Source organism: Helianthus annuus, chromosome 5 (genome assembly GCF_002127325.2).
Source record: "Helianthus annuus cultivar XRQ/B chromosome 5, HanXRQr2.0-SUNRISE, whole genome shotgun sequence".
Taxonomy (NCBI): Eukaryota; Viridiplantae; Streptophyta; class Magnoliopsida; order Asterales; family Asteraceae; genus Helianthus; species Helianthus annuus.
In genome coordinates this window covers 116,990,952-117,063,040 of record NC_035437.2, presented here as the reverse complement: position 1 = coordinate 117,063,040, position 72,089 = coordinate 116,990,952, and the positions used below count along the sequence as shown (strand labels likewise).

General features: G+C 39.2%; 1 protein-coding gene across 1 annotated transcript; it reads right to left on the bottom strand.

The window, feature by feature from the left end:
* Positions 1-46,240: 46,240 nt before the first annotated feature.
* On the bottom strand, positions 46,241-50,557 carry LOC110941120 (caffeic acid 3-O-methyltransferase). Its single transcript, XM_022182745.2, has 4 exons — positions 50,103-50,557; positions 47,108-47,418; positions 46,789-46,853; positions 46,241-46,713 (listed from the first exon to the last, which is right to left on the bottom strand). The coding sequence occupies exons 1-4, from the start codon at positions 50,480-50,482 to the stop codon at positions 46,417-46,419; spliced, it is 1,053 nt and encodes a 350-aa protein (XP_022038437.1). The 5' UTR covers positions 50,483-50,557; the 3' UTR covers positions 46,241-46,416.
* Positions 50,558-72,089: the final 21,532 nt, after the last annotated feature.

Genomic DNA, 72,089 nt, shown 5'->3' with positions numbered 1-72,089 from the left:
ATTTGTCCATGGAGGAAATGAACATTCGTTTGCTTATTCCGTCATTCCCATTTCTGAAGAATACTCATTGAGGAAAATGACTCCGTCTGTTCATTTTCGTTTCTGAAGAATGACCGTTAAGGAAATGACAGGATATTACTTTGCATATCGCTGATGGTTATTTGGCAGAGTCACAAATAGACTCCTACGAATAAATTTCGGGACGAAATTTCCTAAAGTAGGGGAGACTGTGACACCTGTGTCACCGCGACCAGCAAAAAAAAACCAAGCCGATGAGATGTTGTATTTCATACTTGGGATCTTTTATAAATATGTGTATCTTTTGCACATATCAATTCTTGTTCAATTTCAAACTATATGTCGCTTTCTGGAGAATTATACGCAAATTGGTGCGTAAACGTACTCAGTTTAAATGCGACAAATACTCCGGAACATCAACATATACTTAACATACCTTAAATAACCTTCACATAACTTAGAAATAAGTTTTGAAGGCTTTAGTATGGCAAAAACAAGTTAATTCGCTTATAGGGACTAAACTTGACAAACTGCGAAAGTATGCCAATTTGAACTGTAACGAACTTTCCGGAACATGTCCATAAGTTAAACATACCCTAAATATCCTTTACATAGCTTAGAAATAGGCTTTGAGGGGTTTGGTATGCTAAAATAAACTTTTGGATCATTCAGGGGCTAAAAGCTTCAAAAAGTGCACAAGTTTGCACTTTCGCGCATAACTTACGTTCTGAATACATCCGGACATCCAAAAATTTATGTAAGCACTAAAATAATTTATTTTAGCATTTGGCATGAGAAAAATCCATTCGTCACGTCATTTGGATCGTTTTTCGCGCTTATGCGCATTCCGTCGTAATTAACTGAACATCGCATTCGTACGGCCAAACGAACCAACACCCGACATATTTTCGAGCATGTTTCATGTCCACAATGTTTAGGCATCATTTTAGGGCCTTAATGTTGGCTTTACGGGCCTTAGAAGTGTCGGAAATGGCTTAAACATGCAACAGGGACCAAAACTGCCAATTCTGAAAGTTGGTGCAGATCAGACATAGCCAGGCGGCCCGCCTGAGTTTTGTCTGATCCTGATGCGGGCCGCATGGCCCCTACAGTTGCAGAAACTTTGTCTTTGTTGCAAAACTTGGCCTTTCAAACACTACAAAGGGCAATGCCCTTTCACAATCTGTAGAGATAAGGTCATTTTGAGCCACCACAACATCTTGACAAGTGTACGCTTAAGATCATGGCACAATATTCAAGAAACGATCCTAACGGCTTTACTTTTCCTATAAATACCCCCCCCCCCCATTTTGGTTAAAATCTCACAAAATCTGATCTAAATCTCTAAGTTGGAACCTTTGTTTCATACCTGAGCCATTTTGATCTAGATTAGCATTCGGGGACCCTTCGTAAGTGTTCTTTCGTTCTTTTATTCGTTTTTCGAGTCCGAAAGTCAGCGTTTTGTTTGACTTTCTGCGTTGACCAGCCTATGGTCAACATGAAGTTCGTTGGAACTTCATAACGTGAGCGTGATCACGATGGTTATAGTCCGTAGTGACTATACCTACTGATTACCACGTTATCTAGGCTCAGTGACGAGTCGTAGTTTCGGCCAAAATGCGCATTCTTGCGTATTTTGTAACCAAACTACTCGTGAGCATCAAAGCCGTTTGTTTTGATGCCAAACCTGTTTTCTAAACTTAGTTAAGCATGTTCTAACATGCTTAGCTCGTCACTTTTAGTTTAGTGCATATATAGGGTCGTAAGGTAAGCGATCTAAACAATCGCTTATACTTTCGAACCCAACCCATTTGGTCGATCATTAGGATCCGACCAAACACATTAGGTGACCATAGCTGTAACCTTCCGAGGTTATACCTTATGGTCACGATGTTAGGCGTTCCAAACGCTTTCTACGCGAACGACGCGTTAAGGTAGCATAAGCTACCTAAACGGGTCGTAATGGGTCGTAAGCACTTAGGTTAGGTTTCATTTTAGTATGTAGGCTTTGTTAAACCATATTACACAAGTCTCCATACTCGTTTGGTTTACGAACCCGTATACTATCCGATCCTCCAATTTAGGTCCGGTATATTAATATAGCTACCTATTAGGTGCCGTTTGATATTCCGTGATCTCTAGCATTTTTGGTTGTTATACAAGAACTACAAAGCAATCTCAGGTGAGTACATTGAACCCCATCTTTTACTGTTTTCCAAACTGTTTTGGGGTGAAACGCATGTGCCTACTTGTTACTTTCATGCTTTCCATGTTTTCACATCATATACCTGCTATATTCGTTAGTACATTATAGTACACGATTTCATTACATCTCATGCTATGTATGCCCATTGTGTACGTACTTAGTACATGGTTTTACATTACGTTTCATGCTATGTATGCCCATTGTGTGCGTAATTAGTACATTGCTTTACATTACGTTTCATGCTATTTATGCCCATTGTGTGCGTACTTAGTACATTGTTTCACATTGCATTTCTGTTGCATATGCTCATCCAGCATATGAACACATTATACTACATTTTGAACCGTTGTAACCATTTGACTATGTGAACCGTCTTAACCCTTTGATTATATGAACCGTTCGTAACCTTTGAACCGTGTGAACCGTGTGAACCATTTGTATCTGTTGACATGATTTACATTTGACAATAGACATTTGACTATACATAAACATTTCTACAATGGTTAAACATTACATCTTGATTTTTTGGTTTGAGTAAGTGATTCAAGTAACGAGGCATGTGTAATATGATACAAGCATGGTGGATACGCCGCTGGTACTTCCTATATATAAGTGTTTGTATGGTATTACATATCGTAGCGTTATTTGAATCATTTCAATTTGAGACATATAACATTTTATACAAATAACACACTTTTCCCAAGACCTTGATTTACAAACAACTTATCTTATACAAACTCATTTTACATGGTTATTCAGTTAACCATACATTATTATCTTATTTATACATATCATTTGATCTTATCGTTTTTCAAATGATTTACAAGGCAAAGCAAATTACCAGGTTCATGACTAAACATTTTCTCAAACATAAGTCATGAATGCTGTTTTCACAAAACCTATGTATCTCACAGGCATTTTTATGCTGACGTACCTATTTTCACATGTGTTTTCAGGAGATGATGCATAGGACTTATCAAGACATACTTAGGCGGACCTGTGCCTTAGTGACTTAAAACGAGACAAGAACTAGTTAATTTATGTTATGTATTCTTTGGTTCTTGTTTAAAGCAATGTAAACTTTCATGTTTGATTAATAAAACGAAACTTCATTTACCATGGATTTGAAACAATTGATTCTGTTACAACACTCCCCGACGTTTCCGCCACTTTTTTTTGTTCCATGTGGTCGGGGTGTGACAGAAAAGTTGGTATCAGAGCCAATGGGTATAGGGAATTAGGTTATTAGTAATGCTTTGACCTAGTCTATAACCTTCCTAGGACCCTAACGTGAGTTTACTTGCGTTTAGTCATAAAACAATACCGTCACCTATCCTTAGGCGACGACCACAACAAGAACATAAATTTCAAAACCGCTTTGAAAACTAATCATCTGTTCTAGGATGATTGATTACTAGGTTTTAAACCCTCTGTTATAAGGTTTTGAACCCCTTTGAATTATCAAAACTCTCGTCAAAGTATTGAGTCCTAAATAGTGTGAACACGTGCAAACTGGAAGAGTGAATGCCTGTACCCTGGGTTTTCTGTCTAAGGCTAGAGTGTTCGTACAAATCCACATAATCGGACCAGTCACTCTTACCTGGGGACTCTTGGGGTGAGTGTCCACTTATAGGCGAGCATGTCTTCTCGATACACTATGAGGATCTATTTGCTTTGATTCAGCCTAGGTGTTGTTTGTTTGCTTCGTGGTTCAAACAAATGACCATCAACCATGATTATGGTCGGTAATTGTAACATCCTATTCTTACCCAATGCCATTTCATTTGTTTCCTTTCTTGTTTCTCTTTTAGAATGCCTCCTCGACGCGAAAACCAGATAGCGATTGCCGAACTGGGAGAGATCATTGCGCAGCAAATGGCTGCTCAATTCCCAAACCTCTTTGCTCAATGGAACCAAGCCAACAACAACAATAATGCCCCCTGCAACTTCAAGACGTTCAACTCGGCTAAGCCATTAAAGTTTTCTGGGTCTCAAGGAGCGACTGCACTTCTGTAATGGTTCGAGAGTTTAGAGAGCACCTTCAGACATGTTCAATGTCCAAACGAGCGAAAGGTAGAATTCGCATCTAGCATCTTTGAGAAACGAGCTTTGACATGGTGGAATGGTGTGATGAGAGATAGGGGTGCTGATGTGGCACTGGCTCAAACATGGCAAGAGCTTCGAGCTCTGATGATGAAGGAATTCTGTCCTCGTCACGAGATCAGGGCCTTGGAAACGGAGTTCGACGATCTTAAGCAAGGAGCGGTGAGCATCGAGCCTACACGGATCGTTATGAGGAATTAAGTCTGTTATGCCCAAACATGGTCACGCCTTTGGATAAGGCAATCGAAAAGTACATTGATGGCCTCCCTGACTCGATACAAGACATTGTGACTGGTATCAACCCTACTACAGTTAGACAGGCCATTGACCTATCTGCAACCTTTACTGAATCAAAGATCAGGAAAGGTAAACTTTTCCGAAAAGGTGACAAGAAACCGGTCGGGGAATCGAACCCAATCGAGTTATCAAAGACCATGGATGAACAGACTGAATCCCCTAAGAAGTCAAAGAAGCGAAAGGCTTCTCAGAACTTCGCCGTGGTCGCTCACAATGGTCAAGCCGTCCCCAACCAACCAGCTCAACCCCCTGCTAGAAGACCATACAATGGAACTGCACCCTTGTGCAACCAATGTACCCTCCATCATCACGCCAATGTACAGTGCCGCAAATGCCAAACTTGTGGACTTATAGGCCACACAGCAAGAGTCTGCCCAGCTGCAGCTGCGCCAAACCAAGCTGGCAACAATCCTGCTCAAGGTCGTTTTCTACCAGGCTCTTGTTTCAACTGTGGCGAGATGGGTCATTTCCGAAGAAATTGCCAAAGCTTGCTAATGCAAATCCAGCACAGGGATGAGCATCTGACTAACTAGAAGACAACATCGTTTAGAAATAATCACGTCTTATGTGCGTACTTAGTACATTGTTTCACATTGTATTTCTGTTGCATATGCTCATCCAGCATATGAACACATTATACTACATTTTGAACCGTTGTAACCATTTGACTATGTGAACCGTCTTAACCCTTTGATTATATGAACCGTTCGTAACCTTTGAACCGTGTGAACCAGTTGTATCTGTTGACATGATTTACATTTGACAATAGACATTTGACTATACATAAACATTTCTACAATGGTTAAACATTACATCTTGATGGTTTGGTTTGAGTAAGTGATTCAAGTAACGAGGCGTGTGTAATATGATACAAGCATGGTGGATACACCGCTGGTACTTCCTATATATAAGTGTTTGTATGGTATTACATATCGTAGCGTTATTTGAATCATTTCAATTTGAGACATATAACATTTTATACAAATAACACACTTTTCCCAAGACCTTGATTTACAAACAACTTATCTTATACAAACTCATTTTACATGGTTATTCAGTTAACCATACATTATTATCTTATTTATACATATCATTTGATCTTATCGTTTTTCAAATGATTTACAAGGCAAAGAAAATTACCAGGTTCATGACTAAACATTTTCTCAAACATAAGTCATGAATTCTGTTTTCACAAAACCTATGTATCTCACAGGCATTTTTATGCTGACGTACCTATTTTCACATGTGTTTTCAGGAGATGATGCATAGGACTTATCAAGACATACTTAGGCGGACCTGTGCCTTAGTGACTTAAAACGAGACAAGAACTAGTTAATTTATGTTATGTATTCTTTGGTTCTTGTTTAAAGCAATGTAAACTTTCATGTTTGATTAATAAAACGAAACTTCATTTACCATGGATTTGAAACAACTGATTATGTTACAACACTCCCCGACGTTTCCGCCACGTTTTGTATGTTCCACGTGGTCGGGGTGTGACACTAAGCAGCAAGAATCTTTTGACATTTTGAAGCAGAAATTGAGCAATGCTCCTGTACTGACATTGCCTGATGGAATTGATGAGTTTGTAGTATACTGTGATGCATCACACACCGGGATGGGTTGTGTGTTAATGCAAAAAGGCAAGGTCATTGCTTATGCTTCCCGACAACTAAAGGTGCACGAGAAGAATTACACCATCCATGACTTGGAGTTGGGTGCCGTTGTATTTGCACTAAAGCTTTGGAGGCACTATCTGTATGGAACTAAGTGTGTGATCTATTCTGATCAGAAAAGCCTTCAACATTTGTTCAATCAGAAGGATTTGAACATGAGGCAGCGACGCTGGATGGAAACTCTGAACGATTATGACTGTGAAATAAGATACCATCCAGGAAAGGCTAATGTAGTCGCAAATTTCTTAAGAAGAAAAGAGAGAGGGAAGCCAATAAGAATCAATGCCAAAAGCATTGAAATCAAGAATAGCTTGAATGAAAAGTTGTTAGCTGCACAGAAGGAAGCTGTGCTAGAAGCTAACTATCCTGAGGAAAAGTTAGGAGTAACTGAAGAACAGTTATCCTATGGTAAAGACGGAATTTTAAGGTTAAATGGACATATATGGGTTCCTGTTTTTGGAGGACTTCAGGATGTTATCCTCAAGGAAGCCCACAGTTCCAAATATTCCGTTCATCCTGTAGCCGACAAGATGTACCAAGATGTAAAGGCAAACTATTGGTGGATAGGCTTGAAGAAGTCTATAGTTTCTTATGTAGCTAAATGCTTGACATGTGCTCAAGTCAAGGCTGAACATCAGAAGCCGTCAGGTTTGCTACAGCAGCATGAAATTCCCACTTGGAAATGGGAAATGGTGACGATGGATTTCATCACTAAATTGCCAAAGACGAAGAAAGGAAATGATACTATAAGGGTCATAGTTGATAGACTGACTAAATCAGCACATTTCCTGCCCATTAAGGAAACTTACAGTTCTGACATGTTAGCCCAATTGTACGTTGATAAGATTGTGTCTCTGCATGTAGTACCAGTGGCTATTATCTCTGACAGAGATACCAGATACACGTCACACTTTTGGAAAAGTTTCTAGCAGTCTTTGGGCACGCACTTAAACTTCAGTACGGCTTACCATCCCCAGACGGATGGGCAGAGTGAGCGTACCATCCAGACCTTGAAAGACATGCTACGTGCGTGTGTGATTGATCTAGGTGGTAGTTGGGATAGGCATCTACCATTGGTCGAGTTCTCCTATAACAATAGTTACCATACCAGCATTCAGGCTGCACCTTTTGAGGCATTATATGGTAGAAAGTGCAGAAGTAGGAGACACTCAATTATCAGGTCCTGATATAGTCTTTGAGAAAACGGACAAGATTGTCTAGATTTGCGACCGTCTAAAAGCTGCCCGGGATAGGCAAAAGAGCTATGCTAGTAAAAGGCGAAAACCTCTCAAGTTTGAGGTTGGCGATAAAGTTTTGCTCAAAGTATCGCCCTGGAAAGGGGTAATGCGATTTGGTAAGAAAGGTAAGTTAAGCCCAAGGTATATAGGACCATTCGAGATCATCGAATGTATAGGGTCAGTGGCTTATAAGTTAAACTTACCAGAAGAGCTCAGTGGTAATGTATTCCACGTCTGCAATCTGAAGAAATGTCTAGCTGATGAATCGCTAGTCATACCACACACAGATGTGCACATAGACAAAAGCTTGAAATTTGTGGAGAAACCTGTGTCGATTGAAGATCGACAGGTAAAAAGGCTTCGAAGGAAGCTTGTGCCTATCGTCAAGGTGAGATGGGATGCCCATAGAGGTCCTGAATATACGTGGGAATTAGAGTCCACAATGAAAGAGAAATACCCTCAATTGTTTCCATAAATCTTGAGGACGAGATTTCTTTTAAGGGGGTGAGGATGTAACACCTTGAAAATTTATGTCCAATAATGTATGACACGTGTCATAAGCTCTGAACGTGTGAAAGAATACTTTAGAGGGACTAAAGTTGACAAACGGGGAAACTATGTAAATATAAGGGTCCAAAGTGTCAACGATGGATAATTATATTTAAAAATAGCCCTACAAGATGTTTATACCTTCAAACGAATAAATCATGGATCATACGAAGCTAAATATGAAAAAAAAGTGAGGAATTACAAACTACAGGGGCTAAATGTGTCAACATGTGCAAAGTATACCTCTGAGTGACCTTTTAGCAAACCCGAAGCTAAGTAACGGTAAAATATACTCACTAGAATATGTGGTAAAAATTTCATAAAGTTTCGTTATCGTATGAGAAAGTTATGATCAAATTCGTGTACGAGGGATTAAAAGCGTCAACGATGAAATTCTAGGCCTTTCGGGTGTTCACAAAGTTAACAAGGGACTTAACTAAGTTGGTAAAAGTCCTAAAGCCCTTAAAAATAAGGTTAGAGGGCTGAAATAGCAAAAATGGAACTTAAAACCACGTTACAAAGGACCATGGGCTGAAATGCAATTCTTTAAACTTGTTTGGCTGGTTCTGACAGGCCAGGCGGCCCGCGTAAGAGTCCCTTATGGACTTACGCGGCCTGCGAGAACAGCCCAGCGACAGAAAACACCTGCAGGTGTCTGTCCAGCCCGTTGCACCGCCTTAAAACCTTGTTTTCTTATACCAGGGACTTCCCCACTGGTATTTCATGCACTAGGGACAGCTGGGACCATCTGGTAACAGTTGTAGACTTCTTTGGCATCATCTAAGGCACTTGAATTTGCTATATAAGAAGAACAAAGTTGTGACCATTCTCACTTGCATTTACAACTTCTCACAACTTCATCTCTGGAGCTTTCTGGTCATCAAGCAAGTTCCCTAGTGATCCCTAATCATAATTAGGACTCTTGTAAGTGTCCTTAACCCTTCTTAATTCGTTTTAGCTTAGTTAATTAGCTAAAAGTCAAACCGTCATAATTAAGGTTTGACTGTTTAGTCAATAATTACTCAGTCAAATCTCGAATTAAAAATACCTATAAGTAGGTAATTGTGTGGGTAATAAACCCTTCAAAGGGTATTTTCAGATTCCCACTATAACTATGTTAATTGTCGAGTCAAAGCTTACTTTAAAAAGTCAACAGAATGTTTATTTGCAAATTAATGCATAATTAGCAATGTAGGATACATGCAACCTGTTTGATCATTAATATAACTTGGTAATGAGTATAAGAACATGTCCCAACATGTTCAACTCGACAATTTTCAGTATAGGCTCGGTTTGAACCGAAAGTCGCATAATTTGACTTTTGCTTTGACTTTCAGTTCTGACCCGTTTAAGCCAAGTTTAGGATTGCCTTAGAGCTTCTTTGGACCTATGTACATGTTAGTATAATCCCCTGTGATTATACAACTTGGTTCATTAGATATCCTCCTCACATACATGTTTCCGTTAAATGCTTATATGTTGACCATTATGCCCAAATGACCTTAAAATATGATTTTTGGAAATATGAAAGGGTAGACACCTTAGCTACTGATTTATAAGCTTGCACCTCAAATTTGAGATCAGTTTGAGGTATAGATTAAGATTTATGCTCATTAGCGCAATTAGAAGCTTCTTTAGTAATTAAATGGCGTAAATTGCATATAGCCTATCTAAACCCAAATTTTTATACAAAAATTTGTACACACTGTTATAAAATAATATTTTGGGATTTTTTAAGATTTTTATTCAATTTTAGGCTGAGCATAACTTAGTGTTCTAAGCTTAATTCGGCTAATGCCGGTTTTGCCCTTTTGGGCTATAAAATGAGTTTTATAAACCCTATTGACCCCAACCTTTTTCTACTGATCTAATATGTTAAATAAAGTATTTTGAGCCTTATGGAATTTTAAAAATATCAGCTTTCTATACCAAACCCGGAAATGGCTCCAAATCGCCTTTTTAAGCGTTTTTAACGCATAAGTATGTACTAGAACCTTTTTAAGCATATGGGGTTGAAACCTACTGATGTATTCAGTAACTTTTTATATTCTAACAGTAGGCAAATATTTTAATCTCAGAATTCCAGTTTTGACCCTTTAGGCCTATGTGAAATTACCAAAATGCCCCTACGGAGCGTAGTATGGTTATAAGTAATAAATTTCACATATATATGATACCCTACTGTTATAACTTAGTAAATTAAGTATATTTACTGATTTAATCAGACCTGTAACTCAGGTTATTGTTTAAACTCTTTTTCACCCTTTAAAATGACCAAAATGCCCTTATGAGGCATAGTTTGGGTTTAAAACCATTTGGGGCATAATGGAAGGTATCTTATTGATATCACAACATGTTTAAGGCATATTAACTTAGGAAACTTGTATATGACTCTTATGGTTACCCGTTACGCACTTTACGCGTTCGGATCGGCTTATGTAACTAGTTTACCCATTCTAGCCGAAACGGGTCAAACCATATCATTTCTGTCTCAAAATCCAGAATGTGATTAAGTTACCCATATTAAACAAGTATGCAAGCTTGTCGGGTCAAAACCACATTCTAAAACGATCTTCGCCATATCATGCGTTTAAACCATAATCTTCAATTAAAACTAACTGGTCTAAGCTTAGGCTAAATTAAAAGACTCGTTAGGATTCTAATAGGTTATTAAAACCTTCATTCCAGATATAGGAGCCCAGTAAAAGCTATCTGTACTTGCTGATTTGATACGGCTGGGATTAAATTTATATGTAGCTCAGGTAAATACTTTTAACTTATTTTCCCTTATACAGGCTTGGGGTACGGTATATAAAATACCGCTTGGTCGGGTAATTGACCTTAACCGGTCGGTGGTTAAGTGTTGTCAAGATGACCCGTTTGAAAATGTTGTTTTGTTTGTTTAACGCCTTTGGGGGTTTAATGACCATGTCCCGGATATCCTTGGCATCATTCATAGAATGGCCACGACCTTAGCACACGGGTGTAGGCGTACACCCGTAGTGCAATAAAATCAATAAAGTATAACAGTCGGTACGAGAAGAAATCTCGCGGCGGAACTATACTCAGTGGTGTGTCTATTAATCTTTAACCTAGCACGACCCAGATACTGAACGCATAACAAGCATGTAATTCTTTTACAAGATTATAAGCAAATAACGATCCCAAGTTATAAAAAGTTTTGTGCCGCGGGCATTCAAATCAATTTTTTAAACCTTTTCAAAATGAGTCAATTAAATTGTATTTACCAATGTAAACTGACTTATTTTCCAAAAAGGCTAAGTGCAGGTACTACGCGTAATACGCTGGCCACTCCTTAGCATCAGTATAAGTCTCGCAAGCTTAGGATGCATGAAGTCTGTTGAATAAAAGTCTCCTCTTTGTTTTGATCCGCCTGTGGATCTATATCAACTATTTGTGATACTGGATATTACAATTTTATTTGGTTGAAATGAATCTATCTTTTGCTTATGCTGTGCATTTATATTTTGTATTGTTGACTATGACGATATCAACTACGTCACGGAACCCTCACCGGGCCCACCGGTGACACGTGAAAAATAGGGGTGTGACAAAAAGTCGAGCTGTCATCTCTCTACTGAACGGAAGTTCTGACCTGAGCTCTCACGGTTTCGCACCTAACCCCTTACAGATATCATCTAGGTATACTCACCTGTAAGACTGAATATTGGGATCTGGATACAGGAGTATATTCAAGTAGTAGGTCACGCGAATAAGTTTAAGTTCTTAAGACATTAATATCGTATCTTGGATCAATTGAACTTTGTGTGAAAATTTAAGTGGACCAATATACTGACAATCTAAGTGAATTGTTTAGAACTTAAAATGAAATGAAGCTTAATGGTGTTGGTGATGTGTCTCATAAACTGATATGATCCTCTTACACGAACTCACAAAAATATTGTCTGTAACTATTTCTTTATTGCATTATTTTTCTCTTATTTCAAAACCAAAAAGATTTTTGGTGTGTTTTAGCATAAATTTTTGAAAAATACAAAAAGATTTTCGACAACTGATGTTGAAAAGCTGATTTTCAAAATTCCGAGTGCTAAACATGAAGACCAATTTATGAGGGGGAGTGGGTGTTTAATGATATATGTTTCAATCAAATCATACAAGTGGTTCATCAGAAGTCTGGGTGATTTGAGGGAGAGTTTAAGATTATGCATACATTGTGAGATTAATTTGTAAAACTTACTTTGAGGTAGAGATTGCACAGGTTTACGTTAGAGCTGGGTTAAAGATCCTGAGCTGAATATGAGCCAGATGACAATCTTGGAACAACGACAAAGCTGAGTGATGAAAGCCAGGTTGATCGATTATGAAAAGTTTGAGCTTGAAGAGCTAGGTTCCGGTACCTGGGGTTTTTGAGAATAGAGCATGAGCCAGGTTTCGATTCTGTGGACAAAGCTTGAGCCAGGCAACGATCTGAACCTGTGTAAGCCAGATTACGATCCTAAAACAGATGATGCTGATGAACTTAAGGAGTGCCAGCACATTGTTAGGGGGAGTCAGTTGATGCTGATAGAAAGAATGAAGCCTAGAGACTGATCAAGACTGAAGATGTGAAGACTCTACACGTTAGACTCGTCAACATCTGAGGGTGAGTCTGTTAGTGCATGCATCTGTCGACTTCATCTTGTATCGAGTCTTAGACTAGATAGATAGATCAGGGCACGTTGTACGAGAAAATAGCATGTTTAGGTGGTTTAGAAGCTGATTGCGCTTGAGGAGGCTTATTCCGCTTGAAATGGCCTTAGTCAATTTCAAGCGGAATCACAACATGTCTTATTCCGCTCGAACTGGTAAAGGTGTCTTTCAAGCGGAATCTCCAATGCTATATATAGGTGATGTGTGGTTAGAGCGAAATCAGTTGTAACATTTGTGATTGTGCATACCGAGGTGCTGCCGGTGTGTTTCCTGATTGTAATCATTGTATTTTCAATCAGAAGAGTGTTTAAAGTGAAGAACAAGCTGTGTCTAAGTCTATTCTTGTTTTCCGCACCTGTAATAGATCAAAACCTCTCTGAACGACTCGTTCGGGTCAGCTACACGATCCTACAAAGTACTAGGTGCGTTTGATAAACCAAATGGCATCACCAACCACTCGTACAACCCTTCACGAGTCTTGAAGCCAGTCTTCCACTCGTCACCCGGTCTAAGACGAATCTGGTAATACCCACTTTTCAAATCTAACTTCATAAAAATAGTAGCACCACTAATCTGATCAAGTAAATCATCAAATCGAGGAATAGGAAACCTGTACTTCACAGTAATCTTGTTGATTGCTCGACTATCAACACACATATGCCAAGTGTCATCTTTCTTTCGAGTCAATAAAGCCGAAACAGCACAAGGGCTCATACTTTCACGAACGTGGCCCTTAGAAATCAATTCCTCAACGTGCCTTCGCAACTCTTCATGCTCACCAGGGCTCATCCTGTAATGTAGTCTATTGGGTAACTGTGACCCAGGCTCCAAATCATATGATGTTGGATGTCATGCAAAGGTGGCAATCCATCAAGCAATTCATCAGGGAAAACATCAGAAAATTCTTCAAGCAAAGGAACCATAGCATCGGGAATGTTGATCCCGTCAACCACTTCCTTACCAATCAACACAAAAACATCATCTCCCACCTCCAATTCGTTCTCAAACTGAGAAAGAGTCAACAGGGTACCAGTGGGCTTGGCCGCTACTTCCTTAGGTTTATTAGGCAACAAAGTTATCTTCACATTATCAAACATAAAACTGTAGGTATTAGAATGCCCGTTATGCTCTATGCATCGATCATATTCCCAAGGCCTCCCAACAATAAATGACAAGCATCCATAGGTACCACATCACACCACACATCATCCTTATATGTTTTACCAACAGAAAAAGAAACAAGGGTACGCTTACTTACTTGTACCTCGCCTCCCTTCTTGAGCCACTGGAGCTTATAAGGTTTACGATGGTTCTCTGTCTTCAAACCTAGCTTTCTGACAGCCTCCTTAGAAACTAGATTGTCACAACTCCCTGAGTCAATAACAAAGGTACAAACCTTTCCCAACACAGTACATGTTGAATGGAAGATGTTATGCTTAAGCCAATCATCATCACTGGCCATTGGTGTATAGAATGAACGCCTAACCACCAGACTCAACTCCACATCTCCTGCCACCTCATCTTCTTCATACGCAGGTTCCTCATCATAAACTGGGCCGTCTTCATAAGTCTCACCAACCTCATCATCATCTTCCCATCCATTAGATTCGTTAAACAAGTATCTCTTCCCAGCCCTCTTGCACTCTGCCTGGCGATGACCCGTCTCTCCACGATTAAAACATTTCATGTTACTAGTACCGGCCCCCTTAGAACTAGATCCAGAAGCGCCACCACCCGGTTTTGCTTGGTTGGGCACAAAATGAGACGCCACATTGCCCGAACCCGAACTACCTCCTGTCAAGGCAGAAGAGGCTGAACCACCACTACGTCGATTTTGTTTTTCAAAAACCAGTGCACGCTGATGTGCATCAGAAATAGTCATCGGATCAAACAAATTCACAGAATCCATAATCGGAAGCCTTAGACCACCAATGTAAAGAGAAACAAGTTGACCTTCAGTCTCTTGAATATCATTTCAAGCCACCAATTGATAGAACTCTATTGTGTAATCTTCAACAGTTTTGGATCCCTGCTTTAAATTCTGTAACCGCTGGTACATTAAACGCTGATAATTATGAGGAATAAATTTGGCCCTCGTGCACTTCTTCATCTTCCTCTAGGTTGTGACCTTTGACTTTCCCATCCTTTCACGAGACAGTTTCAGTTGTTGCCACCAAGCAGATGCCCTACCACGTAACCTGGTAGTGATCAAAGGAACCTTTTTGTCTTCGGGAACCTCTTTGAACTCGAACACCTCTTCAACCACAATAAGCCAATCAATGAAATTTTCTGGATTCAAAGTGTCACCATCAACTTTTGGAATGCTAGTCCGCATCCCCGACTCCCAACGCCGATTACCATCTCCACGTTCTCCCCTTGGTCCCCCTTCCTGTTCGTCATCGGAATCCGAACCATCACCAAAAGGGTTAGTAAGATCAGTACCATACCCATCATTGGGTCCTTGCCTCCTACGATTGATCAAGTCAGCCATCTGATCAGTCAACTGATTGACCACTTGATCCAAACGTTGATCCATTCTTGCCATAATTCGCTGCTCTAATTCCCGTCCATACACTTCATCGAGAGGCCTGGTTTTGTTTCTCCTCGGAGGCATTTTGAGCCAGGATTTCGGCTCTGATACCAACTGATTAGACTAGAAAATGGGATACGAAATCGGACCTATTGATTCACACAGAATACCAGGAACGATTCTTCCAAAATTCGTTGATTCTCGTAGAATACCGAAAATTAGGGGTTTCACACTCAAAACACTCACAAGTGAATTGGGAGAGAAAAATGACTTTTCATAAACTTCAAAACTGCCTATCTTCCTCCCTTTACATCCATATAAATAATAACGTAAATTCAAAACAGGCCTCAAAACACACTTAGGCCAAAAGCTAGAACGAAATAAAAGTCCACGAAAAGCACTAAAAACATAAAAATATAAATAACTCAGAAATAAGCGTTTTTGGGCCTGAACAATGACCCATGGTGGTTTGTAGAAAGATGGGCTTCGTTCTCACGATCGTTTCACCTGGTCGCACGCCCAAAACGGACACCTGTAGCCCAAGTTAGAGCCATGTTAATGAAGCCCCTTTTGTCACGCGATCTTTGGCCTCCAAATACAAGATGGCCCGCTCCTCCACACTTGGGCCCGCATCAGCTCTTGGCCCGGATCTTGAACCATGGCGGAGAATATAAACATTTAACACGATGATCAATCTAGAATTGGTTTGAAATCATGTTAGAATCGATTTGTCAGAAATTGGTGATTTGGGATATAAAACCCAAGAGTAGCAAACTATGTAAGAAACACACAGTATCACGCTTACAATGGGTTTTCGAAATCCAGAATTGAATAAGAGAGACAAAGTAAGGGGGAAAGCGTAAGACGGAAAGAATATGAAAATTTTAGAGGTACTTATGTTTGAAATTTTTGAATTTTTGTTACCTACCAAGATTAGTGGCAAAATTGGAAATTTTAGGGTGAGATTAAATGTCACACCCCCAAAATACCACCTAGGGAATGTCCCTGTTAAGCGTGTGACGTACCAACAACGAGCCACTAATCACATTGAACCCATACAAGTTTCTAAATAAAATCCTCAATTATTAATGAAAATACCATCAACCAGTTTAAATAAAAACCAACATGTTCAGCGGAAGCAAATAGTAAACCAAAGTCAAACTGTTTCAAAACCAATGTATAGTATCAATAGTTCAACACATGAATTCCTCCAGTCGACCCATGACCACTCCAGCTACTCCAGACAGCAAGTTCCCAGACATCTAACGACCTGTGAGCATGCAACAAGTGTATCAGACAACGTTGGTGAGTTCATAGTTTTACGAAAACGTTGGTTACCAAGTGTTTAGTTAATCCATTGAATTTAATGTTGATAATACCCCGAATACAAGACGGCTCCAGATTATTTTGCCCTTTCTCCAATGCCCCTATCAAAGCATTAGTCATGACTAGGTCATTAGTTCACACCCGTCCTCTCCGGTACGGGGTGAGGGTGCCAAACCTAAGTAGCGCTACTAACTAATACCTTGTTACCTCTCAGGTAACCAAACAACACGAGGGACTTTAAAGGTGATAGGATGAGTATTATCCAACATTACCGATTTACAACAAGACGTATTCCTCTCAGGAATACCCAAACAAGTTACCCAAAACCCATCCCTCCCAGGGATACCCAAGGACTGTCCCAACCACTGGGACGCATGCTCAAAAGAGATGAACTCACCTTTGGTTTGCTCGGTAAGATTAAGGTACGTATTCCAGGTTGGTCAACTAAATCCTATTAGGATCACCAGTGACAATCAGTTTCACAATCACGTAAATCACAATCTTATGTGCACATCGTACAAGTCATAACCAATATAGTTCGTACTATCACACAAGTCGTAACAAGTATTCATACTGACACGCATTCACATTACAAGTTAGGGCCGTATACGCAATGTTTCATCTTATCACTAGTTTGTCAAACGCAAAAGATTACAATTCAAACAGTTTATATTTGACCCATGTGTTTAACCCTTCCTCCTACCCGGCCCATATTTGTAAAATCCACACTTACTGTGATCCAGTCCCACCCGTGGGCCATTTACCAACGTACGGCCCAATACACAACTGCAACCCGAGTCATATCGAGAGGCCCAAACAGTGTAAGTGAACTCCCGTCTATGCGATTTGGGCTTGATGAAATCCTCTTCGGTTGTTGGCCCAAATCTATAACAATTTCAAGTAAAGGCCCAACTCACACATCAAGTCTAACATAAATCCAATTAACCAAAGTGTGTGCGTGGCCCATGTGTTGTTAGTTTAACCCATTGCTTTCTTTCACATAAATCCTCAAACCTCCCCATAGTCACGATCAGTTTATACAATGAATAAAAAGAATCATGAGTTCTACAATCAACAGGTTCATTAATCCCACTCAATGTGTCACCATAATTAATTCCCATGTCATGCAAGGCATATATATTATCACATGCAACCGTCCTCCTTCATACACACATGTAAGGCTTGCATATTTTATAAGTTATTGACACAATATTGGAATTCCCACTTTGCTTGATTAGATCAAGTCCACAACACATGAGCCGCCATTTTTATTCAAAGTTATCTAACTTTTTCAACCATTAAACTTCAATTCCATTGGACCAATAAAATACTGTTACATCAAAATCCATTATGAATCACAACTTAAGCATCATATAAGTCAATCAGCAGCAATGGAGTTTAATATTAAAAAAAATCGCCATTAGAACAAACCATTCGCACACAAAACTAATAATCATGCAATCTTCTCATATCATTACTAATCAATCCCAAGATCATACTTAGTCTACGCACCACATATTCACATATTATGCATAACCCAATTTAACAAACTAATATAAAATGCATGATGAGAATACATACCAATCGGAGGAGTATATGCAAATGAGAGGGTTACGAGAGAGAAAAGGAGGGGGTTATCCATTGCCAACGAGATATCTTGATGGGGGGTGATGTTTGTTTAGGGTTTTCTTATGTGAGAGTTGAATGATTTCTTTATGGCCATGCACCCCTTTAAACGAAAATATACAAACCCCTAACATAACCGGGCCTAACCTTGGGTTATTTACAAGAGAAGCTGGGCTGGACCTTGGGCCATAAGGGAATGCACATGCGGGTTAAGTGTGGGGGGGGTTTCCGGCCCAGTTGTGCAATTAACGAAGCCCACTTGGGTTATCTACTACATACGTACAAATACACGACATAGATAGTCAAGCACATAAAACACATTTGGCAGTTTCACGCATAGATAACCTACACACATAACGTTTTAGCGAAACACGAGTATAACCTACTAAGTCTTGTATGATCGTGACATAAAAGCAATTAAATGTAACGACACACGCCAAATGTTGTGGAGTTTGAGTAATGCGAACCTTGAATATTCGGGTTGTCACATCATCCCCAACTTGAAAGAAATTTCGTCCCGAAATTTGACAAGTAATCACAGAGGAGTGAAGTGATAAATCAAGACTGCTGCAGGTTTTCCCCAGGTGCCACACCATCCCCAACTTGAAGAGGAATTTCATCCCGAAATTCGCCAGTAGTACCAGCATTAGATTGGTCATCAGGAAAAAGTTGAGGATATTTAAGCTTCATTTGATCCTCACGCTCCCACATGAACTCTGGTCCATGTCTTGAGTTCCAATGAACTCTCACAATCGGGATACGACTATGTTTACGCACCTTGACCTCTCGGTCCATGATCTCTATAGGCTCTTTGACAAACTGCAACTTGTCGTCAATCTTCAGCTCTTGGAATGGCACAATTAGTGCTTCATTAGACAAACACTTCTTCAACTGCGAAACGTGAAAAACATCGTGAACATTACCCAACTCAGCAGGTAACTCAAGTTTGTAAGCCACTTTACCGATCCGCTTCAGGATTTTAAATGGCCCAACGTAACACGGATTCAGCTTGTCGCGCTTCCCAAGGCGTACAACACCCTTCCACGACGAAACTTTCAACATAACCCGATCACCTACAGCGAACTCTAACGGTTTCCTACGCTTGTCAGCGTAGCTTTTCTGACGATCACGCGTTGCCGCCAAACGACTCCCAATCCAAACAACCTTCCCAAGACTTTCGAGTACTAGTTCTGGACCAGTAATTAAGTTGTCAACCATCTCAGTCTAACAAGAGGGTTGGCATTACCGTCTATGTAATGCCTCAACAGAGTTGTCTGGTTAACAAAATGATAACTGCCACAGTAGTACTCAACCATAGGTAAGAGTCCTTCAAATTTTCACCAATGCCAGTCACACACATGCTCGCAGCATGTCTTCGAGTGTCAGGGGGGTCGTTTATTCCGACCATTTATCCCATGGTGATAAGCAATGCTCATGTCTAGACGTGCGCCAAGGGTGTTGTGTATTGCCTGACATGAATCAAGGATAGATCAAAATCAGAGATAACAGGAGTTGGCACCTCATGCCCTAAAGCCGCCTCTCTCAGAGGAATATTCACAAGCTGTGAAGACTCGTCAGTTCATCGATTGCAAGAAAGTGTGCTGGTAACGTGAGTCCATCAACGATCACCCAGGTGATAATGTTTCTGTTTCGAGTTGTAAGCAGACCAGTGACAAAATCCATGGCAGTCTCTTCTCATTTCCCTATGGGTGTTTCCGGTTACTGATACTCCACCTCGACTTTCCCACAAGTCAAACATCATTCACAAACATAGCTAGGTAGGCCTTCATGCCCGATCACCAATGAAAGATTTATAGATCCTAATATCCCTCATCAAACCCAGACGACTAGAATATCGAGGCCGGTGTGTTTTGCTCAACACGAGTTCCCTACGGTTGCCGTATAATAAGACCCACATTCGTTCCAAGAGGTAGCGAATATTGTCCAACCTGCAAAGGTTGCTTCCCCATGCCCCGCATGGGTCAATCTTGAGAACTCTCTTCCTTCAGTTCTTCAATTTGAACAAGGCGAGTCTGATCAGGTATGTTAAAGTCAATAGTGAGCTCCAAAGCTTGTGCACGTCTAGGTTTCACGGTCGTATTCCTTCAAAAGTTCCCCCCAGCGTTGCCATCACATGTTTAGCTTTCTTGAAACAAGGGTACACGGGAGGCCCTTGTGATCGGTCTAAGTGGTGCATTCGGTACCGTCCAAGTAATGCCTCCAATTTAAATCCAAAGACTACGGCTTCCACCGCAGGTCGTGATTCGTGCAGTTCTTCCTGTAAGTCCACCACGTAAGCCATCGCCCTCTCATGTTGCATGTGTGTGTAACTGCATTGCAGAGTTGGGTTTCAAAAGCTGAGAAGACGTCCTCCTATTTTATCTTCCACGAACACAGCACCCTGCTGTGTTGAAGAGATTAAAGTTGCGTGATCTTCGAAAATCATGTGATGAATCTGCGATAGTATCTAACGAGACCAAGAAATTGTTGTATCCTCGAAGGGGTCCTTGGTGTCGATCAGTTTCTAACAAAATGGATCTTAGCGAGATCTACGTGTGTTTCCACTTCGTTGTTTATATGACCAAAATTGTACCTCTCGAATCCAGAAGTTACCTTTAACAAGACTTCGCGTGGAGTGGCTCCTTCCTCAGGAGCTCTAAGATAGGATACATATGCCGCCCATTTTGTTCCTTTCTCTTGGTAATGATTCAAAACGGCGTCAACAAACACGGTCGATTCTTGTGGTCCATAAAACTGTTGGTGTGATGATTGACTCAATGATCATGGTGTACAAAGTCGCAATGGCCATATTAAGTTTGATATGCCATCCTAAGAGCATTCCCCCCTTGGACTTTCATCCGCTGATAATTCATTCGTTAATCAATCTTCGAATAGGAGCTTAACTCTTGCAACTGGTCAACAGGTTGTCAATACATGGTCGAGGCGAAGGGTTCTTGACTGTCACTGTACTGAGTTCTTGATAGCCAGTACACAAACGAAAAGGCTTATCTTCACAAATATAACTGAGGCTCCCCAAAGCGAAAAGCTAGGTCTGATAAAACTCCTATCCAACAGTTCCTGAAGTTGATTAGGCGGTTCCTGCAACCTTCCTGATGTGAGGCAGTAAGGAGAACTAGTAATAAGGGCTGCTTCTGACATGATACCGATCTGATATTCCACCTGACAATGTGAAGGTAAACCTGTTAGTCCTTCTGGTACCACATAGGGAGAAATCACGAACAATTGGTGGATCCTCGATCCTCTTTTTCTTAGCCTTAACATCAGTAACGAGTACTAACATAGCGGGGTAATCCTTCTGTAGATACGTCTGGGCCTTCATTGCTGAAATGATGCTAACCTTTACACCACTCTGACACCCTAGGTCAAACGACGATTCTCCACTAGGAAGAGGGATACGCAAGATTTTCTCCTCACCGTGCGTATCTACGCGATATCTAGATAACCAATCCATACTGACAACTGCGTCGAAACCATCCAAAATAGTAGAAGGAAGGTCGATGTCGAACACTTGTCTCACAAGGTCGAGTTTGCATCCCAACAACCATATGAGGTTTTAATTAACTTGCCATCAGCCATTTCCACAACAGGTTCGGTTTCAAGAAGCATCAGGGTTAAACAGAACAGAGACGAAGCAATTCGTTACCAAGAACGTCTAGGCCACCATGTTGTTATAATCCTGGCATCGCCCACTCCAATCCTAAATGCCCCTCCATGAGCATCATTTCCCGTGTTGTTGTACTCGTTGCGAGGATTTCCAGTACAGCCATCGTTTCCTTGGTTGTTATCGTTTTGATTTAACAATGGCCACTCCATGTCGTAGGCACCTTCATTCCCATACTGTTGGTTACCATTACAAGTACCTTGATGTCGCCGTGACTGTTGCCTCTAACGCTGTTGTTTGAAACGGAGCTCTGCGATCTTTCACCGAAAGGGTCCATCTTTTGACATTCCATGGTACGTACTAAAGCACTACTCACTGTTCGGGAAACTTCACATTCCACTCTATAGTCAATTGTCATCGCTTATGTCCTGATTCGTTCGTAAAGGTTGGCTCCCACCAGTAGCTGACTAGGGTTAGAGATTCGATTGCAGTCACTTTGCTGGTGTTCATTGCCGGTAATCAGGGTCGTCCTTATACTGGGGTCGGCAAGGTACTACGCTCATCTTCTTGTCCTTCGATCTAGCAAGTTGATTGAGTAATACGCGGTACGTTGCGAGAGTGTTGCAGAAGTGATCGTACTTCGGGAGCTACGACGTCAACACATTGAGTTTCAGCCAATGAAGTGGAGTGAGAAAGGTATCGACCAATCATTCGATGCTGCGACATCCAACTCAGGGGCGTTCGTACTAGCACCTAACATTCTACACGATTCGCTAGGCGCTTAGATGGGTGTTCAGGTAGTACACGATAGCATCAAGGTTCGTAAAAATTCAGGGAGAGGTGAAAAGGTCACATTTGAGTAGGAGACAATCACTGTTATAACTCCTATAGACTTGTTACGTTTCACATTGATCAAATAACGGAATAGAACCCCTTTTTCACTTGTTAAGTCTCACTGGGACTCGCATGCACCCCACATTATTATTATGTGTGCACCCACAATAATATTGTGATTTGCATGCTCATCTCAGCTCCTCCTAACTCGTGTCAAATGGCTCTTCAAACTTAGATATCAAACAGGGGTTGTCAAAATGACAAGATCACAGGAATCTAAGGACTACGGCATACTATCAACACATCATAATGTAAGCAAGCAATCCATGTAATCATGCTATAGTGACGGGTGTGTGTTCGTATGTTACGTCATAAACAAATGTGTACTAGTCATGTAATGTATGCAACAAGTGAGAAAGACGAACCTTGTAGTCTGGAGCTGAGTGTCATGGTCGATTTCGGTACTGTTCGGTTATAGTCTGGTTTTATGAAAACGTTTTAAAACCAAGTTCACTATAACCAGTGGCTCTGATACCAAACTGTCACACCCCCAAAATACCACCTAGGGAATGTCCCTGTTAAGCGTGTGACGTACCAACAACGAGCCACTAATCACATTGAACCCATACAAGTGTCTAAATAAAATCCTCAATTATTAATGAAAATACCATCAACCGGTTTAAATAAAAACCAACATGTTCAGCGGAAGCAAATAGTAAACCAAAGTCAAACTGTTTCAAAACCAATGTATAGTATCAATAGTTCAACACATGAATTCCTCCAGTCGACCCATGACCACTCCAGCTACTCCAGACAGCAAGTTCCCAAACATCTAACGACTTATGAGCATGCAACAAGTGTATCAGACAACGCTGGTGAGTTCATAGTTTTACGAAAACATTGGTTACCAAGTGTTTAGTTAATCCATTGAATTTAATGTTGATAATACCCCGAATACAAGACGGCTCCAGATTATTTTACCCTTTCTCCAATGCTCCTATCAAAGCATTGGTTATGACTAGGTCATTAGTTCACACATGTCCTCTCTGATACGGGGTGAGGGTGCCAAACCTAAGTAGCGCTACTAACTAATACCTTGTTACCTCTCAGGTAACCAAACAACACAGAGGGACTTTAAAGATGATAGGATGAGTATATTATCCAACATTACTGATTTACAACAAGACGGATTCCTCTCAGGAATACGCAAACAAGTTACCCAAAACCCATCCCTCCCAGGGATACCCAAGGACTGTCCCAACCACCGGGATGCATGCTCAAGAGAGATGAACTCACCTTTGGTTTGCTCGGTAAGATTAAGGTACGTATTCCAGGTTGGTCAATTAAATCCTATTAGGATCACCAGTGACAATCAGTTTCACAATCACTAAATCAAAATCTTATGTGCACATCGTACAAGTCATAACAAATATAGTTTGTACTATCACACAACTCGTAGCAAGTATTCATACTGACACGCATTCACATTACAAGTTAGGGCCGTACACGCAATGTTTCGTCTTATCACTAGTTTGTCAAACGCAAAAGATTACAATTCAAACAGTTTATATTCGACCCTTGTGTTTAACCCTTCCTCATACCCGGCCCATGTGTGTAAAATCCACACTTACTGTGATCCAGTCCCACCGGTGGGCCATTAACCAACGTGCGGCCCAATACACAATTGCAACCCGGTCATATCGAGAAGCCCAAACAGTGTAAGTGAACTCCCGTCTATGTGATTTGGGCTTGATGAAATCCTGTTCGGTTGTTGGCCCAAACCTATAACAATTTCAAGTAAAGGCCCAACTCACACATCAAGTCTAACATAAATCCAATTAACCAAAGTGTGTGCGTGGCCCATGTGTTGTTCATTTAACCCATTGCTTTCTTTCACATAAATTCTCAAACCTCCCCATAGTCACGATCAGTTTACACAATGAATAAAAAGAATCATGAGTTCTACAATCAACAGGTTCATTAATCCCACTCAATGTGTCACCATAATTAATTTCCATGTCATGCAAGGCATATATATTATCACATGCAACCGTCTTCCTTCATACACACATGTAAGGCTTACATATTTTATAAGTTGCTGACATAATATTGGAATTCCCACTTTGCTTGATTAGATCAAGTCCACAGCACATGAGCCGCCATTTTTATTCAAAGTTATCTAACTTTTTCAACCATTAAACTTCAATTCCATTGGACCGATAAAATACTGTTACATCAAAATCAATTATGAATCACAACTTAAGCATCATATAAGTCAATCAGCAGCAATAGAGTTTAATATTAAAAAATCGCCATTAGAACAAACCATTCGCACACAACACTAATAATCATGCAATCTTATCATATCATTACTAATCAATCCCAAGATCATACTTAGTCTACGCACCCACATATTCACATATTATGCATAAACCAATTTAACAAACTAATATAAATTGCATGATGAAAAGACATACCAATCAGAGGAGTATATGTAGATGAGGGGGTTACGAGAGAGAATGGGAGGGGGTTATCTACTACCGATGAGATATCTTGATGGGGGTGATGTTTGTTTAGGGTTTTCTTATGTGAGAGTTGAATGATTTCTTTATGGCCATGCACCCCTTTAAACGAAAATATACAAACCTCTAACATAACCGGGCCTAACCTTGGGTTATTTACAAGAGAAGCTGGGCCAGACCTTGGGCCATAAGGGAATGCACATGCGGGTTAAGTGTGGGGGGGTTTTCCGGCCCAGTTGTGCAATTAACAAAGCCCACTTGGGTTATCTACTACATAAGTACAAATACACGATGATGTGTGTAAAATGCAACATATAAATTACATCAAATGAGGCATAAAACTAACCCTTTTTAAGTACTAATGTTGGAAAAAGAGTGTTTTTGTCTTCCTTTTGTATTTTCAGGATTAAATGAGCTCAAATTCACAAAAGAAGCAAAAAGACAGCTAAATCTAACATAAATACAAGAAAAGGAACATAAGTGGATTGCCCGACCCCTCAACAGCATCCTCCAAAGCAAAATAGAGAAGGCAGAAGACTAAACACGCCCCGTGCTCCGCCAGCACGTGGCCGTGCCCAAGAAGCAGCAGAAAAGACAAACCTATAGAAGCTTCTATTGCCCACCACGAGGTCGTGTCCAGCGGACACGGGGGCGTGGCGAAAGTACAGCAGACGCATTAATTGTAATTGCGAATTACAATTAATGAAGAGAGAGAGTGTCAGACAGGCACGGGGGCGTGTCCAGCGGACACGGGGCCGTGCCCAGCCTTCCGTTCAGCCTACAAATAGGAGTGCTTGGTTTCATTGCAACTCATCCCTTGGCACACCACCTCTCTCACACTTCATCCACCACCCACCACCATCACAACACCATCATCCACCACCATCATCCATTGTCCATCATAGAGTGTGTGAGTCGTCTCGGGATCCAAGATTGATCGTAAGAGTTCTTGACAATCAAGGCCATGTTTGCCTAAGTCTCTTACATCACTTGGTGAAGACAAGTGTTTAGTATAATACTTTTTATTTTTAATCTTTTGCACTTTTTATTTGGTTTTGTATTAATGACTTTAATAACTAGTTGCTTATGTTGAAGGTGATCTTTCCTTATCGTTTGTCCGTGGTGTCTTGGCATTATTTTACTGTCTATATAAAATAAAAGATTTTCACCATTCGTATCTCCACGGTCTATATGGAGGTATGTTGACTACCTAGTCGGGGGTTAAGGGAACGGTTTGGTAAGGGTCTTGCCCTTGTTCAGCGTTTAGAGGTCCTGCAAGGGACCTGGGTCAAATTTAGTAGGATCTCCTTCAATGCCCATAGGTATTGGATGGCGGGGATCCAAACTCTTTGACCCCCTCATAAGTTAACTACTATTAATACTATAACCCGGCTATTTAGGATTGTATCCCTGCTGACTCAGACTACTTAGTAGAGGGTAACGTCACCGCCAAAAGCGGGGCCTACCATAATTTGCATTAATAACTTAATTCATTATCTTCCAATAATCCAACCCTTTAGGATTGTATCCTTGCTGACTCAAACTACTGGGTTGAGGGTAACGTCGCCTTCAAAAGAGGGGCCTACTACAATAACTAAGATAATCTCTTAAACAAGTGCAAAAGTGCGAAAATAATCAAAGGTTATACTAATACACGAGTCGGATCCAGGTGATTCATCTTGTCTATCTGTTTTTATTTTATTTTTATTTTTCAGCATCTAGTTATTTTTTTAGTTTAAAAACCTTTTCTAACATTTTGATTTGATTAGACGTTGAGGATAAACCGGTACTAAAAGCTCTTGTGTCCTTGGACGACCTCGGTATCTTACCAACACTATACTACGTCCACGATGGGTGCACTTGCCCATATGTGTGTTTAGTGTTAGTAAATATCGTGTTTAATAAATTTAAAACTTAGCTAAAAGTGTAAAAAGGGCTTAAAATATACATCAAAAATATATTACACTACACGCACATCAAGTTTTTGGCGCCGCTGCAGGGGACACAAGGATTTTAAGAAAGTTAGGAATCAACGGCCTAATCATCTTTTTATTTTTTCTTCTTAATTTTTTAGGATTTTCTTAGTTTTTCAGCTTCTGCAGAGCTCAGCACGGGCCGTGCCGCTGAACACGCCCCCGTGCTCAATAATTGGAACTGGCAATCCTGTTTTAAGTCAGACAGTAAGCTGAACACGGGGCCGTGCTCACTCAACACGCCCCCGTGCCCAAGATTCACTTACTGAAAACAGAACCGTTAGATCCCGGCGGTTGGTAATTTCTGACACAAACATGAGTGATAATAATTCTTTTTACTTTCGGCACTCTTATGGTACGTGGTGTCAATTATGTGGAGGAGAACATAAAGAAGTAAAATGTTACTTTCTAAATTATAGGCCCCACTACATAGACCCACCTATTCCTTATAACCTTAAGAGGGGCGAAAGTAAAAATAATCACTATCTCTCCCTCGAATGCGCCCAGCCAGATATTCTAGGAGAAATGCTCCTTGACGAGTTATTTCAACTAGAAGAGCTAATTCTAAATTGGTCAAAAGAGCTTAGGAAGGATTTTATTGATCCACCCCAAGACGATGACCATGAAGAAATGTTGGGATCGCATTCCGACAACCTCGTTGCTCCAAAAAATACCTTCATACCTAGCGATGACTTGGACGTTAGTCGTCCCTGTGCCGATTGTTCCGTGAAGGACTCTACATCGACTTCGTTCGGTGCATACATAGACCTGAGCGATTCGGCATACACCTTCTTTAACAAGAGCCCGGGAAAGGGTTGGACTTGTCCACCTAGAATGAAAATAGGAATTACCCTAACCGACAACCTTTTGCGTTCTCGCCTTAGTCTAGGACAATTAAGGTATCTTAGGCACTTTGGGGTTGTTCCAACCAGTAAGGAACCACCCGATATCGATGAGATCCTTAGAAGTAACAAAACTCCATAAGACAGCCTCCAGACACGGGGCCGTGTCCAGGTCAACACGCCCCCGTGCTCACCTAAAAGATTCTCTGCTGATTTTGTCAGAATACGGACAAGATGTGTCAGGATTTCCTCTGCACACGGGGCCGTGTCCAGCCAACACGGGGCCGTGTCCAGTGCGCTGTCGTTTTCTTTAAATGCAGCCTGATCCCTGCTCATTTTTTGACCACTTCAAAAGACAGAGATTCCTGGGATCTTCACTCATACCATCCTAGCTAAGTGCTAAAAGAAGGTTCCCAAGGACCATCTTGTCCCTTCCACTTTTATTCATTACCTCTTCTTTCAAATTTTTCAAACATTTCCTCCATGAAAGCTTGGAAGCTCCATGATTCCAACCTTTCATGAGAAGTTTGTAAGATTATTTGCTAAGGATCCTTGTTTAAAGTTAGTTGTATAACTTTGTTTTAAATTATCTGTGCTTAAAACCCAGTTGAAAATCATAAAAAAAAATTAAAACTCCAAGACTCCTTAGCCTAAAATCCTGCAGACAAGTGGACACGGGGCCATGCTCATCAAGCACGGGGCCGTGTCCGAGGCACTGTTTCGTAAAAATTTAGTTTTCTTCGGTTTCTTTCTCAGAAAATGGCAAGCAGAACAAGCGGAACATCTTCAAGAAGTAACCGACAAGGGAGAAGATCATCAACGGCAGAAGACTCTCTTGTAAACAATGTTTACGCCCTAAGAGAGGCTATTGACAAAATGACGGGAGTGGAGGAAGCATTGGTCGACCGTATCAACCATCTAACGGTGGGACTGGAGGGCTGTCTCCGAGAGGTGAACCTCTTGCACCAGAGGTTAAACCTCCTCGCCTCCCCGCCCTTGGTGCCTATAATAACCCAAAGGGCGTGGAACGTGGTTCCCGAAGTCATCATTCCGGCCGAATGGTACGCCATTCACCCTGAGCCTCCGCAAAGGGTGGTGCAAGGAGTCCCGGTGAATGTCCCCCCTCAGCCACAAGTTGCTGAGGAAAATGAAGCTGCCTTCTTCCTTCCAAGGGAGATAGAAGAATGACTTTAAACGACATCTAGGGAAGAAAACCATCAGCCGAAAGTCCTACTATATCGGGAAACTATTCTCAAAAATTTTCTTAAAAAGTAGAACTCTTTATGATAACCTCGTGTACCTCCTGACCTAGTTAGTTAAGTTTTTAATTTTATTTTAGGAATCTTATGTATTTCTCTATGGTTAAATGGAACGATGGTTTTAAGGTTTGGATAATCCATAATAAATAAAACACACTCATGGTGGTAAAGGATGAAAAGGGAAACGAGAAACATGACCCCATGCACAAGAACAAGGCAACCCGACATCAATTTCTCCAACACAAAAGGTTCAACACGGGCCGTGTCCAACCAACACGGCCCCGTGCTGAACCCCCTGCAGAAAAATGCCCAGTTCAGGTAACTGGACACAGGCCGTGTTCACCAGACACGGCCCCGTGTCCAGGCTTCTGTTTCTTTTCATTAATTTTCGTTACTGGCACCTGAACACGGGGCCGTGTCCGGTCGCCACGGGGCCGTGTCCGGTCCCCACGGGATCGTGTCTGGTCCCCACGGGGCCGTGTCCAGACTGCCAGTAACATAAAATCTTTGCTTTTAACACCATATTACACATCTAATCAACCTAAAAATTTATTTTTGGGACACATTAAGGACAATGTGTAATTTAAGTGTGGGGGATGCTAAAACCTTGAAATTTTGCAAGTCCTAAAAACAAGCCTTACACAAAACTCTATTGGAACTCCTAATCACCCCAAATTTTTTCAAAAATTTCCATTTTTTTTACTTGTCTAAAGTTTAAGTTGGGAATTCTAAGATTAATAAGGTTATATTTTTACAAATTTACAACCAATAGCGTCGTGATAAAAAGAACCAACATAAGAAAAATATGAAACGGGCATAACAAGCTTAGTTAAAATTTGATTATATATACTTGATCACATAGAAAAGCCCATTCCCACAAAAAGTGAGTTTTGAGCCTTTATTGAGCATACAAATATACATCTTTAGACTAAATGCTCATTTTTCGTTTCTTGTGTGAATAGCCGCTTGGTTCTTACGACTCTAGAACTTGCCACGACGATTCATTCCCAGTCCTTACCAACTTAAACCCAAGTAAGTAAATGATGGAGGCATTAGGACTAACCCCTTTTCCTTTCTACACCATTATTTTTCATTTTTTTTTACCACCTACCTAAAATCCCCCTAGTTAACCCCTTTGAGCCTAAACCTTTCATTTCTTTACCTTAAAACCCTTTTACCCACCAAAACCCTTTTTTTTACCCTTTATTTTAGTGACAAGCTCGGTTTTCGTGTGACTAAAAAAATGATGAAGTTTGAAATAAACAAACAAAGCTCTTCAAACAAAAGCTTGTTTGAAGAAATACTTCGAAATAAAAAGTCACTAAAACAAAATGTTTTACGAAAACCGACGCTTTTTACGCTTTTCGCCCTTTTCTACTAACAACTAACCCATTCACCCACCTTTAGCCCAAGCCTTTACCAAAAAAGTCCTCTTGATATTTACAAAGGTAACGAGTTAAAAAGGAGGAGGATTGATTGCTTGGCAAGCTTATGGTAGGAATAAGTTCCATGCCGCTCTCGCGTGATTCACTAAAAATACACCTTCGGCCGAGTGTGAGTGATTTCTCCCGTGAGGTATGTGAACTTGTATATAAATGGAATTTTAAAAAGGCATGTTATGCCCAAATAAGTAATTTCTCCTATGAAACGTTCTAAACAAATCATAACGAATAGGATTGTAAATAAGTAAAAAAATAAAAACCAAAAAAATCTTGGATTCTCGACACTCTATGACAAGCCAAAACCTTCTCTTCTACCCATTCCATTTGGGAGTGTAAGCCACATATTAAAGAGTTTTGCTTGAGGACAAGCAAAAGTTTAAGTGTGGGGGTATTTGATGTGTGTAAAATGCAACATATAAATTACATCAAATGAGGCATAAAACTAACCCTTTTTAAGTACTATTGTTGGAAAAAGAGTGTTTTTGTCTTCCTTTTGTATTTTCAGGATTAAATGAGCTCAAATTCACAAAAGAAGCAAAAAGACAGCTAAATCTAACATAAATACAAGAAAAGGAACATAAGTGGATTGCCCGACCCCTCAACAGCATCCTCCAAAGCAAAATAGAGAAGGCAGAAGACTAAACACGCCCCGTGCTCAGCCAGCACGGGGCAGTGCCCAAGAAGCAGCAGAAAAGACAAACCTATAGAAGCTTCTATTGCCCACCACGGGGCCGTGTCCAGCGGACACGGGGGCGTGGCGAAAGTACAGCAGGCGCATTAATTGTAATTGCGAATTACAATTAATGAAGAGAGAGAGTGTCAGACAGGCACGGGGGCGTGTCCAGCGGACACGGGGCCGTGCCCAGCCTTCTGTTCAGCCTATAAATAGGAGTGCTTGGTTTCATTGCAACTCATCCCTTGGCACACCACCTCTCTCACACTTCATCCACCACCCACCACCATCACAACACCATCATCCACCACCATCATCCATTGTCCATCATAGAGTGTGTGAGTCGTCTCGGGATCCAAGATTGATCGTAAGAGTCCTTGACAATCAAGGCCATGTTTGCCTAAGTCTCTTACATCACTTGGTGAAGACAAGTGTTTAGTATAATACTTTTTATTTTTAATCTTTTGCACTTTTTATTTGGTTTTATATTAATGACTTTAATAACTAGTTGCTTATGTTGAAGGTGATCTTTCCTTATCGTTTGTCCGTGGTGTCTTGGAATTATTTTACTGTCTATATAAAATAAAAGATTTTCACCATTCATATCTCCACGGTCTATATGGAGGTATGTTGACTACCTGGTCGGGGGTTAAGGGAACGGTTTGGTAAGGGTCTTGCCCTTGTTCAGCGTTTAGAGGTCCTGCAAGGGACCTGGTCAAATTTAGTAGGATCTCCTTCAATGCCCATAGGTATTGGATGGCGGGGATCCAAACTCTTTGACCCCCTCATAAGTTAACTACTATTAATACTATAACCCGGCTATTTAGGACTGTATCCCTGTTGACTCAGACTACTTAGTCAAGGGTAACGTCACCGCCAAAAGCGGGGCCTACCATAATTTGCATTAATAACTTAATTCATTATCTTCCAATAATCCAACCCTTTAGGATTGTATCCTTGCTGACTCAAACTACTGGGTTGAGGGTAACGTCGCCTTCAAAAGAGGGGCCTACTACAATAACTAAGATAATCTCTTAAACAAGTGCAAAAGTGCGAAAATAATCAAAGGTTATACTAATACACGAGTCGGATCCAAGTGATTCATCTTGTCTATCTGTTTTTATTTTATTTTTATTTTTATTTTTATTTTTCAGCATCTAGTTATTTTTTTTAGTTTAAAAACCTTTTCTAACATTTTGATTCGATTGGACGTTGAGGATAAACCGGTACTAAAAGCTCTTGTGTCCTTGGACGACCTCGGTATCTTACCAACACTATACTACGTCCACGATGGGTGCACTTGCCCATATGTGTGTTTAGTGTTAGTAAATATCGTGTTTTATAAATTTAAAACTTGGCTAAAAGTGTAAAAAGTGCTTAAAATATACATCAAAAATATATTACCCTACACGCACATCACACGACATAGATAGTCAAGCACATAAAACACATTTGACGGTTTCACACATAGATAACCTACACACATAACGTTTTAGCGAAACACGAGTATAACCTACTAAGTCTTGTATGATCGTGACATAAAAGCAATTAAATGTAAGGACACACGCCAAATGTTGTGGAGTTTGAGTAATGTGAACCTTGAATATTCGGGTTGTCACATTAAAAGGGATCAGTGGCATAAAAAGCTAAAAAACCACTAAAAGCATCTGTAAAACATTTATTTCATTATTAATATGCCATTAAAAATATAAACTAGTGGCATAAAACATAACTACCACTAAAAGTTCGTGTCATACGTAAAGTGCCACTAAAAACTAAATTAGTGGCACAAAAGCTAAGTGTCATTAAAAACGTGTGCCACTATATGGCAATTTTTTTTGTAGTGTAAGTTGTATGTACGCATATGGATATGAAGGGGTAGATGCATGAATTGGAATTTTGTTTATACGAACGAATGAGAATTGTATATATGGTTTTAATACCTATGAGTGTTAGCGATGTTAAGCATATTTCTTTTGAGAATAGAATGAAAGTGCAGGTAGGCTATCATTGGCGTTATGACGTTTTGACACAGGGATGCAAAGATTGAATTTGGAGAGATATCTGAATGGATTAGTATTTGTAGAACGAATGCGACGTGGCCGTTTAATTATGTAAGTTTAGATTATGTATAATGTCATCAAGTACTAATGATGTGAACGTATGTAATGAGTACAGGTTACACAGAATCACTGAACATCATCATGGAATGTAGGCGGCTGAAGATCGAGTCATAACCCAGATTGTATGGGAGCGTGTGGTCTTGTAGTTAGTAAAGATGTCATGTTTTATTTCTTAAAATGAGAACAAAGAATGCAAATCTTGTTATAGATTGTTAGAATGTTTATAATGAAAGAAATTTTAAGTTCGTATTTTCCGTTGTGTCCTTTTGGTTAAACGTGCTAGGGTCGTACATGATGAAAAGTGATATCTTTCCATCATACAATGATACCACTAGAACAAGCCCTTTTATAAGCGTGACATTTATGTTTACAAATTTAATCTTAAGACTATACTCAAAACTAGGTTAGAAATGTGACTAAAAGTTAAAACTTTTAAAACCCATTAAAATGTGACTAAAACGTAGTTAATATTTAAATGGTAAGTATTAAGAAATTGATTAGTTATTACCTTCTATTTATATTTATTCTAAATAGCTATAAGTTTTGAAAGACTTATATGGTCAGGTTATACTTTTGTGAGGCTGTGTGGTGTGGTAATTGTGGTTTGGGTCATGGATTGTTATATGAAACATGATTCGCGTGGTACACCACTCCCCTCTTAAACCCATGAGTGGTGAGCATGGCTATAATTAGTGAGCATGCAAACCATGAGCCTCCTTAATTAATTGCGGGAATTTGATTGGTGATGGAGGATGATGGATAATGATTGGGTCATGGTCCATACCATATTGGGTGGTAGATGAGGATGATGGATGAGGGGTGGAGTGATGTGGTACCTATGGGGAGGATGGTGATGTCATTATGAACATCACTATCCACACCATATAGAGAATTTTTATTATGCACTTACAAACTTAATATATCTTTTATACGCATATAAACGACTAAAATACGGCAAAAATATATTCATTATTTTTAATTATATTTTGTGCCCAAACTTTTTTGGAAAGTAAACAAATACGGCAAAAACATATTCATTATTTCTAATTATATTTTGTTCCCAAACATTTTTGGAAAGTAAACAAGCAAATGTTTTATTAACTCGTTAACAATTCGGTTTTGCACGCTGCAATGCACACGGAGTAAAAAAAACCTAGTTAGTTTAAAAGTACCATACATTAAAAAAATAGTGTCTCTACTTAAAAATATTCTCTTAGCTAAGTTCCAAAATAAGATAATAATATAAGAAATTTTACCATACATATACCATGAACAAGGTGTCACATTTAGGTCCTTTTTTATATATCGAAGTAGTATACCAATTGCTTTATTCTCATAATATAATGTAAAGTTTTATAAAATGCTAAATATACCTCTGCTATATCTATGTATAAATTTTGTTGAATGTTGGATCGTCGTGTGACCCTAACGAGTCAATCAGAAGAGTTATATATCAAAATCAAAGGCGGAATCAGTGATTCTGACGTAATACAGCTTGAATTCCCCTAATTATCTTCTTATTAATCAATTCTGAGCTTTTACATATCGTTTGACAAACTGGCAGCACCTCGACTCTGAATTGGAAAAGTTACAAATGAGATGGTGAGCTTGGTATTTATAGGAGTGGTAATTCCGTGCGGAATTAGCTGATGTAATACCATGCGAAATTAGCAAAGCTAATTTCGTGCGGAATTAGCTCTTCACACTCAAATTTGATTTTTTCCCGTACCAAGCACCATTCTATCCTATCTAGACACAAGACTCTATAAAGACGAAGTTACCAGACATTTGTGCACCAACAGACTCCCCCTTGGATGTTGATGAAGTCTTTAGCATCCAGTCTTCAGTCTTTAGTCTTGATCAATCATTCTCTCTGCCCTAATTGTCTTGACACTGTAAAGCATCCATCAATCTTCTACCTTCAAACTCCCCTTTGAATGTTGATCCAGAATGTAGACTCCCCCTTTCGAAAACTCCCCCTCTCGATAAGCTGGGACTTGAATTCTGGTTCAATCTTTGACATTTTCTTTGCCATGAGGATCTTTCAAACCTGTAACTTGTTTCTAAAAAAATTTGACATTACAATCTATTCACATTTAAACTTTTTCTTGATGTTCATCAGTTTTAGAAATCCACTTAAGTATTCAAGTCCAAATTAATGACCCTGCATACTTAATTAGTCTACCAAGTCCAACTTAATGACCTTGGTTGACCTGTGACAGAACAAAACTGACTTTTTGTTAAACATTTTCAAACATTTTCTGAAAAATTACAAGTTTCAACTTAATGAACTTGCTTTAACTTTGTAATTTCACCATCTTAACAAAGTAAGCTCACGACTCATCTTCCAGCTCAGAATCTTCATGCATCTGCCTCAAACTATGAATCTGAATGATCACCTTTCCATTTTGGTTTGTCAGAAAATAAAGCAGAAATGAAAACCTTTTTGGATTTTGAATAAAGATTCTAAACTAGAAGTGAAATACAGAAATAGAATGCAATGAAAGAAAACTATTTACAAACATATTTTTGGTGAGCGTGTTAGGGAATCATATCAGCTATCAGACAAGTTACTAGCACTGTTAAGCTTGATAACATACCAAGAATTAAACAATTTGCTTAGATTGTCGATATACTGATCCTCTTTAAATTTTCATCAAATTTCAATCTATTCAAGATACGATTTAGGTGATTTAAAGACTTAAACTTATATGTGTGTCCCACCTCTTGAATATACTCCCGTATCCAGATCCCAATATTCAGTCTTACAGGTGAATATACCTAGATGATATCTGTTAAAGGGTTAAATGCGAAACCATGAGAGCTCAGGTCAGAACTTCCGTTCAGCAAAGAGATGATGGTTCGACTTTAGGTATGTTCCCATTAGAGAATCTTTTCTTCAACAGCACATGATTAACATTTTGCAATGTTTCATCATTTTTTGTACTGAGGGCGATGCTATATTTCAAGCAAGCAGAAAGTATTATACAGGGACTAGGCCATTGCTTCCGCAAAATCAGAAGTTACCCTAGATATCACTGAGTATAAAGACCTAGTATCTCAGAAAAAGGGATCTTTCAAACTAGATTTCAGGGGTTACCTATATATCCAAGATTTGTTCCCCACAAAATAAGAAAGTTTGAATTTTAGGTTTATATCCCGAACAAACCTACTAAATGTATAAAAACCTATCGGCACATCATCAGCGAGACTGTTTAAAACTTTTAAACTTTACAAATCTTTAGCGTACTATAACTGTCCAACTGATGTACTATAATTTTCCCTTTTTACACAAGCTCTTTTTCAGTTTTCTATTTGTTTTTGGATTTTGAAATATCTCATGTTTTTTAATTTTTCACTGTTTTTGTATTTTCTGAAAATAACCTACTCCCCCTAAATACCAAAACAAGTAAAAAATCGACAAACCATTGCAGATTGCTTCTCATCATCATCATCTACAGTGGTACCTTCATCAACGCTAATGATTCCATCCGACACCGATAAAAGCATCATACCGTTTAGTTTTAAAAGATATTTAAAACGTGTTTTATCAAAAGCTTTGGTATGTAAATCAGCTTTCTGATTATCAGTGTGGATTTTCTCGATTCGTATCAACTTCTTCCCGAAACAATCTCGGATGAAGTGATGACGAATTTCTATGTGTTTCGTTTTTGCGTGATGAACAGGATTTTTTGTAATGTTAACCGTTGCCTCATTGTCAACAAAGATAGGGGTGTTAAGAAATTGCAAACCATAGTCGCGCATCTGTTGCTGGATCCACAAGATCTGAGAGCAGCAACTGCTAGCAGATACATACTCGGCTTCACATGTGGACAAAGCTATAGAGGTCTGCTTCTTACATTGCCAGGTGACCAATCGAGGTCCGAAAAACTGACAACCCGCTGTTGTTGATTTTGCGTTAACTTTGCAGCATCCGAAATCTGAATCGGAATACCCTTCGAGCGTGAAATCGCCTTTTCTTGAATACCACAACCCCAATGATGGAGTTCCTTTCAGGTAGCGTAATATCCCTTTCACAATCACCATATGCGAAACTCTTGGGTTAGATTGAAATCTTGCTGCGAGGCAAGTAGGATACATGATATCGGGTCTTGAAGCAGTCAAGTACATTAGCGAACCTATCATGGAACGATAGAGCATTTCATCTACCTTGTCTCCAGTGAGATCTGGGTTTGTCCCATGGTTTGTTGCTAACGGGGTGGAAGCTGGATTAGATCCTGACATCCCAAATTTCTCTAGAATATCATGAACGCACTTCGTCTGATGTATGAAAATTCCATTGGACAGTTGATCAACTTGAAGTCCCAAGAAGAATTTCATCTCACCCATCGATAACATTTCGAATTTCTGCTTCATAACTTTTTCAAAGTCTTTGCACAAATTTTCATTTGTTGACCCAAATATGATGTCGTCCACGTATATCTGCACTATCAGAAGATGTCCGTTGAGCTCTTTGGTGAATATAGTGGCATCCACTTTTCCTCGGATGAAGCTGTTGGCTAGCAGGTGTTGAGACAATGTCTCGTACCAAGCTCTCGGGGCCTAGTGTAAACCATACAGCGCTTTATCCAGTAAATAGACCTTGTCTTTGTGGATTGAGTCGGTGAAGCCCGGTGGTTGTCCGACATATACCCTCCTCTTTTACCTTCCCATAGAGAAACGCCGATTTAACATCTAGCTGATATACTTTGAAATTTTTCCAAGATGCAAACGCAAGGAAGATTCTGATCGCTTCTAGCCTAGCCACGGGAGCATATACTTCAGTAAAATCTATACCCTCCTGCTGACTAAAACCCTCGACTACGAGTCGAGCTTTGTTTCGAATAATAACCCCTCGATCACATCTTTTGCACTTAAACACCCACTTGGTGTTGATCTTCCTGTGACTATCAGGAAAATCTACCAATTTCCACACTCCTAACTTCTCGAATTGACTCAACTCTTCTTGCATAGCATTAACCCAAGAATCTTCAGTTAGCGCCTCTTTATATGTTCGCGGTTTGATCTGCGAAATAAAACAACTTAGTGAAAACTTAGTTTGTAAAGGAGCTACTGTAGAATAAAAACAAGTAAGGCCGGTCAATTTGTCGTCTAGTGCAAACGCCTGATTGTAATTCTCCAATAATCATCACCTCGCCTGGAACATCTACCTCGCCTTCCAGATTAGTAACATTCCGATTTGCACCTTGTTCACTGACAGGATTTGTTTGACTTGAAATTTGGATTTACTCCCCCTCAGAATCTGAATCACCACGATCAAATACTGGTCCATTATCAGATTCTTGATTATCATTGACTGTCGTCTGATTATCAGGAGCATGTTCTTGTTCTGAAGATTGCTGAATATCATCATGTTCTCCAGCGTTGCTTGGACCGGCTTCATCATCATTTGAAGTTTGCCGTTGTTGTCTAAAAGACTCAGCTGGGAACCTTTCCTGCGATGATTCATACTCTCTTTGAATATCCAACTCGTCAAAGAACTCCGTTTCTTCCTCTATTCCTTCTTCCATGTCAAACGAATCCTACAAAGTATCGTAGTTAAAACGCCATGAATCTCCTGGATTCTGCGGTGGCATTGTGTAACCTTGACACTCAACATTCTATGCTAGATGATCCGCTTCAAGCTTGGAACACAGATTCGTCTTAGTGGACTTGAGTAACCCACAAATATTCCTTCGATGCTCTTTGGACCAAATTTACCAAAAGGCTCTAGAACTGTGTAGGGAGACCCAAACGGTTCTAAATACTTCAGGTTTGATTTGCAGTTGTTGATCAGCTCGAAACATGTTTTGTTGAATTTCTTGACAGTGAGAACCCGGTTGAGTGTATAGCAAGCGGCTGACACTGCTTCTGCCTAAAAATTGACTGGTAACTTTGAATCAGCAAGCATCGTCCTGGCCGTTTCGATTAGCGTCCTATTCTTTCGTTCAGCTACTCCATTTTGCTGCGGAGTGTAAGGAGCACTAAATTCTTGCAATATACCTCTCTCATCACAATATTCTTCCATTTTGTTGTTCTTAAACTCAGTACCATTGTCACTTATGATTCTTCTGATTCGTGTCTGGTATAAGTTTTCAATCTTTCTGAACAACATCATCAAACTTTCAAACGTCTCATCTTTAGACTTCAGAAATGATACCCACGAAAATCTGGAATAATCATCAGTTACTACAAGACAGTAGAGATCACCAGTTATACTTTTACGTTCACTGGTCTAAAAAGATCCATATGAAGTCTCTCTAAAGGTCTTGAGAGTGAGTTGATTTTCTTTTGAGGATGTGATTTCTTCTTCTGCTTGCCTTTGACACAGCTAATGCACTCCCCTTCCAGATGGAAACTTTTCAAATGAACCCTAGTAACTAAGTCATTGTGCACCAGGTGATTCATTTTTCGCAAGTGAATATGACCCATCTTTCGGTGCCACAGTTTTGATTCTTTTTCTGTTGCTTTTGACATGAAACAATGAGCCTGACCCGTGGTAGTAGTAGCTACGCTCATGTCCAACACATACAGATCATTGACTCTAGGTGCTCTCATGATAATCCACTCTTCGGGACCAACAAATCCTGGTTTCAAGATCAAACATTCTTTGTATGTGAAGTGCGTTGTATACATTCTATCACAAATCTGAGAAATACTCAGAAGATTGTTCTCAAGCTCGGCGATGTAGTTCACTCTTTCAAACATGACAATACCATTTGATAAAGTTCCTTCACTAACTATTCGACCTCCTTGATTTCCTGCAAAACCCACGTATCCTCCATTAAACCCTCTAACATCGTACAGCAGGGTCTTCTTCCCCGTCATGTGCCGAGAAGCTCCACTATCCATAATCCTTCACGAAACGGATCTCGAAAGCTCCTGCACATGTCAAAACAATTTAGTTAGATTTGGATGCCACCCAAGCCTCTTTTGACTCAGGTAGCTGGACATTGAGGACAGTTCTTTTGGTGAACAATGGTGGAAAATTTTTGTCATTCATCTTCAAGCTTTCTTTAGACTCAACCTCAACCTCAACCTCTTTGTATAAGAAAAACTCATCTTTCTAAGGTTGACCAGATGGTTGATCTTTCTTTTGAACATCTTTCTTTTCAGAAATGAGCATTTGTTTTTCAAGTTTCTCATAGTAATCCAAAGGAACATCCATCTTTACCGGTGTGGTAGAAGATGATTGTTTTTCTGACTCTAAAATCTTTGGTTTTGGAGAACTTGTTTTCTTTTCAACAACTTTTGGCTTCCATGTTTGTTGAGATGATGCAACCCGTGTGTAAAACTTGTCGTTTTTAGTTACCACATTCTTTACAGGTTCAGTTTTGATTTTGGTGTTTTCATTTTTCAAAACTTTCTTCTTAACAACCATTGGAGCTTTTCCTTTTCCATCAACTTTCTTTTTCTGACTCTCAACAACTTCAGTCTTAGGCTTTGATTTGGTACACTTTCGTGCAATATGTCCAACTTGATTGCATTTGAAACATGTTCGAGTATCAACTACCCGACTTGTGCCTTCAGTCTGAGGCTGTGAGGCCTTCTTCTCAAAGAACTCTTTATTTAATTTTGAAAAAATTTTAGATTCTTCATCAGTTAGAGAACTTGAACTTGACACAAACACCTTTTTCTCAGCAAACCTTTTGTTTTGAACATTCTTTCTTCGATAATTCTTACCACCCTGATATCCACCCGACCATCTCTTTTGATTGTTGTTATAAAAACGCGGTGGTACAACAGGTTTCTTATAGTAAGCTTTATCTTTTTCAAAATTCAATTGTCTCTTAGCATGTTTCAAACCTTCAATTTCCGACACATCAATCTCAAGCAACTTAAACACATTTCTCAGTTTGCCAACATTCACATTCTCTATTGGAAAATCACGATCCGAATACAACTTATCAGATCTCGCCATCTTGTACATCACAAGATTAGGTTCCTCATTTAAGTTGTCTTTGGATTTAGATTTTGGAATGTATTTATCTAAAAAGCATTCATCATCCTCAGTAGTGTCACCTTCAGTTTTCAAAACATTCTCAGCCATGCTTTTAACAATTTCTGATTGGACACTATCCTCATCGGACGATGAAGTGAATGTGACATCAATTGTGTCTGGAAGTTTCACTTCATTTTCTTCTTCATCATTAACCAACCCGGATTTTTTCTTTGAAAAATTATTTAACACTGGCGGTGGAACCTGATGATACCCCACCCCTGTTCTATCAGAATATACATCTTCGCCTGCTTTGTTCTTCCCAATTGGTTTAGGAACGATATGTTGAAGAACAAAACTTGCGGAGTTGTAACTAGTCAATTTCAACTGAATGCGTTCATTTTCAATTTTAGCTTCTTGAAACTGAAGCTTCAACTTAGCACTTTCATCCAGTTGTTGGTTGATTTGCTCCTCTTTTACCCTAAGAACTCCTGATAATTGCATATTTTCTTTACTTGTCTTACCATTTCTCTCATCAGAATCTTTTACCGTTCGTTTTAGCTTCTCAAAATTTTCTGAAAGTTGACGATTTTCATGAATTAGTTTTTCGTTTTCTTTCCTAATTCTTTCTACGTCACTTTTATCATTTTCAATTTTCTCAGTTAATACTTTTTGATGTTCATTTGAAGCTTTGAACATTTTGTCACGGTTTAAGATCTGACTTTCAACATTTCGGACTCTCTCTGTCAGTTCTTCTGTTTTCTTACCGTTAAGGTAAGCAAGCGTACCACAAACTTTGCACTTTTTCATGCAATTTTTGCAGTCGTCCTCAGTTTTGACTTTCTTACCTGATTCATTTATAGCATCATTCTGACTGACCTTGCTTTTAGACTCAGTTCCAGAACCAGACACTACCTCTAGCTCTTTTGCAGCAAGAACTTTGTCAGCCATTTTCTTCCTGTTTTTAGCAGTAAACTCTTGTGACGTATCAATAATCCCATCATCAACTTTCTTTGTCTGCTGCTCTTTCTCTTTTTCTTTTTCTTTCTCTTCAGCTTCTCCTCCTCCCTACCACATTCTCTGCCTGGCTTCTTCTTCTTTAGCAATTTGCTGGGTGAAAATTTCAACACTAACAGAAGCTGGATCAACTGCAATATTTCCTTTGGAATCAAGGTAACATTCTCTATCAGCATCCCATCTCTTTGCCTGCTTAGCTTCTTTGAATGTATGATAGATTCTGCTCATCCTGTTTTGAGCTTTCATCCTTCTGTTGACAAACTTTTCTTCTTCTGTTCTGCTATCTTTAAAAGAAACAATCTTTGCTGCCGTAAAAGCATAACCTACTGTGTCTTCCTCTGGCAGTATATCACTCCAATCAAAACCTTCGTCGTCATGAATCACAGCAAGTGCTCGGGATTTTTCTTTGGGAACTTCTTCAATCTGCTTCATTCTGGGGGATTCAGATTTGTTCTGATGATAAATTGCTCTTTTGTAATAATCCTCTCTGAATGGATTTGCCGTATCATCAGCATAAGCATTTCGACACTCTCTTTTAAAATGACCCTTTTGTTTACATTTAAAACACGTGACTTTTGATTTATCAAACCCTAATTTGGTTGAGGGCCCGCCAATAGAATGTCTCCCAGTAATCTCAATGAAACGCTGTGCTCTTCGGACTGCACTGGCCATACACCACCTGATATCGATCAGTTCCATCTCTTCAGGATCTATTTGATCATAGTCCTCCTTAGTCAGGTTAGTGTTTCCAATCTTGCCCGCCACGAGACTCTCGTATGATTCTAACACAGACGCTAAAAACACCATTTGCTGCTTTGCGGATTCTTCACTAAAATTTTGACCATTCTTTAGATCCACAAAAATGTTACATTGGAACAGATTCTTTGAAGCTGATTGGCTTGGAGTTGTTGATGATGATCCACTATGAAACCCACTGCTAGGAGTTTCTTGATTCACTATATTTGAACTTTCTGCAGAAAATGTTGTCTTTGGTGATGCAGATTTCGGGATCATACTTCCTCTGTAATACAGCTCCACATTCTACTGATAAGATGAATTGTTGACTTTGCTAGATTTCTTGATCTCTAACTCATGACTTTCCAGTCTTTCGATAAGCAAATCCACTGTCAAATCTTCTAACTTGATTGTGTTTTTCAGCATCAGGGCAAAGTATTGCCAATCTTGCTCATTCGGAAGTAAATCAAATAATTTGTCAACCAACTCTTTTCGAGTATATATGATTCCGTGTCTTGCCAGCTCCATCTTCAAATGCCCAAATCTTTCAATCATCCTAGAAACAGATTCGTTTTTTAAACATCCAAACAAATCAAATTCTTTTCTTAACAACTTCTTTTTGTTTTTTACTATCTCAGCACTACCCACACATTTCACTTTCAATTTTTCCCATAGATCTTTTGCATTTGTGTACTCAATCAACAATATTATGTCGTCTCTCACAGACTGATGAAGCAATGCAATGCACTTTAGTTCAACAACAAAACTATCAACATCCTCAGATTCTGTCATATTTTCATAGTCTAATCTTCCCATATTGAAACCATTCTTCAAGCTCTTCCAACTTGTATATGCAAACGCTTTAAGCCATTCTTCAAATCTTGTAGCCCATCTATTGTATTCTTCAATCGCCATTAGCTTGGGCGGTTTGTTGTACGTTCCATAAGCACTCAAAGCATCAGAAAGAGTTTTCTTTGTACTCGGATTTGAAACATTTTCATTTGTATTGTTTGATGTATCATCTCCGGTGTTCCCCGTGAAAGCAAACATATCACTAAAAGGATTCATAAACTTATCCATCTTCACGTATCTGAAACAATCAGCAAACACTTAGAAAATTTTGATTTTTAACAAACACAATTTCAAACGAAATTAGTTCACGCGAAATTATGAACTCAAGCGAAATAACAATCTACAAACGAAATCAGATTTCAAGCCTTTTCACACGAAATAGCCTTTCAAACGAAACTACTCCTTCACACAAAATACCCACTCAAACGAAATTAGGTATTTCAAGCGAAATATAATTCCGTACGAAATTAGCTTAATTAGTTTCAAGCGAAATTAGCCAATTTGGTGCGAAATTAGTAATTTCGTATGAAATTCTCAAACGAAATTTGATTTCGTGTGAAATTATCAACACTTTCAAGCGAAATTAGGCACAAAGTGTAATTCCGTGCGAAATTACAATGACAATTTCGAACGAAATTATGATGACATCAGCAAGTCCGATCTGTTGTTCAAGCGAAATTACCAATTTTATCAGTTTTAGATCGAATTAAGGTCCAATTCTTTCAAGGCTTAGTTAAAACATTGTTTCGCTTATGATATGTGAAAATCAAGCCATTTTGACCGTTAAATCTTGTTTAATTTTGAAAAGAAGGAGTAGAAGTGATAGAATCAAGCTGAATTGATATGAACTCTTCTTCCTGAACTCTGATACCACTTGTTGGATCGTCGTGTGACCCTAACGAGTCAATCAGAAGAGTTATATATCAAAATCAAAGGCGGAATCAGTGATTCTGACGTAATACAGCTTGAATTCCCCTAATTATCTTCTTATTAATCAATTCTGAGCTTTTAGATCGTTTGACAAACTGGCAGCACCTCGACTCTGAATTGGAAAAGTTACAAATGAGATGGTGAGCTTGGTATTTATAGGAGTGGTAATTCCGTGTGGAATTAGCTGTTGTAATTCCATGTGAAATTAGCTCTTCACACTCAAACTTGATTTTTTCCCGTACCAAGCACCATTCTATCTTATCTAGACACAAGACTCTATAAAGACGAAGTTACCAGACATTTGTGCACCAACATTGAATACAATTTTATTCACAATATAGGTTTTTTTTTTGTATCGTAAGCTATAGTGAATATCGCTACAACGCCGGTATAATATTGAACCTAAAAACACTAATATATATATATATAAAGTTCTCGTATACAGATAGTTAGTTGTTTTTTTTTTTTTTTTGTATGTTAACCAAAAACAAAAATTAAAGCCTATTTTACCTTGGAATTTTTGCATACTATAAATTGCTTTTGAACCAACTTCCTTTTCTTTTAGAACTTTATATTATTTTTTTTGACCATTTTCCGATGAAATGGTTTAGTGTGGTATGTAGTGCTACTAAAGACTTTTATGATCAACATCTCGTCACAACATGCGGATTGGTATCAAGTCATTGAGACTGTTAGATATTAGGGCTACAATTTAAGGGGTTTAGATTATTTAGTAATCTAAACTTAAGCTTGAGTCTTTGAGACTGTTAGATATTATTGACCACGACCACTCTCTTCACTTTCTATTCTCTTTCTCTAAAATACCACACTTGATTATTTCATTGAAGTTTATATTAATTAGACCTTTTAGAAAATGATAAATACAATTAGCAAGAAAATCTACTCTTTTATATCGAATTTTTTATTAATCCTTTTAACATATTTTGCCTAGAGCTGTTTACACTTCGGTTTAAATGGTTTTTAGGTCATTTGTGAACCAAATCATTAGTAACTGTTTTTTATCATTGTAAACAAAACCAAATAGTTGAAAATTAAAAATAAACCAAGCGAAATTGATACTAATGGCTTTGGTTCACGACTTTGGTTTATATGCTTTTATAGGAAAAAATGTATTAGATACAATCAAATCAAAGAAGCCATATTGTTTCACATTATAAAAGACTAACTCCTTATGCTTCATGTGTATAAACCAACTTAAAATATGTAAAAGCCCAAGTAAAACATAAAAAAATGTATAGCACAAAATCTTACACGTTTGGGTTTTTTTTTCCAACTAGTTTTGAGTGTAAATATTAACCAAACCCTTTGGTGTTTGGTTAATGTTTACACACTTTATTGTTTGGATTTTATTATGGGTTTAAGTTTTTGTTGAAACAACAACTAGAAATAAATCTACTTGTAGAATTCCATGACCCATGAGTTGCAAACAAAACATTCCTTTCTAATCCCTGTGAATCCACCACCTTTAGCTAGTGCAAGAAACTCATCCTCAGTGCGCTCCTTTCCACCTTGAGAATGAGCCATCATCACCACATCTAAGCCACTGTTGACTTTGCCAGACGAGCTCGTGTCTGGTACAAAAGATAGAATCGCATCTACGATAATAACCTTTCCGTTTTCAGGCAAAGACCTATAGCAGTTCTTTAGTAACTTTATGCAAGAATCATCACTCCAATCATGTAAAATCCACTGTCTCATATGTAATTAGTTAGCAACATGTTAAAAATTGATATATAAATTTAAATAGGGGTTGATTTAAATTACCTTCATAAAAATGACATCTCCTTTAGGAACCTCTTTAAACATATCTCCTCCGACATGTTCTATACCTATAATAATTCATTAAATCACAGCCATTTACATGTGTATGGTTGTATAAAATATAGCACAAAAACACATCTTATCTACATTTAAAAGTTAAATCATTTTTCACACATTATTCTCACGCAAGAGGGTGCCTACAAATAAATATAAGTAAATATGTAACCATCTTACAGTTATAAGTAAGAACACATTTCACAAACAAATGTACAAATATGCGCAAATGGCAATAATTGTTTAATGAAAATGATAACATGCATACCTGGATATACGGGTGCATGTTGAGTCACATGTGGCAAATCGAAATTAATCCCCTTAATGGTGGGATGCTTCGATACAATCATACTAAGTGTGATCCCTTGACCACCTCCAACATCAACCACACATCCGAGATTGTCGAAACCACGATAGTGCTTCAGAATTTCCTTCATTACAATAGTACTATGATCCATCATGGCTTTATGGAAAACCTCACTGAATCTTGCATCTAATGTTGGATATTCAAATGCGTTTGCTCCATGAGCCTTGTCAAATGGAACGCCTCCGTTAAGGACTGCATCTTCAAGTTCAAGCCTTGTATATTGTGAACACAAAAGCACGTAGAATCAATATAATTAAAACAGCTAAAAGCGTGACAAATAAGTACAAATCAGACATATACCCCCATAATGTGAATAGTTATACTTTTATTTTAAACTCACAACTTACTTGTGTATAGTAGCGTATAACTATTTCTCCTTAATATTGTATGTGCAGCTTAGTTTGGATAAAACCTCTCCAATAAATCTTTTTTAATTACAGACTTTAATTCCTTAATAATAACAGAAAAATATACTGTAACCATATACTATTAAAATATGCAATTATATAAATAAGTTACCGATAAATAATAATTTTCTTTTATATAAAAAAAGTTTGTACAAAGCAATAACAATTTATGCATGCATAAACAACTATAGCTGTTATAATTGTATGTTTTAATTAAATGTAGACTAAATTTGAGGAAAAGAAAAACATAAATATTCATCACACCCTACCAATAGCTTTGCTATTTATGACATTTTTTAGGTAAATTTGCTGTTTTAAAAAATACAAGGGTCAGATTCATACAAATATAACACAATTACGAGGGCCATACAGTCATACCATTTACTCCGAGAAGGGTATAAAATTTCTTTTACACCAACTCATTTGATGTAAGTTTTTAATTATCTTTTATGTTTGTGTTCCAACATATAATTTTGCATGCTCTTATGGCTTTTAATTGAAAATAATTTATATGAATTCAAATACACGGTTGCGATATATTTCTTTTGTATCTACATTTATACGAATTGATATAAAAATGAACTTGGAATAAAATGTACATATATAAAATTTATTGAGCGTAGTTTTCTTTTTAAAGTTGCATTGAATTGTAGATTAAAATAGATAAATTGTCACAACCTGTTGAATTTTTATTAACATCGCATATCAATAAAGAAAAGTTATACGAGAACAACAAAATTATATATATATATATATATATATATATATATATATATATATAGGTAGGGGATCCTGTACAAAGTGGAACTTTTGTGAGAAGTGTGAGAAATAATTTGGGAATGACAAGTGTCCTTTATCCTAATTAATTCAAAAGGGTATATTAGTAATTTGACATTCTTATCATTTAATTGATTTCCAATATAACTGCCAAAAAAAGAGACTAGGAATGAGTTTTTATAGGGATTGAATCGAGTTTTGAATTAGGAGAAATTTAGGAAACATATTTGTTTTTACGATTTTATGCATCTGATTGTTTTATCTTCTTCATCATCTTTTAATCGCAACATCTTTTAATCATACATTGTTCATGGCGTGGTGTTTTAAACATCTGGATACATTGTTCATGGCGTGGTGTTTAAACATCTGGAGACATTGACTATGATTCAAGTTATGGTGTTTTATCTGGAGACATTGTTCATGGCGTGGTGTTTTAAACATCTGGAGACATTGTTCATGGCGTGGTGTTTTAAAACATCTGGAAACATTGACTATGATTCAAGTCATGGTGTTTTATCTGGAATTCGATAAAACACCATGACTTGAATCATAGTCAATGTCTCCAGATGTTTAAAACACCACGCTATGAACAATGTCTCCAGATAAAACACCATGACTTGAATCATAGTCATGGTGTTTTAGAATCTGGGAATGTTTTGTGTTGATTGTCCAGATATAACACCATGACTTGAATCATAGTCATGGTGTTTTAAAATCTGGGAATGTTTTGTATTGAATCATACTCATGTTTTGTATTGAACAATGTCTCCAGATAAAACACTATGATTCAAGTCATGGTGTTTTCTGGATTCCAGATAAAACACCATGACTTGAATCATAATCAATTTATCCAGATGTTTTAAAACACCACGCCATGAATCTGATTACATTTCTTCTAAACGTAAAACACCACGCCTTGATTCTTATATAAAACAAAGAGGCTTCCGATTTAGAACTTGGTTATTAATTCCGATATTTAAGGAAAAAGGAGTGAATGTAGGTGTTTTTGGTTGTGTAGGATACGGTTACCATATTTGAAACATTGAAAAAGACACTATTGCCCTTCAATTTTACATAAGGTCCCTCTAATTAAAACACAATTTACATTTTTATACCCTATTGATCTCAACCATTAGATCAAATATCCAATGGTTTAAAACACTTCTTACCCTTCTCACATTTTAAATACTTTTTTACCATATTCCTACCCTATATATATATATATATATATATATGTATATTAAATAAAAAACTTGAAAAATAAGTACAAATTTAATGTGTCGCAACAAATGTGATATATAAAGCTTTTATAAAAAGAGTTTTCCATACAGAGAGATGAAAAAAACTCATCCCCACACCAATTTAAACCTTAGGTCACTTTTTCAAACGTTAAAACTTTAAAAATATATACATCTAGCATTTTTTATTATTTATTTAAGTATAATATTGCTATGTTAAAAATACTTTTTTAAAGTAAAAGACGTAGGAAATGATGTAAAGGTGACACGTGGCTTATGAGATTTTTATTCGCAATGGTAGTTGAGTCAATTTATTAATTCCATCAACTTTTTAAAACTCAAACAACCTGAGATTTTTATTCGCAATGGTAGTTGAGTCAATTTATTAATTCCATCAACTTTATATGCGAAACTATTTTGTTTATTGAACATTTTTTCTTTAAAATGTGATAATATTAATGTGATTAAACTTACCATCCGTCAATAAATACTTTATCTTGATTTAAGCTCATGAGAGGACCTATGGATGCCCCATCTTCGTTCGGGATGAAGTATTTGGCCATGGGGGTGAGTCCGTACATTCGAATGTGCCTTGATTCATGGACCTCTTCGGTGCAAGTGACAATCGAGTGGCTAGCAAGCAAACCAAGCATACGGTCTAGCATGGTGGGCGCATCTTGGTTGGAGATTGATAAACGAGAGGCAATATCACGAGTTGAGACTCGGGCATCTGGTCCCATTTCGGCTATAGCCTCTAGAACCTTAAGCTTGATTGTGCTCGCTAACACCATGGCCAATGGTATGGAGTTAACCAATTCCATTGCGCAAGAAAAGTGATCCTCACTGGAACCCATTTTTTAGAGAACTCTAGTCCTTTTTTGTTTGTTGTCAACAACTTATGGCAGTCCATTGCTTGCATGTTGCAACCCTTTATATAGATATTATTAGATATTATAGGTGTGTGCATCCTTTGTATAGATATAAACACGATAATATATATATATATATATATATATATATATAGAAACGGGATCAGGAGAAAACGCTTAAAAGTCTGAGAACGGTGAGAATGCTTCCTGGCCCAACACGTGTCACGCGACATAGAGAAGTGCGGAGAGGCTTTTTTGTCCTTTCATATTTCTTTTTTTAAATGCGTGTCACTTCATCTTTCCATTTTTTTGGTGTTTAATAAATACGCGAAGTTTTATTGTTTTAGATCAGGATCATAGTAAATATTTTGGCGTTTTAAGTATGTTTTTGGCGTTTTTATTGTTTTTAGATCAGGATGCAGGCCTATAATGTAAAAAAACATCAGTAATTTTCTTGATTTTATTATATCAAGTGTTGTGTCATGTAGGATACAGGCCTATAATGTGACAAGCAATTATGGCGTTTTGAAAAGATAAATAAATTCAATTTTCCATGCATGTAGTGGCTTTTAATATAATAAATGTTTGGCAATAATGATACCGTCTCTTCATTTTACTGTTTAGCAATTACTGTTTCGTTCAATTTTATATGTCAGTTAGTGTTAATTTTTCCGGTAATACTTTGTTTGCCGTTTTTTGGCGTTTTATCTAGCAACATCGTGATTTGCTAGCATCCGTTCTCACAGTTTTTCACACTATCAGACGTTTTGGTGTTTGTAGTTTTTGGCGTTTTATACTGAATTTTTTTAAATTATTATAGAATTAGATAATAAACAACAGAGAATTAGATAACAAACAATAGAAAATGAAAAAAAAATTAAAAATTATAATCTAATTTCTCATTCAAATCTTCACTGTCATCAGTCTCTTCTACTTTAACCTTTTTGGCGTTATGAACCTGTTATTGAATACCTTATGTAGATCCTTATTTTCCTACATAACGTCCGTCTTTAGAAGATGCTTATTTTTTGTGGCATCCTTTATTGTGGGTTGATATATACTTGTTTGATGACATGTTGAAGACCAACGCCTGCTCTAATGTATTGATCCCTTCATGCCATCAATATATCCATCAAGAACAAAGTGACATGATGTCATATCAGTGTCATCAGTCTCTTTTTCTTGGATATTTTTCCATCTCATTTAGCAAAAGATTATAGAGATAGCCAACTCAGAGAAGAATCCATTCAGTGAAACTTCATTCAGATCAATACTCAATATAGAAGAAACGAGGTCCTGCATCTGTGGCTTTTTTAACTATTATTTTTGGCGTTTTTAAGTGAATGGTTTCTAGGAAATATGGCGTTTGTTTTTGGTTTGTGATCAGCTGATTGTGCAGAGACGTCTCTCTTATAGGATGTTTTTGGCGCGTAGTTTAGGCGAGATTTTATTTATAATAAATGATATTAATAAAGTAGCCGTCTTTTCAGTTACTGTGTATTTTTACTGTTTTTGTTCAGCTTTTTATGAGTTTTTAGGGTCATAGACTTTCCATCTCCCAAGCTTGGCGTTTTTTAATGGCTTTAAGTAGTTTTTGGCTTTTTTTTTTTCATTTTTAGCTTTTATTAATACTTCTGCAAATTACTTCATTATAGTTTGGGAGTTTTTGACGTTTTTACTGCATTATGGCGTTTCACATGCATTATGACTGTTTGGCATTTTATTAATATAATGTATTTTTTATTCTAAGTTGAAAAATACATAACAAACAACAGAAAAAGAAAATTAAAAAAATAAAAATAGAAACAATTCATCTTCCAAATCTTCACTGTCATCAGTCTTTTTCTTCTTTGAAGCATGTTCGCTGGCGGTTTGGATTAGTCATGCTTGTCTTTTTGTGGACGTTTGGAAAGACAAAATGACATAAGTTTTTTGTTTGAATATGTATCTTCAAACAAGTCATCAGTGTCATTCGTCTTTTCATGCCATTATAATATTCATCAATAACAAAACACAAAAAATGACATAAGTCCGAGACCAGCATCTTTTTGTTTATGATTTGTCCATCTCATGCAGCAAAATGTTATTTGAGTCACAACACCTCAGGGAAGAATGCATTCTCTGAAACTTTGGCGTAGAAAAATATTTGAATATATAAGAAACGATATTTGCCATTTTTGGCGTTTTACTGAGTAAATAGTGTATCTGAAAGAACTGTCGATTTTTTGGAATCTTTGATGTTTGAGTGTTTTGGCATTTTCTAAGATGATTGGTATATAGTAAAATATGGCGTTTTTTGAGTAGGTGTGTTTGATGTTTTTGGGGATTTTGGCGTTTGTAAGTTGAATGGTATATAGTAGAAAATATGGCGTTTCAGGTTCTGGGGGTGTGTTTTTATGTCTGGGATGTTTTTGTTTATATAGGGCTGTGTTTTGGTCCGTAATGGCGTTTTATTCATTAGTATGGCGTTTTGGTATAGAAGTGTAAAGACCTTTTTACCCTTAATGAGGTGCGTCCATGTAATAAAATTGATGTTATTTACGAAAACACCACCGCACCAATCTAGTCCATAGATTGTTTTAATCGAACGATCCATAAGCGTTCTCACTGTTCTCACACTTTCTACTTTTTCTCTAAATCCCGACCCTCTATATATATATATATATATAACAAGAAAAATTACATAATTTTAAAAGTTTAAAGAATACAATTTTAAAAAAATACGATACAATAAACATATTGTTGAATTATAATTCAACTATCAACACAATTTTAGCTGGCTATATTTTTTCCCCATTAATATTAAAAAAATACACCATCAAAATGGTATTTTATTATCTTTAATTTCCGTATGTCATTTCAATAGTTTTTTTTATTTAAAAAAACATATTACGTGATTATAAGTTTTTGTGTCTCCCATCACATCGTGTGGGCATCCTTTTAGTAATATAAATATATAAGAATTAGGATCATTTCAAAACTTGCAATAAGTTTAAGAACTCATAACAACCAATCATTTTATTTATACATTTAATAACTTTTAGCTTTTAGAGTAAATTACAAGTTTTGTCCTTTATGTTTACATCAAATTGTAGGCGTTGTCCTTTTGGCCAAAAGTGTACAGTCGGTGTTCTTAACCTTTCAAAATCTTGTACGTTTTGTCCTTTAAGCCAAACCTGGTTAGAAATCTCTGTTAATTCTTGTCATGTGCAATGCACATGAGGGTACAATGGTCTTTTTCCCTCTCAACCCTTTCTATTTCCCCATTTATAACCCTAAGTCCCTTTTATCCGACCTCCACCTTAATCTCTCTTTATCTCTATGGCTGGCCACCAAGAACCACCACCAATTCTAATCCGATCATAAAACCACTAGATCTGAAGTATTTGCTATTAGTAATGCACTAATTTGAACATAATTGAAAGTGTGATGATCTAATTGATTGATTACACTTCATAGGTCGGACAATATCGTCGGAATCGCATAACACGTCATCGGCAATAATTGCAGACCTGCTATCAACAATCACCACCAACCCCCTTGTTCTCTAGCTGCAGAAAAACAAGGAAGAAAAGAGATGATTAAACTTCTGGGTAACAACGCATCTTGGATCCTATGCTTTACTAATTACTATTGGTTATTTTGATTGCATACAACATACAAGTAGGAATATGTACCTGAATGTGTTGCATTTTCTTGTTCTAGTTATTGCTGGATCAGCCTTGATCCTCGTTCTGTCTTTTGTCATCTTCATAATCTGGTGTCACTATAAGAGAAACTTTTTTTCCTATGTCTCGTCAAAAAACAAATCTCCAAACCTAGAAGACATAAGCCTCTCTCTTGTGGTGTCTCTTTTTTCTCCTATAAGATGCCATCCAGAATTTTGATTCTTCTCATGAACTAGGGGAAAGAGGTTTGAGAGCTGTTTTTTATGGTGAGAATTGAGAGCTTGATTCTTCAAATAAAAATACCATTCATTGTTCAAATCCACTTGAAATCTATCCACCTGATATTTCCATCTTTCTGAATAAGGCAAACTCAAAGAAGGGAGAGAAGTTGCAGTGAAGAAACTTCACGAGCACAACTATAATCGAGTCCACCAATTCAGAAGATGGGGATATTGGTGGTGGTTCTTGGTGGCCAGCCATAGAGACATAGAGAGATTAAGGTGGAGGTTGGAGAAAACGGACTTAGGGTTATAAATGGGGAAATAGAAAAGGTTGAGAGGGAAAAAGACCATTGTACCCTCATGTGCATTACACATGACAAGAATTAACTGAGATTTCTAACCAACTTTGGACTAAAGGACAAAACGTGCAAGATTTTGAAAGGTTAAGGACACCGCCTGTAAAATTTTGGCCAAAAGGACATAGCCTGCAATTTGATGTAAACATAAAGGATAAAACTTTTAATTTACTCTAATTTTTAAGATAGTTTTTGTCATTTAATATATGTAATTAGAAGAATATGAATATATATACATATATATATATATATATATAAAACCCCAAAAACGGGATTGGTAATCAAAACACGTTAATAGTAAAGACAGGTAAAATACCGTTAGTGGTAAAAATTAACCCGGTAAATGTCAGGATTTAAATGCATAAACCTAATGCTAATTAAAAGGAGAACGAATACTTTGAGAAAACAAAATATATAAAAGGCCCGAGTTAACAGGACTTGAAATAAAACGGGCCATGATTTCCCGAACACAAGGGACTAATGTTGCCTAGTAGGCAAACTAGTTTTAATAAAAACAAATAAATAAAACACAACACACACACACTAAGTGTGTGTGTGTGTGTGTGCGTGGAGATCGACCAGGAGAAAGCTCCATGGGAGCTCAAACCCTAATTTCAACAAATCATCAAATTAAAGCTCGATTCAAGCCCCAAATCAATGCATGAACACGTAAAAACAATCACCCAGTCATGGGGGTCATAAGGTATGTGTCACACCCCGTTTTCCACGTGTCTCACCGGTGGGCCCGGTGGGGGATTACCGTGACGATGTTGGCAACAATATAGTCAAACCACACAATTATATAATGCACAGCGGAAGCATAAGATAAATATATAAATTTCAACCTCTGATGATAATATCAATGTATTACAGAAGTTGAATATCCACAGTGGATCGTAAATAAAGATAAAGTATTGTTCCATTAGATACTGCAATCAAGCTTGCGAGGCTTATCCCGACGCTAGGGAGCTAATACCAGCCAATTACGTTTAGGTACCTGCACTTAATCTTTTTGGGGAAAATACGTCAGTTTACACTGGTAAATACATTCAACTGACACATTTGAAAATGTTTATTAAAATTGATTTGAATGCACAAGGCACAAACTCTTTTATAACTTGGGAAAATTCATAATGATCTTGTGAACGTTTTACATGTTCTTTTATGCGTTCAGTAGCCCGGGTCGTGCCGGGTTAAAGATTTATAGACACACCACGTTTGCGTAAAACCGTAGTACAGAAACCAACGGCTACGTCTTTTAGTTTTAATGTCGACACTTTATACCGGGTGTACGCCTACACCGGGATGTCGATGGTCGTGGCCATTTCGTAAAATGATGCCGAGGATATCCGGGACAACGGTCATTAAACCCCCCAAAGGCTTATAAGCAACAAAACTGTTTAAATGAGCCGATCATATTATTTAGTTATCCACCTAAGCGATGGACGAATATAATGCTCAATCAAGCGGTATTAATATACCGTAACCCAAGCCCATATAGGGGAAATAAGTCAAAAGTATTTACCTTTGCAAGTATAAATCCTTAATTTAGATCAAGTCACCGATAGCTTTTACTAGGGCTCCTAATCTGGAACGAAGGTTTTAATTAACCTCTTAGAATCCTAACGGTCCTTGTATTAGCCGTAGCTTAAACCGGTTGATTCCGATATTTAGATATGGTTAATTCGCACGGAAAGGCGAAAACCGAGAATGGAGTATGATTTGGACCCAACAAGTTCAGAGACTTGTTTCATATGGGTTTATAGTTCATACTCTGGATTTTGGGGTTCAAATAGTATAATTTGACCCGTATCGGCTATTGCACGAAAACTAGTTTCATGAGCCGTACCGTGTGCGCAAATAGGCGAAACGGTTAACCATAAGAGTCGTACGCTTATTTCCTAAGTCAATATGCCTTAAAAGTATTTTGGTATCAGTAGGATACCTTCCGTAATGCCCGTAACGAGTTTAAGTTTATATTATGCCCCGTAGGGGCTTTTCGGTCATTTTAAAGACTTTAAAAGGGATTTTCGAGTTCTACAGGAAATCTGAGTTTCCCGAACAGCTTATAAAGCTTAAAATACTTTATTTATTATTTAAAACCAGTAGCAACTGGAATCGGGTCAAAAGACCTTGTAGAACTCCCGTTTTGGCCAAAAAGGGCATATTCGGTATTTACCGAACCGTAGCCATAACCGCAGGTTATGAGCAAGGTAAAAATTATTAAAAATCTTTAAAATTCCCAAAATATTATTTTACCATAGTGGGTAAAAGTTTTGGTGACGAAAACTTGGGTTAGATGGGCGTTATGCTAATTGCGCCGTTAAATACAAAACTTTCTTAAAAGTGCGCCTTTTAGCATAACTCTCATTCTAGGCCTCGGATTGACGTGAAACTTTAAGGACATGCTTATAATTCAACAAGCAAGGTTTTGGTCCGTTCACGTGTCCGAAATACTCGTTTTTATTTTAAAAGGCCGTTACGGTCAACTTTTAGGCGAATGACGGAAATACGTAAAAGACTCGGGTAACTCATGAACCGACCACAGAGGTTTTTACCAACATGTGACCTGGTCCTAAGAGAGTCCTAAGGTATATTTATACCTCACTAAAACGGGTCAGAACTGAAGTCAAAGCAAAAGTCAAACTTTTGCGACATTCGGCTCCGAACCGGTTCTATATAGTAAATGATCGATTCAAACGAGCGCAAACATGTTTATATACTTATTATCATGTTTTATGATTATCAAAACAGGTTCCATAACCTATATATTACAGATTATGCATAAATTGCCAAAATAGCTTTCTGTTGACTTTTTAACCGCACGTTTGACTCGACATTTGACATAGTTAGAGTGGTGATCAGGGGGAACCATTTTAGAGGTTTATTACCCACATAAATACCAACTCATAACCACTTTTGATTCGTCATAAGACTGAACCATTTGCAAGATATTTTAAAGTCAAACCATACTTACGACGGTTTGGTTTTTAGCTAAATACTAAGCATAAACTGAAGTATGAATGATCAAGGCAACTTACAGAAGTTAGGACTTGAATATGGAGCAGAGAAGAACACTTGGGAGCACTTAGAATGATCAGATGGAAGTTGTTTGAGTTGTGTGAATGTTGTAACTACAACATGGCTATTTATAGCCAAATGCCAAGCCATATTGATCATTGCAAGCACTACTATCAGACCAGAGGTGATGGTAGGTGTCCCCTAAGTGTTATGGGTTGAGCATAGGGTGCCCATGCCCCATAATTATGTGCATGATCGTTCACAAGCTCCAAAAGCCAAGTAGTTGCAAAGTTTCTGCATCTGGGCACTTTACGCGGCCCGCATGGGAGTTCCCATGCATTTTAATGCGGGTCGCCTAAAGTTCAATTAACAGACGCGAAATAGAGGAGGCTCGCTGTCACACCCCCAAAATCCACCTGCGGAGTATCACCGCTTGGGAGCGTGACTGACCAGGATCAAGCCACCAATCATATTGAACATGCATATAGTATTAAGTAAGATAAAAGAAAACCATCCGTTCAATACAAAAGGTGTTCAAAACATGTTATTGTTTTAAAGTGTAGCGGAAGCATAGTAATAATCCAACACTAGTAAATAGTTCAAATGTTATAATAGTTCAGCATAGAAACCACGAATCCTTGTCCACAACGACCCGCTTCTCCAGTGCAAGCTCCAAGTACCTAACGATCTGCAAGGCATGTAACAGAATGGTCAACAAACTAGTTGAGCGAGTTCACAGTAAGTAAATGTGTAACAGTAAGTAACAGGTGGCTCTACAGGGCCGATAGTAAGTTATGCTGGTGGGGGCTTCCCATGTTAAGTGACCACTAGACTGTTCGTATTATTATCCCTGTTCTTCGTCCGAGAACAGAAGTGTGTATAAAGTGTGCGTAGGTTTTACGCACGTATCCTTCGTAACCTGAGGATAGGAGTAAGTAATGCGTACACGTAGGTTTTACGTGCGTATCCTTCGTAACCGAGGATAGAATGGCATGTGAACCCGTAGGTGTTATCCCAACCTACGTAACCGTCCTGACATCCGAGGACATGATAGGTGACAGTCTAGTAAAGCATATGTACGTTCCTTTCAATAACAACCTTTAACCCATTCCCACAACCCGGGAATCCCATGCCTTAGTAGGAGTGTGAACTCACCTTGGTTTGCTCGGTATGCTAAGTTATGCACTCACAAGTAATTAATCACGTCCTAGTGTATGCACGTATAACAAATCAGTTCATGTTCGAAATTGTACGCATGCAGTTAATTGTTCACATAGCAGTCAGTTTGCATATCGGCACAACACGTAGTATTACACGAATATGTTCACCACCAAGCATGGCATGACAATTAATTCAACATATGTTCAATCAGTCAAAGTATGTTCATAATCCCTAACATCCTTCGAATCCAGTCACTATCTTTCGACAACAGTAATCACAATTATCTTTCGGAAACAATTACCACAATTATCCTTCGGGCCAATGTTATGTTCCGAATCCTATGTCATCTTTCGATCACACACATATCTTTCGGTCAACAGGTATCTTTCGGTCAACAGATATCTTTCGGTCAACAGATATCTTTCGGTCAACAGATATCTTTCGGTCAACAGATATCTTTCGGTCAACAGATATCTTTCGGTCACAACTATGTTTCGACTACAAGCATCTTTCGATCAATCAACAGTTACGTATATCACCATCAGTTACGAATATCACAGAAACAGAAACCCTAATCATCTACAGCCGTCATCATCATTAACAATCATCATCACATCAGTTACATTACACAGAAGGCACAAGATCATCTACGACAGTTACTATCATTCCTAGAAATCATTTAACGGTAACAAAATCAATCATCAACCAATCCGAATCGTCATCTATGTGTCATGTAAACATAATCATCATTCGGTTCAACTATCTAACATACATATCCGGTTTATCATAACCGATTCATAAAATATTATCATTGAACATCATCAAAACGGATCCGATAATCATGCATATCCGATTAACATACAATGATAGATTGCAAGACAATAGATAAATCATGGAATCAAAGCATCGTGAAATCAAAGCATCGTAAACAACACCACACACTAACCGGAAATCTGGATTACGGAATGAATTCCTTCGAACAGAGAGTAGGTCTGCTATATGCCTGCTATATGCCGTAACACACACAATGGAACTAGGGTTTTCCGGAAACTAACTGTTGTCTAACATGCATTCACGTATTTAAACGTATCACAGAAATGGGCCAAGCCCATTAGAATAACTGGGCCGAAACATATCGAAGGATATGTTTCGTGATTCATCATTCCGAAGGATGATCTTTCGGATCGAAGGATGTGTTTCGACATCCTTCGATTCATGCATCATGTTTCGAGGGACATCCTTCGAAAGTTGGGCCATGTATCATACTAACTAGTTAACACATAATACAAGTTTCACAATATGGCAATCAAATGTGCAATTAAGCAATTAGTCAATACATGTTCGTGTAATACCTATGAAATCAAATCTTGGAATTTCGAGTTGTCACATTATCCCCAACTTAAAAGAAATTTCGTCCCGAAATTTGGTACGCACTTACTGAGGAAGCTAGGTATCGTTCACTGGTTTTCCTGGGGTGTCACATCATCCCCCCGTTGATTTGGAATTTCGTCCCGAAATTCAGTAGTAGTAGCTTCAGCCTCAGAAGTGGATGCATTGGTTTCGAATAGCTGGGGGTACTTTTCTTTCATCTGATCTTCGCGTTCCCAGGTATACTCTGGACCACGCTGGGAGTTCCAACGAACTCGAACAAGAGGGATTCTCTTGTGTTTGAGGACCTTAACATCCCGGTCCGTGATTTCAACTGGTTCCTCGACGAACTGCAACCGCTCGTCGATAGTGAGTTCCTTAAAAGGAATTATAAGGGTCTCATCTGATAGGCATTTCTTCAGATTCGACACGTGGAATACATTGTGAACTGCACCGAGTTCAGCTGGTAGGTTCAACTTGTAGGCTACCTTGCCAATCTTTTCTGAAATTTCGAATGGTCCGACGTACCGCGGATTTAGTTTGCCCCGTTTGCCAAAACGTACCACACCCTTCCAGGGTGAAACTTTCAATAAAACCCGGTCCCCGACCTCAAATTCCAATGGTTTTCTACGCTTATCCGCGTAGGCTTTCTGACGGTCGCGTGCTGCCGCCATGCGTTGACGTATCTGTGCTATCTTTTCTGTGGCGTCCACAACAATATCTGGACCCGTAATCTGACTATCCCCCACCTCTGCCCAACAGAGAGGTGACCGGCATTTACGTCCGTACAATGCCTCGAATGGAGCGGCTTGAATGCTGGTATGGTAACTGTTATTGTACGAGAACTCCACCAGAGGGAGATGTTTTTCCCAGCCGTTGCCGAAATCGATAACACACGCTCGAAGCATGTCTTCTAGAGTTTGAATAGTTCGCTCAGACTGCCCATCTGTCTGAGGATGATATGCTGTGCTCATGTCTAATCGTGAGCCGAAAGATTTGTGCATCGCTTGCCAAAGCTCTGACGTGAATCGTGCATCGCGATCCGAAATAATAGAAGTGGGCACTCCGTGCCTCGAAACAACTTCTTTAAGATAAACGTCTGCGAGAGTGGAGAACTTATCCGTTTCCTTGATCGGTAGGAAGTGTGCAGACTTGGTGAGTCGATCAACTATGACCCATATTGTATCGTTCCCACGCTGAGATCTAGGCAGACCGGTAACAAAATCCATGGAAATTTCTTCCCATTTCCATTGTGGTATCTTAGGCTGCTGAAGTAGACCAGCTGGTTTCTGATATTCAACCTTGACTCTCGCACAGGTTAAGCATTTGCCAACATAGGTGGCGATGTGGGCCTTCATACTAGGCCACCAATAAGTAGTGCTGATGTCGTGGTACATTTTATCCGACCCTGGATGTACCGAGTAGCGAGACTTGTGAGCTTCATCCATTACAAGTTCGCGTAAACCGCCATAAAGTGGGACCCAAATACGCCCCGTTACATAGTAGGCGCCGTCTTCCTTTTGTTCCATTTGTTGCCTTGAACCGCGCAAGGCTTCAGCCTTGACGTTTTCGGGTTTTAGTGCTTCTATCTGAGCTGCTCGTATCTGTGCAGGAAGACTGGACTGAATGGTAAGCTGTAGCGCTCGCACGCGCTTAGGTAGAGAGTCTTTCCGACTGAGGGCATCAGCCACAACATTGGCCTTGCCTGGATGATACTTGATGGCGCATTCGTAGTCGTTCAGAAGTTCAACCCATCTCCGTTGACGCATATTCAAATCCTTTTGCTTAAGAATATGCTCGAGACTCCTGTGATCGGTGTAAATCGTGCACTTGGTACCGTACAGGTAGTGTCGCCATATCTTAAGCGCGAAAACAACAGCTCCCAGCTCTAAATCGTGCGTCGTGTAGTTCCGTTCATGAACCTTGAGTTGCCGCGAAGCGTAGGCTATCACTTTATCACGTTGCATCAACACACATCCAAGACCCTGGATGGATGCATCACAGTATACCACGAAGTCATCTGTGCCCTCTGGCAATGAAAGAATAGGTGCGCTGCAAAGCCTATCCTTTAAGTACTGAAAAGCGGTTTCCTGAGAATCTCCCCAACGGTAGGTGACACCTTCCTGTGTCAGCATTGTAAGCGGCTGCGCGATCTTGAAGAAGTCTTTGATAAATCACCTGTAGTAACCCGCCAAACCCAAGAATTGGCGTACCTCTGTTGGTGTACGCGGTGCTGGTCTGTTCCTGATCGAATCTATCTTGGATGGATCGACATGGATCGCATCCCTGTTCACTACATGGCCTAAGGAGTGGACTTCACGTATCCAGAAGTCGCATTTAGAAAACTTGGCGTGCGTTTGCTCCTTCCGAAAAGTTCCAAGATAAGACGTAAGTGTTGCTCATGTTCTTCCTGACTCTTGGAGTAGATCAGAATGTCGTCGAGGAAGACAAGGACAATTTGTCCAGGTAGGGTTTGCACACCCTGTTCATAAGGTCCATAAATACGGCAGGTGCGCTCAATAATATCAAACCATTCATCATATCAAACATGAAGTATAGCAGTTAAAATAATTCATAAAACCCAACATGATTAATGTTCAAACCAAACTTTGTTTGAGTAGCGTAAACATAATAATAAAAATCCAAGACAAGTTATGAGTTCAATTAGCGTTCATTGCGTCTCCTCCTCCTAACATGAAAACTCGACCTCTTGCCTCGTTGCCATTGTTATTGTTGTTTCCCCCGTTGTTGTTGTTATTGTTCCCGTTGCCCTGATTGTTGTTGTTGTTGTTCTGGTTCCTGTTTAGCTGCGGGCAGTGTCTCTTGATGTGACCTTCAGCACCACAATTATAGCACCCCTTGTTGCCCTGTTGCTGATTCTGCTGAGCGTGTGGCTGCTGCTGACCCTGGGTCTGGTTCGCAGGACGAGGGCTCCTGCAGTCTTTGGCCTCATGACCCATCTTGAGGCATCTTTGACAACGACCTCTGTTACACTGGCCGCTGTGGTGCCTGTTGCAGTTGTTACATTTCGGAAGATTTCCCCGATATCCTCCCTGTTTGTGACTACCCGAAGAGTGCTGACTGGGGCTTTGATAACCTTCAGTCTTTCGTTGCTGAGCCTGGGACTGGACTGACGCTGATGCTTTACTTGAATCCCCCTCCCATTTTCGCTTATTGTCACTGGGAGTAGCAGTAGTAGCAGACGTAGTAGCAGTAGCAGTAGCGCTGATGCGCTTAGGCAGGCGATTCTGATCCACGGCCTGATCTGTGATGCGATGAGCGAGACGCTGGATCTCCTGGATGTTGTCGAGGTTAGCTGAGGTAACATGGCTCTGAATTTCTGGAGCCAAACCTTTGAGATACAACTCGATACGCTTGTATGGAGGGTCCACCATAGTTGGACACAGCACGGCCAGCTCATTTGACCGTTTAGTATACGCTTCAATCTCTGATCCAACCATTTTCAGATTATACAGCTCGTCTTCCAACTTGTGAATATCTTCACGTGTACAATACTCTCTCTTGATAAGTTCTTTGAATTCGTTCCAGGGTGTGGCGTTAGCAGCTGCCAACCCGAATATCTGCACTTGCGCGTTCCACCAAGTTAACGCGATTCCCTCTAGGGTACCGGTAGCGTATTTCACCCTGCGTTCCTCAGGGCATTCACACATTTCGAATACTGATTCTAGCTTCTCGAACCAGTGAAGGAGTCCAACTGCTCCTTCTGTGCCGCTAAACGTGCTGGGACGGCATTCCATAAAGTTCTTGAATGTGCAGGCAGGTTGTTGCTGAGCGGGTTGACCTATTGTGTACGAATAGGGCAAAGTTAAATACAAGAATTAATGTAGGATCTAAAGATCCTAGTGCCTATACTGCAGGGTATACTACCTGCTTGGGCGGCTGCAACTGCCGCAGCAACGAGAGCCTCTAGCTGGGCTTGAGTCATGGTAATTCGTGCGGCCATTGATCTTCAAATCAAAGGCAACGTAAGTAAGAAAAAGGGTTCGCGAGTAGTGCGATGACAGAAGAGTGTAGGCACGTAAGTGTTCTCAAGCAATAACAAGTTGTGAGCAAGGTAATGTAAGCATACTACGAGCAAAGTTCTATGCAAATTCTAGCATGTAGGCAATAAACATAAACCTTATTACCTAGGAAGTTGAGTCTTGCACGTGGAGCGAAGCGTCGTTGTGGATCGTTGAGAGCACTGTTCTGGTTATAGTCTGGTTTTAATAAAAACGTTTTTCCATATTAAAACCAAGTTCTCTATAACCAATGGCTCTGATACCAATCTGTCACACCCCCAAAATCCACCTGCGGAGTATCACCGCTTGGGAGCGTGACTGACCAGGATCAAGCCACCAATCATATTGAACATGCATATAGTATTAAGTAAGATAAAAGAAAACCATCCGTTCAATACAAAAGGTGTTCAAAACATGTTATTGTTTTAAAGTGTAGCGGAAGCATAGTAATAATCCAACACTAGTAAATAGTTCAAATGTTATAATAGTTCAGCATAGAAACCACGAATCCTTGTCCACAACGACCCGCTTCTCCAGTGCAAGCTCCAAGTACCTAACGATCTGCAAGGCATGTAACAGAATGGTCAACAAACTAGTTGAGCGAGTTCACAGTAAGTAAATGTGTAACAGTAAGTAACAGGTGGCTCTACAGGGCCGATAGTAAGTTATGCTGGTGGGGGCTTCCCATGTTAAGTGACCACTAGACTGTTCGTATTATTATCCCTGTTCTTCGTCCGAGAACAGAAGTGTGTATAAAGTGTGCGTAGGTTTTACGCACGTATCCTTCGTAACCTGAGGATAGGAGTAAGTAATGCGTACACGTAGGTTTTACGTGCGTATCCTTCGTAACCGAGGATAGAATGGCATGTGAACCCGTAGGTGTTATCCCAACCTACGTAACCGTCCTGACATCCGAGGACATGATAGGTGACAGTCTAGTAAAGCATATGTACGTTCCTTTCAATAACAACCTTTAACCCATTCCCACAACCCGGGAATCCCATGCCTTAGTAGGAGTGTGAACTCACCTTGGTTTGCTCGGTATGCTAAGTTATGCACTCACAAGTAATTAATCACGTCCTAGTGTATGCACGTATAACAAATCAGTTCATGTTCGAAATTGTACGCATGCAGTTAATTGTTCACATAGCAGTCAGTTTGCATATCGGCACAACACGTAGTATTACACGAATATGTTCACCACCAAGCATGGCATGACAATTAATTCAACATATGTTCAATCAGTCAAAGTATGTTCATAATCCCTAACATCCTTCGAATCCAGTCACTATCTTTCGACAACAGTAATCACAATTATCTTTCGGAAACAATTACCACAATTATCCTTCGGGCCAATGTTATGTTCCGAATCCTATGTCATCTTTCGATCACACACATATCTTTCGGTCAACAGGTATCTTTCGGTCAACAGATATCTTTCGGTCAACAGATATCTTTCGGTCAACAGATATCTTTCGGTCAACAGATATCTTTCGGTCAACAGATATCTTTCGGTCACAACTATGTTTCGACTACAAGCATCTTTCGATCAATCAACAGTTACGTATATCACCATCAGTTACGAATATCACAGAAACAGAAACCCTAATCATCTACAGCCGTCATCATCATTAACAATCATCATCACATCAGTTACATTACACAGAAGGCACAAGATCATCTACGACAGTTACTATCATTCCTAGAAATCATTTAACGGTAACAAAATCAATCATCAACCAATCCGAATCGTCATCTATGTGTCATGTAAACATAATCATCATTCGGTTCAACTATCTAACATACATATCCGGTTTATCATAACCGATTCATAAAATATTATCATTGAACATCATCAAAACGGATCCGATAATCATGCATATCCGATTAACATACAATGATAGATTGCAAGACAATAGATAAATCATGGAATCAAAGCATCGTGAAATCAAAGCATCGTAAACAACACCACACACTAACCGGAAATCTGGATTACGGAATGAATTCCTTCGAACAGAGAGTAGGTCTGCTATATGCCTGCTATATGCCGTAACACACACAATGGAACTAGGGTTTTCCGGAAACTAACTGTTGTCTAACATGCATTCACGTATTTAAACGTATCACAGAAATGGGCCAAGCCCATTAGAATAACTGGGCCGAAACATATCGAAGGATATGTTTCGTGATTCATCATTCCGAAGGATGATCTTTCGGATCGAAGGATGTGTTTCGACATCCTTCGATTCATGCATCATGTTTCGAGGGACATCCTTCGAAAGTTGGGCCATGTATCATACTAACTAGTTAACACATAATACAAGTTTCACAATATGGCAATCAAATGTGCAATTAAGCAATTAGTCAATACATGTTCGTGTAATACCTATGAAATCAAATCTTGGAATTTCGAGTTGTCACACTCGCGGCCCGCCTCAACTTATGTCTAAACCTTACGCGGGTCGCCTAAGGTTAAGATTTCAGGATTTTTAAATCTTTTTGTAATTATTACAGAATCTGGCCATTAATAACGAAATCTTTCGTAATGATTTGCCTGACCTTTCGGTTTTGAAGGGGTAACTTTGCGGTTTGGCCCTCGGTTATTTACCGATAGGGGCCTCGTGTTAATTACCCGCATTATTAAGTCCCCGGTTTATTTATTAATTATATTGGAAAGCCTTAACTTTCACTGTTGACGCTTTTAACCCTTCTTCTACGAATTCGATCGTAACTTTCTCGTTTCGTATCGAAACTTCGCGAAATTCATATATATTATTTTAGTGAGGGTATAATACCGTTACAAAGTCTTTGGAACGTTAAAGGGTCACTCAGAGGTATTATTAAACATGTTGACACAGTTAACCCCTGTAGTTTGTAATCTCTCACTTTCTTCCGCGTTTTATTATTTGTACGATCTATAATTTATTCGTTTGAAGGTTTAAGCATTATTTAGGGATACTATACAGTATATTTACCCTTGTTGACATTTATAACCCTCGAATTTATATACTTTCAAGGTTTGTCAAAATTAGTCCTTCATTTATTATAGATGCCACGTGTAAACAAATGACACGTGTTAACACATTATTGGACACAAAAATTCGAGGTGTTACATCCTCACCCCCTTAAAATAAATCTCGACCCGAGATTTACTCAAATAAATAGGGGTATTTTTCTTTCATTGTAGCTTCGACTTCCCACGTATATTCAGGACCTCTACGAGCATCCCATTTGACTTTTACAATCGGTACGTGCTTTCTGCGAAGCTTCTTCACCTATCGATCTTCAATCGACAAAGGTTTTTCTATGAACTTTAAGCTCTCATCTATATGCACATCTGTGTGTGGGATCACCAACGATTCGTCGGCGAAGCACTTTTTAAGATTGCAGATGTGGAACACATTGTGAATTCCATTGAGCTCTTCAGGCAAGTTTAGTTTATAGGCAACTGATCCGACTCGTTCAATGACCTCAAAAGGCCCTATGTATCTCGGACTCAACTTGCCTTTCTTGCCGAAACGCATCACCCCCTTCCAGGGCGATACCTTAAGTAATACCTTTTCACCCACTTCGAAGTGAAAATCCTTACGCTTTGGATCAGCGTAGCTCTTCTGCCTATCGCGGGCAGCCTTAAGACGTTCCCGTATCTGGACAATCTTGTCCGTTGTCTGGAAAACAATCTCTGGTCCTGATAGTTGGACCTCTCCGACTTCCGCCCAACAAACAGGCGATCTGCATTTCCTACCATATAATGCCTCAAAAGGCGCAGCCTTTATGCTGGTGTGGTAGCTATTATTGTAGGAGAATTCGATCAGGGGTAGGTTTTTATCCCAATTACCACCTAAATCGATCGCACATGCACGAAGCATGTCTTCTAGCGTTTGGATAGTACGCTCACTTTGACCGTCCGTCTATGGATGGTAAGCCGTACTAAAATTTAAACGCGTGCCCAAAGATTGCTGGAAACTTTTCCAGAAGTGTGATGTGTATCTAGTATCCCTGTCGGAGATAATAGACACAGGTATGCCGTGTAAGGCTACAATCTTATCAACATATAGTTGGGCTAACATATCGGAGCTATACGTCTCCTTGATGGGTAGAAAGTGAGCTGATTTAGTCAGCCTATCGACTATGACCCATATTGTATCGTTTCCTTTCCTGGTTTTGGGTAACTTTGTTATGAAGTCCATAGTTACGCATTCCCACTTCCACTCGGGAAGTTCAGGCTGTTGTAGCAAGCCAGACGGCTTTTGGTGCTCGGCTTTAACTTGAGCACAAGTCAAGCACTTTGCTACATGGGCGGCTACAGACTTTTTCAAGCCTATCCACCAATAATTTGCCTTTAAGTCTTGGTACATCTTATCAGCACCAGGATGGACTGAGTATTTGGAACTATGGGCTTCCTGGAGAACAACATCTCGTAGTCCCCCATAAATCGGAACCCATATACGTCCATTCAGCCTAAGAATTCCATCCTTGCTAAGAGTCAACTGCTCCTCAGTTACTCCCAGCTTTTCATTAAGATAATTAGCTTCCAACACAGCCTCTCGCTGTGCAGCCAAAATCCTTTCAATCAAATTATTTTTAACTTCAATGCTCTTGGCATTGATTCGAATGGGTTTTACCCTTTCTTTCCTGCTCAATGCATCGGCGACCACATTCGCCTTGCCGGGATGGTACCTGATTTCGCAGTCATAATCATTCAGGGTTTCCATCCAACGGCGCTGTCTCATGTTCAACTCTTTCTGGTTGAACAAGTGCTGAAGGCTTTTGTGATCTGAATAAATCACAAATTTAATACCATAAAGGTAGTGCCTCCATAACTTCAGTGCAAATACAACGGCACCCAACTCCAAATCATGGGTGGTGTAATTCTTTTCATGCACCTTTAATTGTCTTGAAGCATAGGCAATCACCTTGCCCTTCTGCATAAGCACACACCCCATGCCCGTGTGTGATGCATCGCAGTAAACTACGAATTCATCTGTACCCTCAGGTAAGGTCAACACAGGTGCGTTGCTTAGCTTCTGCTTCAGTATTTCAAAGGACTCTTGCTGTTTCGGGCCCCAAATGTACTTTTCTTTCTTCTTGGTCAAGGAAGTCAAGGGCGCAGCAATCCTCGAAAAATTTTCAATAAATCTCCGGTAGTATCCTGCTAATCCCAGGAAGCTACGGATTTCGGTAGGCGTCTTTGGCTCTTGCCAGTTCATGACTGCCTCTACCTTAGCGGGATCCACTTGGATACCACGCTCACTCACAACGTGTCCTAAAAACTGAACCTCTCGTAGCCAGAATTCGCATTTCGAATATTTGGCGTAGAGTTTCTCATGTTGTAGTAATTCGAGAATGCAACGGAGGTGCTTCTCGTGGTCAGCTTGATTCTTGGAATAGATAAGGATATCGTCGATGAAGACTATGACGAATTTGTCTAAGTACGGCTTGCAAACGCGATTCATGAGATCCATGAACGCAGCCGGTGCATTTGTGAGCCCAAAAGGCATCACTAGGAACTCGTAATGACCATAGCGAGTCCTAAATGCAGTCTTGTGTACATCTTCATCCCTGACCCTTAGTTGATGATAACCCGACCTTAAGTCGATCTTGGAGAAGTAGCTTGCTCCTTGCAGCTGGTCGAACAGATCATCGATCCTTGGTAAAGGATATCTGTTCTTTATGGTAACTTTATTCAGCTCTCTATAGTCGATACACAACCGCATTGATCCGTCCTTCTTCTTTACAAATAGGACAGGAGCTCCCCAGGGAGATGAACTAGGTCTGATAAAACCTTTCGCCAGCAGTTCATCCAACTGGGTCCTCAGTTCTTTCATTTCCGTTGGCGCTAGTCTGTAAGGTGCTCTGGCTATCGGAGCTGCTCCAGGAATGATGTCAATTCTGAACTCCACTTGTCTATCTGGTGGCAAACCAGGTAGTTCTTCAGGAAAAACCTCGGGGTATTCAGAAATGACAGGGAGATCCTCGATCTTCGGCTTTGGTTCTTCAATTATCACCTGAGCCATGTAAATTACACAGCCTCTGTTCAAACACCTTGAAGCTTTCAGCATAGATACGTCTTCGGGCAATCCGTAATGCGTATCCCCTCGAATGGTAAGAGATTCACCACTCGGAGTCTTTAAAACTATTTGCCTCTTGCCGCAAATGATTTGGGCCTGGTTATGGGATAACCAGTCCATGCCTAGCACGATATCAAAACCCGCCAATTTGAAGGGAAGTAGAGATAAAGGAAAAGAATGGTTCCTAATGGATATTTCACATCCTTCTAGAATAGTAGAGACGGTTTCTATCGTGCCGTCTGCCAACTCTACTTCGTATTTTACGTCTAGGGTTTTGATTGGCATATTTAGTAGTTGGCAAAATTTCTGGTCTACAAAGGACTTGTCAGCGCCAGAATCGAACAGTACTCTTGCAAATATATTATTTACGAGAAAGGTACCTGTAAGCACATTGTCGTCCTTGACCGCTTCCTTTGCATCCAAGCGAAAAATTCTCGCATTTGTCTTCTTAGTCTCTTCTGCCTTCTTGGCATACTTCGGGCAATTACTCTTTATGTGCCCCTTTTCATTACAATTAAAGCAGGTTGCATCCTTAATCTTTTTGCACTCCACTGTCTTATGATCCTTGGACTTGCATAGCCCACAGGGTGGAGTCCTTTGTTGCGACTGCGAACCAGACGCAAACCTACACTTCCCAGAGTGAGGTTTCTTGCAGACCTTGCAGTGAGGTCTTCCATCAGCTTGCCCCTCCTTCCTTGCCTCCGACCCTCTCTTGCCCTCACCGTTTCCACGGTGCTTTTTACCGGACTTTCGTGAGGTATCATCCTCACGTTTTCGCTTTTCAGCCTCCTTGCTCCTTTGTGCCCTCAGACGGACAGCATCAAGTGTAAGAGACAAGGAGAGGTCAGTAACTGACCTGAAGGTCGTTGGCCTAGAGGCCTTTACGCTGGCCTTGATCGCCGGCTCTAAGCCCCCAATGAATCGGGCAATTCTTCGTGGTTCTGGTGTCACTAGATATGGCACCAGGCGTGACATAGTGTTAAAGCTTGTCAGATAAGCTTGACAATCCAGGTTTGTCATCACCAGTGAGACAAAATCAGCCTCAATTTTCTCAACCTCGTGCTGAGGGCAGTAGTTTTCTTTTATGAGGGTAATAAACTCCCCCCATGTCATTTTGTACAAGGCAGACTTACCTGAAGCCTGCACCAGAGCTCTCCACCACGCCAGGGCCTCGCCCTTGAATGACTGGGACACAAACTTAACCACGTCCCTCTCAGCGCACCCGCTGATGTCCACTATCGTGTCCATCTCGTCTAGCCAGGTGATACAGTCAACCGCACCCTTCTCCCCTGTAAATTCACGGGGCTTGCATGATACAAAGTATTTGTAGGTGCAACCCTTAGCACTGGACGCATCAGTATATTCTCTATCGCGGTGAACGCTGTGCTCAGTAGACGAATGCTTGTCGTCATCTTTCTTGGGTTCAGAGGGTGGTTTGGAGTGTGTCTTTGGTTTAGAGGGTGGTTTTGACACAGATCTGCCTTGAGACTCAGTATTTTGACGATCAATAGCTGCCTGGACAGCATTGTTGATCAGAGCCTTTAGCTGTGCGCCTGTCAAATGTACTGACGCATTGTCATAGTCATCTTCATTCGTGTGGCTGTTCTCTCCATTGGGATCCGCCATTGTAACTTGAATCTGTTACAGAAGATAACAAAATTTTAATTTAGGAGATTATTATGTGATTGTCTTTTATGACAATTT

What these genes read in the sequence shown, in the direction of transcription:
- LOC110941120 (XM_022182745.2), bottom strand. Translation starts at nt 50,482, where the DNA reads ATGGGTTCCAGTGAGGATCACTTTTCTTGCGCAATGGAATTGGTTAAC. An exon ending in AAAGTATTTATTGACGGATG is followed by an intron (nt 47,419 to 50,102) that starts GTAAGTTTAATC and finishes ACAATATACAAG; the next exon opens with GCTTGAACTTGAAGATGCAG. An exon ending in ACATGCACCCGTATATCCAG is followed by an intron (nt 46,854 to 47,107) that starts GTATGCATGTTA and finishes GAATTATTATAG; the next exon opens with GTATAGAACATGTCGGAGGA.